The 71,852-nt window shown below is 40.8% G+C and overlaps 4 protein-coding genes across 9 annotated transcripts; 2 read left to right on the top strand and 2 right to left on the bottom strand.

The window, feature by feature from the left end:
- Window positions 1–29,164: 29,164 nt before the first annotated feature.
- GEK1 (D-aminoacyl-tRNA deacylase) lies at window positions 29,165–67,522 on the bottom strand. 4 transcript variants are annotated; one of them, XM_028266847.2, is made up of 9 exons: window positions 67,264–67,522; window positions 66,983–67,163; window positions 66,296–66,438; window positions 65,941–66,004; window positions 37,632–37,684; window positions 36,569–36,624; window positions 36,147–36,221; window positions 35,647–35,829; window positions 29,165–29,503 (listed from the first exon to the last, which is right to left on the bottom strand). In XM_028266847.2, exons 1-9 carry the CDS (start codon window positions 67,363–67,365, stop codon window positions 29,410–29,412), a joined length of 951 nt encoding a protein of 316 aa, XP_028122648.2. In that variant the 5' UTR covers window positions 67,366–67,522; the 3' UTR covers window positions 29,165–29,409. The 4 variants fall into 4 exon arrangements, with proteins under 4 accessions (XP_028122648.2, XP_028122653.2, XP_028122663.2 ...); XM_028266852.2 differs by having other exon boundaries at window positions 37,644–37,684; window positions 67,264–67,513; XM_082871170.1 differs by having other exon boundaries at window positions 29,439–29,837; window positions 35,612–35,829; window positions 67,264–67,513.
- Window positions 42,867–44,139, top strand: LOC114307565 (S-adenosylmethionine synthase 3-like). The gene has a single exon (XM_028252960.2). It carries the CDS (start codon window positions 43,083–43,085, stop codon window positions 44,073–44,075), a length of 993 nt encoding a protein of 330 aa, XP_028108761.2. The 5' UTR covers window positions 42,867–43,082; the 3' UTR covers window positions 44,076–44,139.
- LOC145791147 (uncharacterized) lies at window positions 55,748–60,485 on the bottom strand. Of its 3 annotated transcripts, XR_014330857.1 has the most exons (3): window positions 57,642–58,176; window positions 56,760–57,551; window positions 55,748–56,670 (listed from the first exon to the last, which is right to left on the bottom strand). XR_014330857.1 is itself a non-coding variant. In XM_082871168.1 (2 exons), exon 2 carries the CDS (start codon window positions 56,641–56,643, stop codon window positions 55,867–55,869), a length of 777 nt encoding a protein of 258 aa, XP_082727294.1. In that variant the 5' UTR covers window positions 56,644–56,670; window positions 56,760–60,485; the 3' UTR covers window positions 55,748–55,866. The 3 variants fall into 3 exon arrangements, 1 of the variants encoding a protein (XP_082727294.1); XR_014330856.1 differs by having other exon boundaries at window positions 56,760–58,176; XM_082871168.1 differs by having other exon boundaries at window positions 56,760–60,485.
- On the top strand, window positions 61,137–61,937 carry LOC145791148 (uncharacterized). Its single transcript, XM_082871171.1, has 3 exons — window positions 61,137–61,291; window positions 61,389–61,507; window positions 61,599–61,937. Exons 1-3 carry the CDS (start codon window positions 61,144–61,146, stop codon window positions 61,935–61,937), a joined length of 606 nt encoding a protein of 201 aa, XP_082727297.1. The 5' UTR covers window positions 61,137–61,143.
- Window positions 67,523–71,852: the final 4,330 nt, after the last annotated feature.

Genomic DNA, 71,852 nt, shown 5'->3' with positions numbered 1-71,852 from the left:
ACTAGAGAGAGAGAGGGTAGGAGAAAATCTTGAGTTCTTGAGAATTGGCTTGGAGATTGAGAGAAATTGAAGGGATTCTTGCATATTTGTGCTTATACACTTGAATTGAAGACATAAGGTAGAGAAATCACTCTCTTAATTGTGTATCTAAGTTGTATCTAGCATGGATCATGGTAGTTTAGAGAGCTAAGTCTAGAATTGGCTTTAGTATGTTGTATTGTAGCTCAAATCATGCATGCATGTTTACATTGTTGAGTTTGGAGGTTGGATTTCATGGGAATCTTGCATGCATGTTCATGTTTGTGTTAAAATACATGAATTCATCTTGTCTTTGAAGAAATTGACTCACTTGAGCATGTATTTGAAGCTTTAAAGTTGATTTAGCTCATGCATGTTGCATTGAGGTCATGTTCATGAAATTCAGTTTGAAATTGGGTTTAATTGAACTACCTTTGGGCTTCGATTTCTCAAATGGGTCTTTGAAACATGTAATGTTATGAGTTTTGAAGTGTTTTCCAGAAAATTATCCCAAAAGGATCAAATTTGATACATTTGAAGTTGATTTTGAGCTTGAGGTTCAAATCTGGGAATTCCAGATTTTGGACTCACGCTCGAGCAGGGTGACTGGCACTCGAGCGTGAAATTTGTGCATCCAGCACTTTTGACTGTTTTACAGTCCGCTCGAGTGGGGAAGTATACGCTCGAGCGGAACCCTTTTGTTGCATTTTCGCTTGAGCGGATATAGTCACGCTCGAGCGGGACCTTTGTTTTCTGAAAATTCTAAAAATGTTTTTAAAGCGCATCTTTGCATCATCATTTCATTCTAGGTATTCCTAGGCCTAGTTTAAGGCATCTTAATGAGGATATTGATGTAGAACCACACCGAGGCAAATTAGGGATTAAGTTATTATTTTTCCCAGCTGTGTAGCTTAGTGTGTGTTCAATCTGTAACTGCGTAGGGTTGGCATTCCGAAGACGCTCTAGCTTATCTGTAGCCCAGAACTCTGTGAGTAACAATGTTGTAAAGATATGTTCGAAATGAATATTTTCTGAATAATCAACTGAACTGTTTTCTGAACTGTTTACTGTTAGCTGAATGAATGTTTGTCCTCTATTCTGAACTGTATTGTGGCATCCTTAGCAACTACTGTTACTGTTACTGCTACTGTTACAGAGATCTCTGTCGGTTCCCATGTTGGAACCACCACTGTTTACTGATATGATGGCCATCAACTGACTGTTTGGTCTATAAGACCTACTGTACTGTTTTGCTATTGAATGTACCATGAGAGGGTGATTTATGCTCCGGCGTTGGGCCGAGGTATAAACCGAACAGGTTGAGGGCCCAGCAGAGCATTGGGCCGAGATGATCGACTGTTCACCCGGAGATGGGCTACCAGAACTTGGGCCGGGCAGAGTTTGGACTGTGTGCTGCCCCGAACCGTGCAGAAGATGCTCGGCCAGGAAGTGACCGGTCAGACCGGGATGCTCGGTCCGAGGATTGTCGAGACCAGACAGACCGAGAGGCAGGCGCTCGGAAAGGCGCGGTCAGCCGAGGTAGTTGACTGACCGGCGAGAAGACCGACCAAAGGAGGAGCCCGGGCTAAGCTTTGCCGAGATGCCGCCTAGCCCGGTCCTTCATTCTGTTATCCGGTCAGGCGCTTAAGGTATGAAGCATGGTATGACCGAGGTAGGGCAGCTCGGCTGCCGAGCTCCAGCTATGCTGGCAGGCAGTTGAGAGCAGGTGATGAACGGCATGGTTTATGCTGACAGATGGGATAGCAGAGCCACGTGTCAGGAGATGACAGGGAGTGGATATGGGGCACAGAAGGTATATAAGCATGTCTGCGCCCTCCATACGCGACACACGAACATATCTGTAAGAAATCCTTACACTAAAACACTCTCTCCCTTCTCTCTATTCCCTCTAAGGTGTGTGCTAACTTGATCGTCGGAGGGTTTTTCCGGCCACACACCGCCGGGTAGCTCACCATTACTTGCTCGCAGGTGATCGGACATCGACGGAGCTCGGAAGAAAGGAATACGGGCACGCCGGAATATTTGCTCCCCGTACAATTGGCGCCGTCTGTGGGAATCTAGACAGACAAAACCTTGTCTTCCAGGTTCATCTGATCGCCTTCCATGGCGAACAACGACGAGTTCCCGTTGTCCGCCATCGATGGAGCTACCCCGGAGTATACCCGAAGGAGAGAGGGACCACCTGCCGTCCATCCAATGGCTGACTTGGGGACGCCCACTGGAGGACAGTCAGGTGACGCGTGGGATAAGCGCGGAAGGAGTCATGGGCATTCACGGAGTCCAGACGGTCACCGGCGGAGAGATTCACACGCCAGGCGATTGGAAAGCAAGTTAAGGGACCAAGACGCTGTCATCAGGCGGATGGCGGCGGAGATGGAGGATCTTAAGCGGCATGTCAAAGGGAAAGGTGTAGCTGGAGTGGGAGACCACAGTGAGCGCACCCCATCCCGCCGGTCAGGCGATCAGAGTCAGCGACGTACTCAGTCCATTTCCATCACCAGGAGTTACCAGGTTGGTGATTCCGACATGCGTGCAGAAAAGTCTAGCGCGCAAGACAGCACTTACAAACCCTCACGTCCGGCGACGACGTCGAGGTACTCTTATTCTGCTCAGTCAGAGGATCTACGGGCAGTGTTAAGGGAGCGGGCTCGCCGGCGCGAAGCTCAGAGAATACCTGCTTTCCAGCGGCTCTCCTACGGGGTTCACGGCAGCGAGGAGGTCGGAATGCCTCCACCCCGCCCAGCAATGCCAATATTCGAAGATACAGACTTGGCAAGGCTGAGTGCCACTCCTTTTTCCCTGGAAATAGAAACAACGCCGCTTCCGGCAGGCTTCCACCAGCCTAAGTTCACACTTTACGACGGAAAAACCGATCCGTACATGCATGTGAGCCACTTCCGACAGGTTATGGCCGGACATCGGCGCAACGACGGACTTATGTGCCTAATCTTCCCGTCAAGTTTAGGCGAGCTGGGCCTAAAGTGGTTCGAGAGGTTGCCGGAAGGGAGCATACAAAGGTGGCATCAGTTGGCCGAGGCGTTTGTTACGCGCTTCAAAACCAACACAAAAACACCAAAGGAAGTCGATCACTTGCTTAGTGTCAAGATGGAACCGTGCGACACACTGAAGGCGTACAATTCAAGGTATTGGGAAACCTTCAACGAGATCTTAGACTGCCCGGTCAACCTTGCTATCACACAATATAAGCGCGGTCTCCCGGTCGGACACAGACTGCGGGACTCGCTTACCATGCACCAACCGACCTCCATGGGCCAGCTCATGCAGCGCATCAATGAGCACATCCGAGTAGAGGATGATGCGTCAGCTTCCACCGTGAAGGCCACTCCGGTCGGAACAGACAAGAAGACAGCAGGCAAGGTGCACGCAGTTGGGCAAGAGTCCAACCGCTCAAATGACCGAGCAGAGGAATCGGACCGAGGTTCAAATCGAAAAAACCGGGGTAGAGGACGTCGGAATGACCGGGATGATTACCCCCGAGATGACGTTGAGGACGCAAACAGAAGAATGAAGGCAAGGACTGGCATAACCACGGTCTTCAAGATTCCAATCTATCGCATACTTAGTGAAATCCGAGACGAGGAGTATGTCCGATTTCCTGCTAAGTTGGGCGATGGACAAAAGGGCTACAATCCGCGGTATCGTTGTACGTTTCACCGGGAGAGGGGCCACCGGACTGAGGATTGTTTGCCTCTGCGACAACACTTGGAAGAACTGGTCGCGGCCGGGCATCTGGACCTTTACATAGATGGCGGAGTGAAACCGAATCTGGCTCCGGTCGATCCCAGGGGACAGGACGACCGAGATGCACCACCACAGGGAGTTATTAATGTCATCCACGGAATCGTGGAACCGGAGCGTGTTTGCGAACTCCGGGGCATGATTAAGAAGGCAGAGCATATGAGGGAAGTTTTGTCAGTACAGCCTGCCATCAAAAGGGGAAAGACAGAAGAGAAAGACATGATCAGTTTCACCTCAAGGGATTTAGAGCGTATCCAGACGCCGCACAACGATGCTCTTGTCGTAACACTACGCGTCAAAGAATTTGATGTTAGACGGATCTTGATCGATCAGGGAAGCTCGGTCGAGATCATGTATTATGATGCGTTCAAACAGCTCAAACTCCGTGAGACAGACTTGGCTCCGGCCACTTCGCCACTGGTTGGATTTAACTCGCAGCCGGAGTGGCCATTGGGAAAGATTATCCTGCCGGTCAAAGCGGGATCCGTGGTCAAGCAAGTAGAGTTTTGGGTGCTACAAGTGCCTTCAACGTACAACCTTATCCTTGGAAGAGGATGGCTTCACGCCATGCAGGCCGTGGCATCGACCTACCACCAGGTGATGAGATTCCCCTCGGCTATGGGGGCAATTGAGGAGATTTGGGGTGATCAGGTCATGTCCAAGCAATGCTTCGTGGCGGTCAACGGGAGCCGGGCTGCCAAAGGATTCGTTCAAATGATCGAGGGACCGGAGGACCGGAGTGTCTTGGATGATGTTGGCACCAAAGCCGCAGACAAGGCTGTTGAAGAATTGGTTGAGGTGCGGATTGATGCCGAGCAGCCGGACAGATTCTTCTTGCTCGGTTCAAGTCTCTCGGCCATGGAGAGAACCGAGATGATTGAGTTTTTGATGGCGAATATCGAAGTCTTTGCATGGTCACCCTACGACATGCCTGGCCTTGACCCAAGCTTTATCTGCCATCACCTCAATGTCTTCCCTGGAGCAAAGCCAGTCATCCAGCGAACAAGGAGATCGGCGCTGCATCACGCCGAGGTAGTAGCAGAGGAGGTAAAGAACTTGCTTGAGGCACGAGCAATACAGGAAGTGCACTACCCTCGGTGGATTTCCAACACGGTAGTGGTGCCAAAGAAGAATGGAAAGTGGCGAGTTTGTGTTGACTACAAGACAGTCAACCGAGCTTGTCCAAAAGACAGCTTCCCTTTGCCGCGCATTGACCAGCTAGTGGATTTGACGGCTGGACACAATCGGCTCAGTTTCTTAGATGCGTACCGCGGCTACCACCAGATTGCCATGCATAGGCCTGACCAAGAGATCACCTCTTTCACGACTCCAAGGGGACTCTTCTGCTATCGAGTCATGCCCTTTGGTTTGAAAAACGCCGGGGCAACCTTTCAGAGGATGGTTACCAAAATGTTTGCTCCTTTGCTCGGCCGGACAATGGAGGCTTACATCGATGATATGGTGATAAAGAGCCGACATGAGGCAAACCATTTGTCCGACTTAACCGAGATGTTCGCCATTCTGAAGAAGCACAAGTTGCGCTTGAACGCCTCGAAGTGTGCCTTTGGTGTGGGATCCGGGAAATTTTTGGGATTCTTAGTCACGAACCGAGGCATCGAAGCAGACCCTACTCAGATTAGAGCCGTGCAAGAGTTGAAGCAGCCCCGCTCGGCTAAGGACGTGCAGCATCTGGCCGGGATGGCCGCCGCGCTTAACCGATTTATAAGCCGGTCATCAGATCGCTGCCGCCCTTTCTTTCAAGCATTGAAGTCAAAATTCTCATGGGATGACGAGTGTGACCGAGCTTTGGCCGAGCTCACTGAATGACTGATATACTGTCTAATTGACTGCTTTCAATACTGAAAGGACATTCATTCTTAACCTCTTTACCCATATGTTATTCACTGGACTTTAGCTCGCTGCTCATATATATATGTAGGCGTTCAGGCACCGGAGCGTGGCTAGGGGCGTCAGGCAGGCTCTTGTTTTGTCAGCCAACCATTCTGCCTCACTGCAAGGTTCCAAGTGTGATCAAGCTTAGGCTGCTTTCTGGGGGGTTTCTTAGTTTCACCCAACTGTCACTGTTCTGTAATACTGTATAGACTGAATGTTTTTGAACTGTACTGTTTACATAGGGATTAAGTCCCTGTCCTGAAAGATTGTAAATATTGTGTATACTGTTTGGTACTGACTGTATACATGTACGAAAAGTCTTTTGCATACAGACTGTCACAGCTCATTGAATAACTTTAATTACTGTATTGGCTTCCGCCAGCCCCTGTACTCTATACTATTGTTCTACTGTTAAGTAGGCCTTCGATAATCTCGGATTACTGGCCGGTTACGGTGCTAAACCCATAGGGGCGGGTTTGGGTCGTGGCAATCATATTTTTCATGCTCTATTATACAACTTCATGGCAAATTCTTACATGCATGCACATATAAGCTTTAAATTCTTCAATTTCATTTCAATTGATGTTCTTGATCACCCAACTAGCTTGAATACACAAATTTACAAACTTATACTCATGAATTCATACTCAAGTACTTACCTAGAAGCTCTAATCATCCAATTTATGGTTAATTCTTGAGTTGATCTTTAAGCTTCTTAGTTAATTCTTCAACTTGAGCCTCCTCTCTCTCTCGAACCGACCCACACACTCTCTCTCTAGAGTGTAATCTCCGCAAAATGAATTCAAAGAGTGGAATTGTGTGTATAGAGGCCTATTTATAGGCTCTCTTAGGCAAAGTGATTAGAATTAAATAATGGAGCTTAATTAATCGTTCTAAATCTAATTATTTTGATCCGAGCAAATTTTCAATTAAATTTCATCGTAGGCTCTAAAAATTACGCTAATCATAATGGCGTAGTCAATTTTGGTTTCTGTGGCCGATAAGGCCTTAAATTAAATTCTAGAGCAGTTAAATCAAACAGATTTTTCCTATGGTGAACAGATAGAAATTCAAAACCACATATATTCATATAAATGGTACTCAAAATCGTATCAAACACATAATCGTATTCATAATAAGGATCAATTAGCATAATATGGAACATGGTTATCACACACTCATTATACAGATTATAAATATAAAAAACCTTTTAAGTTATGTCACTTCATCAATTGGTACATTAGTTGGTAATTTATGTCATATCATCAATTGATACACTAGTTAGTGTATTAATTGGTGCATATAATATTGCTCTTTTAGTATTTGTAATTTTTATAATGAGTAGGATCAATAATAAAGTTATAACTAGTGTTGGTATACTAGATAGTACACTAATTGGTACATGTAGCACTATTCATATAAAAAATATCTTAAATTATACCACATCATCCATTAGTATATTAGTTAATACATTAATTAATATATATAGTATTATTTATATTTTTTTATATATTTTGTATAGATTTTTTAATACTAAACAAATTGTAGGACTTTTTTTAGCAAAATATTTTTTTTGGGCATAGGGTATTAATGTCTATATCTTTTTTTTGGGAAAGTACTAAGGCCAAGTTTGGGTACTTCCAAAAAAGTCAAAAAATCAAAAAGTTACTCAAAAAGTTAAAAAGTTAACACTATTCACCAAAAGTCAACAATTACGGCTGCACAACTCCCAATTCAAATTTTTCCCTACAAATCAATTTTTACAATTTTTTATTACACATTTTTCAATAAAAAGTCAAAAAATTAATCCAAACATCTATATTTTCAACATCAATTTTTTAATCCAAAAAAACAAAAAATATACTTTTTTTAATCTTTCCAAACTTGGCCTTAACGTCTATATCTTATTAATGAAAACCATAGTAATAGAATGACTGCAAACTCGAAGTCACCAACTTGGGTTAAAGAGGGGAGTACATGTTCTGATGCCTTGGTAAACACAGCCCACTTGCCGCCATTTAATGGTATTAACTATTTTTTTTTTTAGATAGTAATGGTATTACTATTTAAAGATGGTGCCACTGGTGAATGGCATTCACTCCATTTACTATTTCACTGCTAAAGAATAATGTTGGAGATTTTAAAAATTTTATTAAAATTTTTATTAAATATTTTATATGAATGCACAATATAAATCTTACATTTATATAAAATATTTAATAAAATTTTTAGGGCACCTAGTTTTTTTGCTACCTAAATCTATGTACATATCTGCGGTAAATATTTCTCCTTAAATAGTGTTGAATGTTGGAGAGTGTGTAAAGGTGTATTCAAATTATATAAAAAAATTTAAAAATATATTAATTTTAATAAAAATACATTAAAATTAGTAAAAAAGTGTATTATATTTTAAAAATATTTTATCTTTTACTTGTGCCTTTGAGGCACTTGTGATAGGTTATCAAATTAAAAAACAAAAATGCTTCATAACTCGAATTTATATGGTCTAAATGACTTGAATGTATGAAAATGACGTTGTTTTGAGACATTCGAGCCATTCGGATCATGAAAATTTGGACTACCAATCATTGTTGTTAAAAAAAATTGAGAGATCACGATCTGTTTCGATGTTATAAATTGTTCATTTTATAAGATTTTTTGTACGAGTTGGACTTCTCTCATATTGAGATCTCAATATGAGAAAATTTGAGAGGACCGTAGGGCTTATTACGGGTCTCGATTTGATGATCTAATCTATCCATTTTATAAGACCCTCAATGTATATCATTTATGAAAAAATTTAGGTTAATCTGATAATGGTAACTTTTTTATTATCGCATTTGTCTAAAAAAAAATAGATGGTTTATTTCAAAAATATATTTGTCGTCTATTTTTTCGAAGACGTGCGATAAAATGAAAGTTATACGATTATTGGATCGAACTAATTTTTTATGGATAATATACATTATCGGCCCTACAAAATGAACGATTCAGATCATCGAAAAGGGACTCATGGTGGGTCTTATAGGCCCTCAAGTTCTCTCATAGCCTAACCCTTTTTGTATATATCATCTATGAAAAAATTAAATTTTAGACTTATTATTTAGGAGAATTCTATTATACACATCACATATCATATACATATTTAGTTATGTCATTTTCTTCTTTAGTTATAACTAATTTTTTTCTTTAATTATGACATTATTTTGAGATTTTAATTATGATTTTTTTTATTATATTTGGTTATGACTCTTTTTATTTTTTTAGTTATGACTCGAATGAGTGTTTATTGTAATTTTTCCTCTTTTATTTATTATATTTGTTTCTACAAAATAGTAATCTATTTTCGAAAACATATTATTTATTTATTTTTTTAAAAATAAACGTTATAAAATAAAAATATTACAATTATTTGATGGATTTAATTTTTAACTTGAGATAAACCTATCTCTTTCGTATGCATTAGGCCATCATTGTATACACATCATTAACCCATTTAGTATGATGTTCAAATCTAAAAATAAAAATAAGATTGGGTAAATTTTAATTTTTTACAGTACATCTTATTTTCGTGAAAGTTTCATTTTGTTATAATTAAAAAGTCAATTGGCTAAAAAAAAACTTGAGGTCATTTGGTAAACTTAGGCCACATTTGGTAAGTGACTATTTTAGTCAAAAAATCATTAAAAAAATCAAAAAATCAATAATTCATACAAAAAAAATCAAAGATTTTCTTTTTTCTTTATTTTTTACACATCTTTTCATAAAAAATCAAAAAATCATCTTAAATATACTAATTTTTTTTACATCACATTTTAACTAAAAAATTACTAAAAAAAACTTGTAACCACAAAATCTAACTTTAATCACTTGTAAAAGGGGTGAAAGTTGTCGTGACAGAACATCTGAGTGAATGATGTAAGAAGTCGTGATTCAGAGAAATAATTTATATTTATTTGTTGAGTTAAGATTTTTTTTTAGAAGGATTAAAGTAGGAATTTATATATTTTTTTAAGGATTAAAGTGAAAAAAATAAAATATTTTAAGAGGTAAAAGTATAATTTAATTTATTTTTGTCACAAAAAATGAATCTTGCCAACAAGGGCTGAAAAAAAAAATTAAAATACACGACACTTTTTATTAAATTCAATATACTTTTTATTTTAATTTTAATATTTAATAATGTCTATGAAACACTTGTGTGTGGGTAAAAATCTGACCACACTGCTTGCTTAGTGATCAACTGGGGAGCACAAGTAGAATAGATGGCTTCAGCAACCTGAAACAGAAAGAAAAGGCTCCGGCGGTGGTTCTTCCACCCGGGGGCACTCCGACGATCAAGTCAGTATATTTCTCAAAGATAATAAAGTGTAAAACTTAATACTCAAAACATAAATTGCATACCTTAGACCCACGGGGGTGTCTCTCTTTTATAATATACTCAATCCAAGTCCTACTAGAAGTATGACTTCTATGAACTCCAATTTAGTGTTTACTCTGGACTCTTTAAGAGATAAAGATAAACTTCCTTAAGAGTTTTATCTTGGTTAAGTCCCCTCTTTGTCTTAGGACTCTTGTCCCTTATCTGCTTATCTCGGATTCCGATATCTTCGGGGATAACCTCGGCAACTCCGAGATCATCTCGGCTTAACTGTGACGACACGTGGCACCTCGGCTGACACGACGGTGTCACCATGCCACGTGTTGGTATTCAGAAAATATATCCCCACAACTGCCCCCTAGGTTCTATTACCTCGGCACTCTGAGGTGATGGAACCTATATCGACATTTCAACATTTCTTTTCTGAGTAATGGCTCAAAAACTGTTTAGCCGAGATAATCCTCTTCCAGCCGACGTGTTCTCTACGGAGAACAAGGTTTCGAACGTACTTTCCCACGCGCATGAGCTGTCATGCATATCTAACCGTTCCTTTTCACGTGTTTTGTCTTCATTGGAGCGTGTCTGTGACGCGCCTGAAAGCTGTCTGTCATTTGTCTGCGCCGTCTGACGCCTGCGTTGCTCCAGGCATAATAATTGCCCTAATTTTGCCGCCGTTTCAAATTTTTAACAAAACTCCTCTTTGTCTCTACTTTTCCTTCACTTTTTTATTCTAATTTCTTGCTCTTTCTCTCTCCGAAAGCTTTTTCTTCTTCGAATCTGTCATTGCTTCGATCTCTCCTCTGGAACTGTCTTTTATCTCCCATTCTTGCGAAGCTTTCTTTGCTGTTACAACCGATTTCTGGGCTCGGCGAACATTGCCCCGGCTTCATTTGTTCTGGTAAGATTCTTCCCTTTCATTCTTAACTCTCTCTATGTGCTTCCATCTGCCTGTTGCTATTATCGCTTTTGTTCAAAGCCTTGGATCTGTTTGTATCTTGAATCATGGCTACATCTTGAACACTTGCATTATTTTATCACTTCTTTTTTTTTTTTTTTTACTTCTGTATTTCTTTTGTTTCTGAGAATCATACCTCTGTTCTTTGATTCTGAAGCGTCGCCTTTGTTTTCTTGTTTAGATCTGTGCCTTCGATCTTGATCTTTATAGTTCTTTGGCTTGGGAGTTGTGTGTAGAACCTTCAATTTTTAGGGAAAACTGAAACAAGCCTTATCAGTCCTTTCCTAGGTCTTTGCCGAGGTTCTTGCAACCCTTTAAAACGCCCATCTTTTGAAACACATTTTAAGCTGACATAATGGGTATGTGGAGGCACAGGGTAAATACCCCAACAAAACTTGAATACTTTAGGCAGGAATTCTCTATCCCAGCCGATGTTCACCTTAAGCTAGCTGGGGACAATGATACCATTATGCCCACAGATCATACAATGCCTTTTCCTATAGTAGCTTTTACCGAATGTGGACTTCGGCTTCCACTTCACCCCCTTTTTCGTGAAGTTCTTCATTTCTACAGGCTGAACCCCATGCAACTTACTATCAATTCCTATAGGGTGATTAACGGTATTATAGCTTTAGCCAGGCAGGAGAATCTTAGAATCACCCTAGCCAACCTTCAATACTGCTATACCATGTGTCCCCTCAACCTGAAGGATAGGGGTTTCGTTTATTACCTTAAGCCGAGATCTACCCAGTTTAAAATTGTAGCCGACCTTCCAGACTCCAACAAGGGGGCTGGAGATGACTTTGTTATTGCGTCGGGAAATTGGGAATTTGGCCCAGACGAAGATGTCCACCTCTACCCTCTTCCTCGAACAATTACAGAGGGCAAGGGTAAGAGCCCTGAGCCAGCACTTAGTTGATTTTATTCAAGTCTTTAATACTTTCTGTTTCTGACGTCTGTTTCTTTGTCCTGCAGATCTTCATCAGCCACCGAAAAACTTCCGTCAATCCTTCTTCCCAGGAACAGATCTGAAAAAACTCCTTGACCTTCCAGTCCATAAACGAAAAGCCCCACTGTTACTAAACTTCATCCCTACATATAAATCCACTTTGCCCGACATCCCAAAAAGGAAGAAAAAGAGTCTCTCTCCACCTACTGCTACAACTGTAACAGCTTCTTCATCCCGAACAGATCAAGGATCCACCTCTGACCCAGCCGATCTTCCATCAACTTCGGCCCCCTACTTAATACCAATTCCAGAACGTAAACGTCGATGAAGACTTGTAAAGACTGCCGAGATGGTTCGTCCAAGGCCTGTCGTTCAAGATCTTCTTGCCGACCTTCCAACTGACGCCGAAGCTGTTCCAACGCAATCCATGCTCCCACCAAAGCCAAAGAGAGTTAAAAAGGCTCAGCCCAAGGCCAAGGCTACAGATGCCGAGGTTGAGGATGCTTTGCCTATTTCTAAGTTGACAGAAAGCAAAAAATCAACCTCTGCTTCCACCAAGAGGTCTGCTGAGGGCCAACCCTCAGGGTCTACACAATCAAAGAGGCCAAGGTCATCGTCAGCGACGACCTCGGTGTCAAAGAAGCCCGACATTCCATGGGCTCCTGAACTAACTCTGGAGGATAGGCCTATCATGGCCAGTGAAAGTGCCGACGATATTAACGTTGGTGTTGCCCTCAGCACTGCTCTTCTTCTTCCGAAGGATTTGAACCGAAATGCTGAGCTTAGTGAGTATGAGAATTACGCTCTTATGCTCCAACACTCCGTTCAAGTAAGTGTTCCTGTCTGTACTTGTGATTCTTCCTTCTTGTTTTTTACTGAGAATATTTTCTAATACTTCTGTTTTTTCTTCAGGCCATCTAACACGCCCATTCATTTTTAATGCAATCCTTTGAAAATCGGCAAAGGTTGGTTGATATGAAGAGGGAAGCATCTTCCATGAAGAAAGAGATCAAATCTCTTGAATCAAGGATGAAAAAATTGGAAGATCAGGCCGAGGCGGCTACTAAGGCCCAAACTTTAGCTCTTGAGAAGGCCGAATCCGCTGAGGCCGTGAAAAAAGTTGCTGAGGCCGAGAAAAGAGATGCTGAGGCTAAGAAGGCCCAAGCGGAGAAAGAACTTCAGCAAGCTCTGGCCACCAAAGAGGCCGAAGTCAAAGAGGCCGACGAAAAGGCCTATGCCCAGGGCATGGCCGACGTCGCAGAGGACTACAAACTTCAAGTCAGGCAGGCATGCAACAGGGGATTTTTCCTTGGTTGGATGTCCCTGATAAAGAAGCTTGATCTTCCTGCTGACTCGCCATTGCGCCAGGCCGACGCTATTCCTTTACCATTTCCTCCACCTCCACCTGTAGGCGAATCAGAGTCTGAGGCTGATGCCGAGGATGAAGATAAGGAGACCAATGAAGAAGCCTTGGTGAGAAAACCCAAGGATGCCGTCGAAGCCAAGTCCCCTCCTCCACCCGAGCAAGTTACGGACTTAACCTTGGATGAGGAGGGTGATGAGGTTGAGGAGGCAGCCAATGAAATTGTTGTTGAGCAGCTATCGTCCGATCTTCTTTTGGTAGAAAGAAGTGTTGAGAAAACATTAGCAGAGATTGATGCCGAGATACAAGCGGAAAAAGTGGCCGAGGAGGTTCTTCCAGAGTCGTCCGAGGTCCCAACCCCTGCAGCTGCTAGTACTGAAGAGTCTTGATAACGTCTTGTATTTTTTTCTTCTTTTTCTGCATTTTGTATTTTGTACTTTCTCTTAATTTCTAGACAATGAAAAACTCCTTCTTATGGCCGACGTAGCCTTTGCAATATGTAACTGCAATTGCTCTTTCTATAGATGTTTTTTAATCTTGTGATGTTCTGTTGATTGCTTCTGCATAGTTCTATACTTAGAAATTTTTGTATGCTTCTTCATGTTGCATCCTTTGTGTAATCTTCTCGGGGTTACATATCTCGGGTATAACTACAAAACTTCTACTTCGGCAAAATACTGACCTGCAATCTTGTAGATTGCTACAAATTTCAACAAGTGTTAACATATACTGTAGACTTTTCTAAGTGTTAAATAAATTTCAACAAGTGTGTAAACAATATACTTAGCCTTTACTTCAACTTGTAAGTTTCTGTATACCTCGGCTGGTGACCATATGTGGGCTTAACATAAACTTGTAAATTGCTAAAATTTCAACAAGTGTTAAGCATCTTCCTTAGGGTTTAAACAACCCACATATTGCTATGAGAACTTAAGCAATAACCTCAGCTTAACTTCAACTTGTAAATTGCTACAAATTTCAACAAGTGAAGATAAGGAATCAGCTTAATTCCAACTTGTAAATTGCTGCAAATTTCAACAAGTGAATTAAGGAATAACCTCGGCTTAACTTCAACTTGTAAATTGCTACAAATTTCAACAAGTGAAGATAAGGAATCAGCTTAATTCCAACTTGTAAATTGCTACAAATTTCAACAAGTGAATTAAGGAATAATCTCGGCTTAACTTCAACTTGTAAATTGCTACAAATTTCAACAAGTGAAGATAAGGAATCAGCTTAATTCCAACTTGTAAATTGCTACAAATTTCAACAAGTGAATTAAGGAATAACCTCGGCTTAACTTCAACTTGTAAATTGCTACAATTTTCAACAAGCGAATATAAGGAATCAGCTTAATTCCAACTTGTAAATTGCTACAAATTTTAACAAGTGAATTAAGGAATAATCTCTGCTTAACTTCAACTTGTAAATTGCTACAAATTTCAACAAGTGAAGATAAGGAATCAGCTTAATTCCAACTTGTAAATTGCTACAAATTTCAACAAGTGAATTAAGGAATAACCTCGGCTTAACTTCAACTTGTAAATTGCTACAAATTTCAACAAGTGAATTAAGGAATAACCTCGGCTTAACTTCAACTTGTAAATTGCTACAAATTTCAACAAGCGAAGATAAGGAATCAGCTTAATTCTAACTTGTAAATTGCTACAAATTTCAACAAGTGAATTAAGGAATAATCTCTGCTTTTTCTTTGCCCCCAATGTGAACCTGAGTTTGACTTGGGTTCACATTAATTGTGTCTTCAATAAATATCAATGCATAACTTTCTCAATCATATGTGTTGAAAGAATTCTGAAAAGACTTTATTGATGATATCGGCAAAAATATGATGTACATCTAATGATAGAAAAATTTCAAATTACAAGTATTCCAAGGTCTGGGCAATGCATGCTTTGCCCTCATTGTCCTCAAGCCGATAAGCTCCATTGCCTAATACTGAAGTGATTCTGTAGGGTCCTTCCCAGTTTGGGCCAAGCTTGCCTTCCCTGGGATCCTTCTTATTTCCGACGACTTTTCTCAGGACTAGGTCGCCGACTTGAAAATCTCTTGGATTGACCTTCTTGTTGTAAGCTCTGGCAAGCTGTTGCTGGTATACTGCAAGTTGAATTGCAGCTTTCTCTCTTCGTTCTTCCAACAAATCCAAATCTCGGGCTAAGAGTACGTCATTGGTGCCATTCTCTACTCCCTGGGTTCTGATCCCTGGGATGCCGATCTCCAATGGGATGACTGCTTCTGTGCCATAAGCCATGGCAAAGGGGGATTCTCCTGTTGATCTTCTCTGCGTAGTCTGATATGCCCAAAGTACGTTGGGCAACTCGTCTACCCACTTTCCTTTTGCTGCCTGTAGCCTCTTCTTTATTCCATCCAGTATTACTTTGTTGGATGCCTCTGCTTGCCCATTGCTTTGAGGAAAACTTGGTGTTGAGAAATAATTCTTGATTTTGAATTTTGCACAAAAGTTCTTGATGAGTTTGCTGTCAAACTGTGTTCCGTTGTCGGCAATTATTGCTCTTGGAATCCCAAATCTGGTGATAATGTTTCTCCATATAAAATTCTTGACGTCCACATCTCGGATTTTGGCAAGAGGTTCTGCCTCTATCCATTTTGTAAAGTAGTCTGTTGCTACTAGCAAGTATTTTCTCTGTCCAGTTGCCTGGGGAAGTTGTCCAACCAGATCCATGCCCCATTGGGCAAACGGCCAAGGGCTGGATACTGGGTTCAGGTCAGCAGCTGGTTGATGTATTAAAGGTGCAAACCTTTGGCATTGTTCGCACTTCTTCACATAGGCTTCGGCATCCTTTTGCATGTAGGGCCACCAATACCCTTGGGTGATGGCCCTGTGGGCTAATGATCTGCCCCCAGTATGGCTTCCACAAATTCCTTCATGAATTTCGTAAAGAAAATCTTCAACCTGCAAAGGGTGTACGCACCTTAAAAGCGGCCCAGTGAAGGACCTTCTGTAGAGATGGTCTTCTGCTGTTAGACTGAATCTGGCCGACTTCTGTCTGATTTTATGTGCTTCCTTATGGTTTTCTGGTAGCTTCCCCTCTTTTAGGAATGCAATGATTGCATCCATCCAGCTTGGTCCCAAGTCTACGCACATTGCTTCTTGTTTGGTGCTCTGTTTATCTATGCTCGGGGCCGACATGTAGTCGATCATAATTGTCCTTGTTTTTCCAGTTTGAATTGAACTGGCCAGGTTAGCCAACGCGTCGGCGTGGGTGTTGTCATCTCGGCTAACTTGGAGTAATCTGCAGTTCTGAAACAGGGCTGCCAGTCTGATGACTTCCTTTGCATATACCGACATTCTTTCGTCTCTGGCAGCAAATTCTCCTGTTGACTGGTTAACAATAAGTTGTGAATCACAAAAAACAATTACCTCGTCTGCCTCTGCTGCTGCTGCCAGTTTTAGCCTTGCAATTAATGCTTCATATTCTGCTTCATTGTTGGAGGCTTTGAACCCCAAACGGATGGACTGTTCTACTATTTCTCCATCTGGAGATATCAGCAGTACTCCTGCCCTTGCTCCCTGGCGGTTTGAACTTCCATCAACGAATAGTTTGAATGAATCGCCGATGTAGATGCTGCAGGGTCTGAGCTTCTCTTTCTCTTGTTTTTTTGTCTTTGACTGGGATTCTTTTTGCTTGTTGGGACAATGCTCATCTTGGCTCGACGGAGCCCGATGTGAGATGGCTTCAGGTGTGAGTTCTGCGACGAAGTCGGCCAAAACTTGGCCCTTTACTGCTGTTCTCGGCCTAAACTCCAGGTCAAACTGGCCCAGGGTTACTGCCCATTTTGCTATCCTTCCTGTTAAGTCTCCTTGTTGCAACAAGGACTTCAGTGGGTGCTCTGTTAGGACCACAATCTTGTGTGCCTGAAAGTAATGGCTCAATTTCTTTGAAGCCATTACTAAGGCTAGCATTAATTTTTCCAGTGGTAGGTATCTTGTTTCTGCGTCGGCCAAAGTTTTACTTAGATAATAAACAGCCTTTTGTTCTCCTTTCTCCTCTCGGATTAGAACTGCACTGGCTGCGTGTTCTGAGACTGCTAAGTACAAAAACAGTTCCTCCCCTGGTACTGGATTGGAAAGAACCGGAGTTGTGGTCAAGTACTTTTTTAGGTCAGTTAAGGCGGCTTCACATTCTTCTGTCCAAAGGAAGTCCGTGGCTTTTTTCACCAGGTTGAAGAAGGGTCTGCACTTATCTGAGCTTCTGCTGATGAATCTGTTTAGGGCTGCGGCCCTTCCAGCAAGCACTTGAACTTGCTTTGCCGATGTCGGGCTCTATAAGTCCAGGATGACCTTGATTTGGTCTGGGCTGGCCTCAATGCCCTTTCTTATTACCAGATATCCTAAAAATTTACCTGATCCAACTCCAAAGGCGCACTTTGAGGCGTTGAGTCGGAGCCGATATCTTTTGAGTATGTGAAAGACCTCTTTTAGGTCGGCAAGATGACCCTTTGATTCCCTTGTCTTTACGACCATATCGTCGATGTAGACTTCTACTGTTTTTCCAATCAGGTGCTTAAACATCTTTGTTACTAACTTCTGATAGGTTGCTCCTGCGTTTTTCAACCCAAAAGGCATTACCTTGTAACAGTACAGGCCTTTAGGGGTGATGAACGCGGTCTTTTCCTCGTCTGGAGGGTACATAGCAATCTGGTGGTACCCTCTGTATGCATCCAAAAAACTCATCCTTTCATGTCCTGAAGTGGCGTCTACCAGTTGGTCGATTTTAGGCAGAGGAAAGCTGTCTTTGGGGCAAGCTTTGTTGAGGCTGGTAAAGTCTACACAAACCCTCCATTTGCCATTCTTCTTTTTTACTAATACTGTGTTAGACAGCCATGTTGGGTATTGAACTTCTTGGATGGCCCTGGCTTCCAGGAGTCTGTCTACCTTTTCTTCTACTGCTTCGACGTGCATCAACGTCGGTCTTCTGGCTCGTTGAATCACAGGTTTTGCTGATCTGTCGACATTCAGTTTGTGGCATGTGACCTCGGGGTCAATGCCTGGCATTTCATAAGGTGTCCAGGCGAATACCTCTATGTTTGCCCTTAAAAAATCTTCCAGTTGTTTCTCTTCTTCTTTAGCTAAGCCTGAGCCGAGAAGAAAGAAACGCTCTTCGTTGTTCTCTTGGACGAAAACTTTTTTTAGCGCTTCTTCGCTCTTTTCGGCTGGTTCCTTCCCGACGTTTTCTAGGACCTCCATGTCCTCATCTTCAACTTCTGCTTTCCTTGGCGCCCGTATACTACAGGTGGATTTCATTGTTGTCATGGAGCAATTTTTTGCTTGCAGTTGATCCCCTCTGACTTCTTCAATCCCATGTTCTGTTGGGAACCGCAGTAGTTGATGGAACGTTGAGGGAACTGCCCCCATTGCATGCAACCACGGCCTTCCCAAGATGATGTTGTATGGTGAGGGTGTGTCAATTACCAGAAATTCTGTCTGGATCTTCTTAGTGCCGGCTTGTACCTCCAAGCTTGTTGCGCCCAGTGGCCATGTCGGCATTCCATTAAAGCCGACCATCGGGCCGTTGGATTGTTCTAAGTCATCAGGGTGAAGGCCCAGCTCCTTGTAACATCTGACATACATGATATCACAGGAGCTGCCTTGATCTATTAGGATGCGTTTCACTTGGCATTCCCCAACCTGGAGGGACACTACCAAGGCATCATTATGCGGATGTTGGACCAATTCCAGGTCAGCTTCAGTAAAGGCTATCATCGGCCCTTGGCATTCTTCTGGCCGATGTCTCTTTTCCCCGACTTGGTAGATATGCTGTAAATGTCTTATCCTCTGGGTCTCTCCTCTGACTTCGTTTTCGTTGAGCCTTGAGTGGATCACATTAACTACCCTCGGTCCTCCTGCTTGTGGTAGTTGTGCTGGGGGAGGTGGTGCTGCTGGTGCTTGAGGCAACCGTGCCTGTTCTTCCCTTGTCCTGGCCTCATCGACCAGGTCCCTGAGAAGGCCTTGTCTTATCAGGTCCTCCAAGTGTGCTTTCAAGGCTCTGCAACCTTGAGTTGGGTGCCCTTCTTCATTGTGGTAGGCACAACGTCTACCAACGTTCCTTCCCATGAATTCCCTTGGTGCTCTTGCTGGAGCCCTGAAATAAGGTTGATTTCGAATCTGATCTAAGACTTTATGGATTGGGATTCGGAATACCGTCGTTACCGCCTGTTTATTTCTCAACTCTGTTTCTTGTTTGGTCGGCCCATTGTTGCCTCGGCTTCGCTTCGGCGAGCCGTTTCCCTTTTCTTGCTTTATCTCTTTGTTTCCTGATGTATCTTCTTCGGCTCTGGCATACTTCTCGATCCTTGCCATGAGTTCTTCCATGCTTTTTAGCAATGTTTTTGCCAAAGACTTCCGTAGCGGGCAGTCATCTTTCAGGCCTTTCTTGAAAGACACGACCGCTACCTCTTGGTTGCATTCGGGTATTCGGTTGAACACCTCGTAGTACCTCTTCGCATAGGCCCTAAGGCCTTCTTCCTTGGTGATTCTTAGAGCCATCAAAGCATCAACCCTCAGGGGTTGTAGCTTGTTGGTCACGAACCTGGCCACAAACATCTCGGCCAGGCCTTCCCATGTCTTTATGCTTCCCTTTGGTAATTTATGGAACCAATCAGATGCAATTTTCCCAAAGGATGAGGGGAATACTTTGCAGAGCAACGGCTCGTTCCCGCTATATAACGCCATTGAATTCAAGTATAGTCCAACATGAAAGTTTGGATCTGACTTGCCATCATAAATTTGGAACCTTGGCATGCTGAATCTCTTTGGTGGTTCGAATTTGTCCAGTTCCACCGAGAAGGCTGTCTTCGGCTTTACCGGGGAATTTACCTCGGCTTCAACATTCTGCTGCCTTCTTTTGAGGTAGTCCCTCAGGTCTTCTTTGCTCCTTCCTGGAGCTCGGCTGTCTATGGATTTTAGTCTTTTTGGTACACTGCTTTCGTCCTCGTGGTGGGCCCGTTTGGATCTTTCTCCATGGGTTGTGTCAAAGCAGAGTGCTTGCCTTTGAACTTGCCGATGTTCTTTGGCTTTGGATTCTTCGTGTGGTGCGTCCTTCGGGACTCCTCTTGCCTCGGCTCTTCTCGTCCGACTTCCCTGGAAGGCCGGTGAGAATGCCTTCCGCTCCTGGTATGCTGGGGGACGTCGGGGATTGTTTTTCTTCCGCCCTTTTGGGCGTTGGTTGCTGGCATCGGCGTATCTTGTAGCGGGTATGGTGGCTGCATAACATTATTCTGCATCATGAAGTTGACGACTGACTGAAGGTCTGCCAACTTGTTCGCTAATTCTTTTACTTCCTCATCCCTCCGTAAGCATCTATCCCTCCATACCTGGAGGTTATCTTCATTGTAATACTTTCCTTGGTCTGTCCTTTTTGCTGTGTTGCCCTCCTGGATGTCGTCTTTCTCTCTGTGACCCTGGTCACGGACTTCTGTATTGTGGTTGTCTCCTTCAATGTCAAGGTCAATTGGTCTGCCACTCCCTGCGGGAGCGTCATCCCCAATATTTTTCTGCTGTCCGTTACTGGCCATCTATTCTTCCTTCCTTCCCACAGACGGCGCCAAATTATGTGGGTAAAAATCTGACCACACTGCCTGCTTAGTGATCAACTGGGGAGCACAGGCAGAATAGATGGCTTCAGCAACCTAAAACAGAAAGAAAAGGCTCCGGCGGTGGTTCTTCCACCCGGGGGCACTCCGACGATCAAGTCAGTATATTTCTCAAAGATAATCAAGTGTAAAACTTAATACTCAAAACATAAATTGCATACCTTAGACCCACGGGGGTGCCTCTCTTTTATAATATACTCAATCCAAGTCCTACTAGAAGTATGACTTCTATGAACTCTAATTTAGTGTTTACTCTGGACTCTTTAAGAGATAAAGATAAACTTCCTTAAGAGTTTTATCTTAGTTAAGTCCCCTCTTTGTCTTAGGACTCTTGTCCCTTATCTGCTTATCTCGGATTCCGATATCTTCGGGGATAACCTCGGCAACTCCGAGATCATCTCGGCTTAACTGTGACGACACGTGGCACCTCGGCTGACACGTCGGCGTCACCATGCCACGTGTTGGTATTCAGAAAATATATCCCCACAACTTGTTAGCATTTTTTTTATTATTAATAATAATAAGGTTTATTATATTTTCTACTCTTAAATTATCGTCAAATTGTCTATTTAGTCTCTAAGCTATCGATTGAGTCTATTAAGTCTTTAAATTATATAAATCAAAGTCTATTTAATTCTTAAAGTATTGATTGATTTTATTAAGTCCTTAAAATATTTAATTCAAACATATTTAGTCCCTAAAAGTATTACAAAATTAAAATATATGCCTGTAAGTATTATGAATTAATAAAAGACCCTATAATTAAATTTTTATTACAAAGAATGTTAAAATTTTATTTTATCTTTAAAAGTGTTTTATTTCATTATGTTATTAAATTAGTATTATAATTTAATTTCTCAGTTTTTTCAATAAAATTATATGAATATTAGATATACTGAAGAAATAGAATTTAATAATTTAAGTAAGAATTAATTACCTAAAAATCCTATTTATAAATATTATGAGTTTAGGTCCTATCTAAGATTTTTTTGAATAAATAAATCCTATTTAGTAAAATTGATAATATTATCAATTTTTTTTTAAACTAAAGAACATTATCTATTTTGCATAGTAATGTTTCAGCTAATTGTTTTACTAACTAATGAAAACAAATAGAGCAACGTTTTTTGTCTTTCTACTTATTGGTTTGATTCAATTATCCGATAAAACTGAAAATATTATTAGTATTTTTTAGTTTTAAAAGTTTTTTTTCTTCAGTTTTACACATCAATGTTTCATCACCATGCTCCTTTATAAACACAATTTTCAGTTTTGCACAAAAAAACAATTCAGTTTTTTCAATTTTCTTTTAAAAAAATATTAGATTTTTTTTTCACTTTTTTTATTTTATTTTTATCTTTTCAATTTGAAAGTTAATATTTTAAAGTTTTGAAAATCAAAATAAATGTTAAATCATCATGTTCCTTTATAGATAATCATAAATGATGAATAATCATTGTTTGAAGGATAATTCCAACTATTAAAAATTTAATGGAACTTGAAGATCCAAAAAATTTTAATTAGGACTTAACAAAATATAAATTCATAAATTAGGACTTGTGTGTAAATGCCCCTTAAAATAATAACATTTCGCTACAAATAATAATAAAAAATAATATATTAATTAAATTACAAAAAGAATTTAGCAAAAAACTTAAAAACAATCAATTAAAAATTATAAACAAAATCTTACATATAATATTAAATAAAGGTGGTCGTGGTTCAGCTGTGGACGGAAAACCTCTAATCTGTCATCCATCCGCTAGACGGGCATATTGGAAAAAATTAATCCACCTCCGTCCGCCGAATTAACGGATGTAGATTGAGAGGATTGGCGGATGGATGAGAATTGGTTTGGTGGCTTAAACTTTTACAAATTTTGAATATAATACAATAATTTGTTAATATTTTTTTTTGAATAACAATCCAACTCAACATAACAAAAAAATTCTCAAGTAAATTGTCAAATACTAATAATAAATACATATAAGAAAATTATACATTATCAAAACTATTTTATTACTTTTTTTTATTTAAAAACTATTTAATTTGATTTTTAAAAAAAATGATAAAATTAAGTCTTATATTTTTCCCACAAAAATAACAAATATCAATCCTTGCCATTTGATAAAAAGATTTTCAAATTAAAAATAAATTAACAACACAACAGAATATCTAAACTCTTTTTCATATAAAAATACAAACAAAATATTTAAACAAATTTAAAATACGAAGTCTTATAAATTACTAGAGGTGTTGGCAGTTTGACAGTTTGGTTGTGGCTAAAGAAACCTCAAATCCACCACCCGTCCAAAACTAGGCGAATTGGAAAAAAATCAATCCACAACTGTTCATTCGTCATCACGCATCCATTCAAAATGCAGCGGATCGATTTGGTTCGGTCGATTTGGGCGGATCAAAATATCCGCTGTCCACCTCTAGATAAAGGTAAGTAAGTAATCATTTTAGAAGGTAAATAAGAAAATACTATAGACAATTACCCTTACCCTTACAAAATAAATTCACCATAAGAGCCAACGTCCACTTTTCAAAGAAAAAATAAAAATTTAAGATTTTTTTTGAAATAAAATTTTAACTAGATAGGATCTTTTACTAATTTATAATACTTATAGGCTTATATTTTATTTTTGTGATCCTTTAGGGGACTAAATATGTTTGATTTAAATACTTTAAGAACTTAATAGATTTAATCGATAGTTTATGAACTAAATAAATTTTAATCTATATACTTTAGGGACTCAATAGCTCAATAGACTTAACCAATAATTTAGAGATTAAATAAATAAATTGACGATAGGTGAGGAATATACAGGATAATAAATCCATAGTAATAATAACAATATTTGTGTATATTATTTCCTAATAATTTATGCAGCCAAGTTTTCATTTCTTGAAAGTTAAAAATCCGTTTGGTTATGTACTCAAATTATAGTTCTACCCATTGATTTGAGTGTGTTGTTTGTTTTGACCTTTCAAATCATAATTCTACACCTATTTTTCAAAACTCAATTCAAAACATAATCATCACTTTTTAAAACTCATAACCAAACACATAATTCAAAACTCTTTTCAAAACTCAATTTAAATCAATATTTCAATTTTTTAAATATTTAAATATGTTACAATTTTTTTAATTTTTTAATTTTTTGAATATTTTTAAATATTTTAATTTCAAAATATTACGATTTTAATTTTTTAAATTTTAAAATATTTTATAAAAATAAAATCAAACTCTATTTTATAAAATATTTTTAAATATTTTAATTTTTTTGTTATGTATTTGGTTATGATTTGAGTGTAGAGTTATGAAAGTAGTATGGAGTTTCGAGTTATGTGTTTGGTTATGAGTTTTAAAAATAATTTTTACGATTTAAATTATTTAAATTTTTTGAATATTTAAATTATTTAAATTTTTACGATTTAAATTTTTTGAATATTTATTTTAATTTTTTACTTATTAAATTTTTTAGATTATTTAAATTATTTAAATATTTTATGATTTAAATTTTTTGAATATTTATTTTCAAAAAAAATTATTTCCTTTGTAGTATTTTCAATTAAAAAATTGATTAATGTTATTTTCTGTTAATAATAAATTTTTTTAATTGAATTTTAAAAAGTGTTTGGTTATGAGTGTTGATCTGAATTTTTAATAGTATGAAAGTAGTGTGTTTTGTTATTAGTTATAACAATTTGAATTAAGTTTTGAAAATTCTTTCCAAAACTCATAACTAAATAAATTTTTTTACTTCACATGTCAAATCAAACTTTCAAAACTCAATTCCTAATTCAAAACTCAATTCAACCCTCTATTCAAAAATCATAACCAAACAAATTTTCTACACTTAAATCATAATTTCACAACTCACAAACTTAAAATACAACTCATATTCTCAAATCATATTTACAAAACTCTACCAAATGCAACCGAAGTTTTATGCTATCATTAATCATGCATGAGATGGACAATGGCATTAGGTAGGGTAGGTAGACTTGGATATTTTAAATGTAACCATAATAATAATAAAAAATAAATTAAAAAAAAACAAAACAAAAAAACAACGTAAAACCCTTACTGTCCCTTATATTATCAACAAGAGCAAAAGAGAATCACGAAGATAAAGATAAACCATTTCTTAATATATGAACTTTTTATGTATTTGTTTTTATTATGTAATACCATTCTTCCGTATGGAGTCCCCAAGTACAAGTACAATCTAAGCCTCAAGACAAAAGCAGCCAACAAACCACACCGGAGCAAGTGCCACAACTTGCTTCAGCTTTGCCCAGTTTGAAGTGAACATTGAGAGACAAATTTTATTTTATTATTATTTTTTTTTGATAGGGACATTGCAGGCCAATGTGGATTGGATGATATTATAAAATAAAAATAAAAATAAAAAATATTTAAAATTTCTAAAATATTGCGTTTAAATTTATCTATAATAATATAGATTATTTTATGTCAGTTCAACCCCTACTACGTTAATGTGTATAAATTTAAAATTTCTAATGTTTCTCAATTATTTAATTTACATTCCCTTCTTTAATGACTCAAATTCTCCTATTTTATTCCTACTTTTTGTTAGGCATGTGTTTTTGCATTTACAAAGAGAAAAAGACTTCTCAACTGCACAAAGACAAACACTTTCCCTAGAAGGTTAGCAAGAAACACTTAAACAACTTGTAAAGACCTATAAATTCCTTGCATCTATACACCCTCCTTGTTGGCCACAGCTTGTAGTTGAGGATCATCTCTTCTCTATTTTGAATTTCTTCTCTTTCATACAATTAAATCCCTGTCATATTATGTGGTAAAAAAATAATAATCTTATATTAGTCCATTCACTTTCAATTATGATAGTTAATTCTTTACACTTCAACTGAAATTGTAATGTCACCCTTCTATTAATTTACCGTTAATGAGATTAATAAAAATTAAAAGTGAAAGGATCAAAATGAGATGAAAAAAATGTCACATTTAGAGCGTCCTTAACTGATGAGATGAAAAAAATGACACATTTAGAACCTCCTTAACTATGATATGAAAAAAATGTCACATTTAACTGACTCGACAAGTTTTGATGAAAAGTTAACATTTCAACTTGATTTAAAGTGTAAAGAATTGTCTGTCACAATTAAAAATAAAAAAATCAAAATAAACTGTAATAATACAAAGTGTAATTTTTATCCAAAGATAATTTATCACATAGGACAAGAGAAAGATTGAAGAAAAGATTCATAATAACCCAATGGTTAGCACAAAGTCAACTAAAGTTGTTGGAGAAGTTTAATTTTGAACTATTTAATATTGACTTCTAAAGAAAAAAACATCCAACAAATTATGCAATATGTGATTTTGTGGCTGGCATGGAAAGCAACTCAATGTGTCACTCTCATATCAACAATTCTTACAGATATAGAACTAAGCTTACAAAAAATAATAGTCATGCTAATCAGGGAGTTGGAAATTAGCTTAAACTTTAGTTTATTAATTAAAAATAAGTTTATATAAAAGGTAATGTTAAAAAAAGTCAATTTGTTTAGTATATTTCTAGTCTCTTTTGACTTTTCAAAGTGAGTAAAGTGAACTTTTTAATAGGAAATGGATTTGTTAAATTAGTCATAGAAAAAATTAATAAAAATATTTTTTTTAGCCAATAATCAGTTTTTAAGCGACACCAAAACAAAACCATAATCATATTCAGCTTGTTTGATTTCTATTTTCAAGATTCACTTTTTAAAAAATTAAATTTTTTAATTTTTTTAATTTTTTTGTTTTTATTGAATTTTTTTTTAATATTCTAAGCATTTTTTAGTATATATTTTTAAATATACCTAACATAAATAAATTTAAAAAGTATAATATTTGTAAAAAAATCTTTAAAAAATTCACTAAATATTAAAAATACCAAAAAAAAAAAACGAAAATTCAATATTTTTTTTTCTTATTTTTGTGTATTTATTAATTTAATTTTTTTTTACGAATATTTTACTTTTTAAATACATTTAAGTAAGGTGCATCTAAAAAAGTAAAAAAAAATGCTTAAAATTTAAAAAATATTCACTAAAAATAAAAAATTCAATTTTCAAAAAATTGAATTTAAAAAATTAAAACTAAACACACTGATTGCCCACTTCTATTTTTTTTATGATTGTCTATGTGGTTATATACTTCTAACATATATAAATAAGGATTTGGATTCCCTCTAATCCACAAAGTGTATTGAAGGTGTTATTGGGCCCTATAGCGCCATCGCAAGCCATACTTGGACTATTTAAATTGTTCATTTTGTTCAATTATGCCTATAGATTATATATATATATATATATAAATCAGATTAATTCAATAAACATATCCATATGTTTTGATGATATTTGCCTGCAAAAATAAATGGACGATAAAAATAATTTTTAAAATAGACCATCCTTTTTTCTTTGTAGACAAATTTGTTGAATTCATAAATTATGATTATCGTATCAATCTAATTATTTTATTTTGTTTTATGAATAATTTATACATATTATCAAATAAAATAAATAGTTAAAATCCTCAAAATGAGATTCACTGAATCTCAGGAGACTAATATCACGAGAGGGAAGTCAATTCTTATAAACAAAGCAAGCTAGCTGTTCCAGCCTCTTCTTGAGCATGACCACCTGTTTCAATCAATGTCCTTTTCATTGTTAAGTCATGTGTCCATGCATGTGATTTAGGTTGCATGTATCTGTTATTATTATTATTTGTAATGGTTCATTTTTTATTTATTTATTTATTTATTTTTCTTTGTGTTATTATCTTCATGCTCACGGAATGTATGAGGTTGATGACTATAAGATAGACTTCATAATCACATATCATGTTTTGAAAATATAATTAAACTACTTTTAAGTTGAATTTGATCATTACAAATCACGCTAGAAGAGACCATTCCAGCATTCAATGGGTCATAATTTAAATACTAATAATAAAAAAACAACAACAATGACATGGGGTTAACATTTTTAAGATTGTTAATTTTGCGATTATCAACTATTTTAAATTGTGTATTTTTGGATTGATTCAAAATTATGAAGAATTGAAAAATTCTTATCAATTTTGTAATTTAATCAATCAAACCGAATCTCTTCTTAATTTCTCATTTTGCATCTAAACCCGCTCTTTGAGATTTAATAGTCCCCAATGAATTATTAGTCATAACCTCAACTTACTTAACCAATTGTGAAGTTATATATTTTATCGAATTATTAATCTAATCTGATGGCTGTCCATCCAAAAATACATACATTTAGATTTTGAATTTGTAAAAGAAAAAAAAATTGCAAAATGACTCCGGCAATATTCTTGCAGGCTAACAATGGATTATTTCACATCTATTCAATTGAAAGAAGACTTTTTCGGGGACAGCTACAATTGACATTTGTAAGGGAGTTTTATTAAATTAGGGATAAACAAGAAGATTTCAAAATGAACTTCCCATCTTTGATTTAAAAAAATTTCTCCTTCAAATCGAGGCCCAATAGCACTTTGGTAAAGCCTTTGAATTCATGACCTCAACAACCAAGATACATACACGTCAATGTCTCCGGAATTATTCTGGTGTGCATTCTTAAAAGTGACATACATTATGCACCTTACTACAACATTTCATAACAAACATAACATATCGTTGATTTTCACACCAAACTTGTTTGTAATTTTTCATCACAAATGGATTCGTAACATTTACACAACATTCATAAGATAACCGCAATAGTTCAAAACTTTCACACTAGGGGTATGCACCATTGATTCGCCTGTTCATAACTTTTACTGTACAATGGCATAACATTTTGCCCATATTAGGGCGGTTGCACACTATAGGTTTCTCCTATAATCAAAATGATATTGTCAGCTTAAACTCAAATTTCTGGACTTTAAGTTCAGAGGAAGGCTCAAGTCACCCAACTAACTGCAGCTAAACGGTCAGGGGAAGGTCTTATAGCCACACCTTAGGGTGTGGTGAGGGGAAGGTCACGGGTTCGAGCTGATGAAAAGTAATTAATTACACTCAAATTCTATTCTAGATTGCAAATTTTTTTATCAGCACATACAGAGTCATGATTCTTTAGCACACACTACTCCAAACAAGGTGCAATGTAAACTATTGAAAAAGACAAGCACAATATTCATTTACTTCAATAGTACTTTATTACTCCCGCTACCAAGTTATCTTGGTGTATAATAATTACGATCCAATCAATTAACATAACATGAAAATACCAAATATCAGCAATCATTTCTTATCCATAGCCTACACCAAAAACTCGCCTGCAAGATCAATTAGAATCCGGTGCTTGCATTATGATAGCAAAATAGCATCCCAAAATCCCAAGCTTCCGGCATCCACAATAAGTGAATTGTCCACTACACCAATCTACATCAACAGAAAGTCAGCCGGCTTGCCGATTTTAATGTTCTGCTCACCTAGATAACCTGTAATAGCGTTTTTTTGCCAGCTCTTGAAACTCCTGCAACCAAACATCAGTGTGATGTACTTATGCATGAAGAATTAACATTCTGCCAACCAAAAATCAGACAACCTAACTAATTACCAGTTTGGCATGAGCTAAAAAAGCTGCTTTTTGGATAAAAAAGTCAAAAAGCAAAAGACTGTTCGTTTTGAGCTAAAAAAGCCAAACTTTCCCACTAACAAATAGACAACTTTTTGGCAAGTACAAATGCAACTAAAAAAAGCAATAATTAGATTAGCACTTGGAGTAATGTAAAACTAGAAATTTTATAACTTAAGTCCTCTGCAGTAATAGTTAAACTAGCATATGCCATATTTTGGTGATGAAATGTGAGAGGGAGATTTATGATCTGGATTGGGCCGTGGAATTGGGCCAGACAGATTTGGGCCGGACAGAGTTGTGCCGGACGGATTTGGGCCGGACAGAGTTGTGCCAGACAGATTTGGGCCGAACAGGTGTTGGGCCAAGTTGTGTGGCCCAGCCTTGAAGGAAGCTGCTCGGTTAAGGCAGCGCGTGGATTGACCGAGCTGCAAGGATCCGCGGTTACGAAGCCGGTCAGGTGAAAGGTCCAGCGCTAGGAAAGGCAAGGTTGGACCGAGGTACCTTTTTGTTCGGCAGGAAGGTCGACCGCAGACAAGCGTGAGTTGTCCCGAGCTCGGCTTTGCCGAGATGCCGCCGAGTCCGGTCCTCATCTGAGCTTAGCTGTTGGAGTACTTGGGCTTGAAGCGCAGCATGGCAGACGATGGCCGAGATGGTACTGCCCGGCTGCCGAGCTCCTAGGAGAATGGGCAGGCAGTTGGGTTAGGTGGTGCTCAGCAAGGTTTATGCTGACAGATGGGATAGTAGTGCCACGTGTTGAGAGGACACTGGGAGTAGATTTGGGGCGCAGAGGGTATATAAACACGTCTGCGCCCCCCATACGCGGACAGATGAACATTTGGTGAGACATACACTAAACACTAAACACTCTCCCTTCTCTCTATCTATCCCCTGTGTGTGTTCTAACTTGATCGTCGGAGGGGTTTTCCGGCCACACACCGCCGGGTAGCTCACCGCTATTGTGCTCGCAGGTGATCGGACAGAAACGGAGCTTGGAAGAAAGGAGTACGGGCTTGCCGGAATATTTGCTCCCCGTACAATTGGCGCCGTCTGTAGGAAGCTTGACAGATAAAACCTTGTCTTCCAGGCTCATCTGATCGCCGTCCATGGTGAACAAAGACGAGATTCCGTTGTCCGCCATCGATGGAGCTACCCCGGAGTTCACCCGACGGAGAGAAGGACATCCTGTCATCCTTCCAATGGCGAACTTGGATACGTTCACTGGAGGACAGTCAGGAGACGCGCGGGATAAGTGCGGAAGAAGTTATGGTCATTCACGAAGTCCAGACGGACATCGGCGGCGGAGAGAATCACATGCCCGACGTCTGGAACACAAGTTGAGGGACCAAGACGCTGTCATCCGGCGAATGGCAGCGGAGATAGAGGAGTTGAAGCGGCATGTCAAGGGGAAGGGTGTAGATGGAGTGGTAGACCACAGAGAGTGCATCTCATCCCGCCGTTCAGAGAAGTCCAGCGCGCAAGATAGCACTTACCAGCCCTCACGTCCGGTGACGACGTCGAGATATTCCTATTCCGCTCGTTCAGAGGACTTGCGGGCAGTCTTGAAGGAACGGGCTCGCCGGCGGGAGGCTCAAAGGGTGCCGGCGTTCCAGCGGCTATCCTACAGGGTTCATGCCAGCGGGGAGGCCGGAATGCCCCCACGCCGCCTAGCGGAGCCACTCCTTGTAGATACAAACTTGATGAGGCTGAGCGCCACCCCTTTCTCCCTGGAGATAGAAACAACACCGCTTCTCGCGGGCTTCCACCAGCCAAAGTTCACGCTTTATGACGGAAAGACCGATCCGTATATGCATGTAAGCCACTTCCGACAGGTCATGGCCGGACGTAGGCGAAATGACGCTCTTATGTGCCTGATCTTCCCGTCGAGTTTAGGCGAGCTGGGCTTGAAGTGGTTCGAGAGGTTGCCAGAAGAGAGTATACAACAGTGGAATCAGTTGGCCGAAGCCTTTGTGACGCGTTTCAAAACCAACACCAAAACGCCAAAGGAAGTTGACCACCTTCTCAGTGTCAGGATGGAACCGAGCGACACTCTCAAGGCGTACAACTCCAGGTACTGGGATACCTACAATGAGATCCTAGATTGCCCAGTCAACCTGGCAATCACCCAATATAAGCGCGGTCTCCCGCTCGGACATAGGCTGAGGGATTCGCTTACAATGAGCCAGCAGACATCCATGTGTCACCTAATGCAGCGCATCAATGAGCACATTCGAGTAGAGGATGATGCAGCGACGTCCACCGCGGAGACAACCTCGATGGCAACGGGCAAGTGGGCGACTGGGTTTTAAGGAAGGTCATGGGCAACGCACTAGTGCCGGGTGAAGGCAAGCTAGGGGCAAACTAGGAAGAGCCTTACAAGATAACCGGGCAAGGGGCATACCACTTCGAGGATTTGGATGGCAAAGGCGTACCCCGGCCATGGAATGCGGCCTTATGTAATTTTTTGAGGGACTTGTTTCCCCTACACTTCTGAATGCAAATACTCTTTTTGTCAATGTAATAGAAGTGAATTACTTTTGCTGAAGAGCTTTGTTGTGTCCGAAATAATAGTGGATGAGGGGCCTACTCTTCTGTTCCAGCCGAGATGGTTTGCTCCGGTTGGAAGAGTTGGTGTTTTGTCCAACTTCGAATTCCCAACCGAGATGGTTTACTCCGGTTGGAAGAGTTGGTGTTTTGTCCAACTTCGGATTCCCAACCGAGATGGTTTACTCCGGTTGGAAGAGTTGGCGTTTTGTCCAACTTCGGATTCCCAACCGAGATGATTTACTCCGGTTGGAAGAGTTGACATTTTGTCCAACTTCGGATTCCCAACCGAGATGGTTTACTCCGGTTGGAAGAGTTGGTGTTTTGTCCAACTTCGGATTCCCAACCGAGATGGTTTACTCCGGTTGGAGGAGTTGGCGTTTTGTCCAACTTCGAATTCCCAACCGAGATGGTTTACGCCGGTTGGAAGAGTTGGCGTTTTGTCCAACTTCGGATTCCCAACCGAGATGGTTTACTCCGGTTGGAAGAGTTGGTGTTTTGTCCAACTTCGAATTCCCAACCGAGATGGTTTACTCCGGTTGGAAGAGTTGGTGTTTTGTCCAACTTCAAATTCCCAACCGAGATGGTTTACACCGGTTGGAGGAGTTGGCGTCTTGTCCAACTTCGGATTCCCATCCGAGATGTTTTACTCCGGCTGAAGAGTTGATGATTTGCTCAACTGCGAGGTTCCAGCCGAGATGTCTTACTCCGGCTGAAGAGTTGATGATTTGCTCAACTGCGAGGTTCCAGCCGAGATGTTTTACTCCGGCTGAAGAGTTGATGATTTGCTCAACTGCGAGGTTCCAGCCGAGATGTTTTACTCCGGCTGAAGAGTTGATGATTTGCTCAACTGCGAGGTTCCAGCCGAGATGTCTTACTCCGGCTGAAGAGTTGATGATTTGCTCAACTGCGAGGTTCCAGCCGAGATGTCTTACTCCGGCTGAAGAGTTGATGATTTGCTCAACTGCGAGGTTCCAGCCGAGATGTTTTACTCCGGCTGAAGAGTTGATGATTTGCTCAACTGCGAGGTTCCAGCCGAGATGTTTTACTCCGGCTGAAGAGTTGATGATTTGCTCAACTGCGAGGTTCCAGCCGAGATGTTTTACTCCGGCTGAAGAGTTGATGATTTGCTCAACTGCGAGGTTCCAGCCGAGATGTCTTACTCCGGCTGAAGAGTTGATGATTTGCTCAACTGCGAGGTTCCAGCCGAGATGTTTTACTCCGGTTGAAGAGTTGATGATTTGCTCAACTGCGAGGTTCCAGCCGAGATGTCTTACTTCGGCTGAAGAGTTGATGATTTGCTCAACTGCGAGGTTCCAGCCGAGATGTCTTACTCCGGCTGAAGAGTTGATGATTTGCTCAACTGCGAGGTTCCAGCCGAGATGTTTTACTCCGGCTGAAGAGTTGATGATTTGCTCAACTGCGAGGTTCCAGCCGAGATGTCTTACTCCGGCTGAAGAGTTGATGATTTGCTCAACTGCGAGGTTCCAGCCGAGATGTCTTACTCCGGCTGAAGAGTTGATGATTTGCTCAACTGCGAGGTTCCAGCCGAGATGTCTTACTCCGGCTGAAGAGTTGATGATTTGCTCAACTGCGAGGTTCCAGCCGGAGCCGAGATGTTTTACTCCGGCTGAAGAGTTGATGATTTGCTCAACTGCGAGGTTCCAGCCGAGATGTTTTACTCCGGCTGAAGAGTTGATGATTTGCTCAACTGCGAGGTTCCAGCCGAGATGTCTTACTCCGGCTGAAGAGTTGATGATTTGCTCAACTGCGAGGTTCCAGCCGAGATGTTTTACTCCGGCTGAAGAGTTGATGATTTGCTCAACTGCGAGGTTCCAGCCGAGATGTCTTACTCCGGCTGAAGAGTTGATGAGTTGTTTAACTCCGAAGTTTCAGCCGAGCTAATGTTGCTCGCCTTCTTTGGAGTTCCTTGGCCGAGCTGCTCTTGTCTGCCAAGAAAGAAGTGGCGGAGCGGACCTTGCTCGCCTTCTTTGGAGTTCCTTGGCCGAGCTGATGTTGCTCGCCGAGAAGGAGGTCGCGGAGCGGACCTGGCTCGCCTTCTTTAGAGTTCGTTGCCGAGCTGATGTTGCTCGCCGAGAAGGAAGTCGCGGAGCGGACCTTGCTCGCCTTCCTTGGAGTTCCTTGCCGAGCAGATGTAGCTCGCCGAGAAGGAAGTCGCGGAGCGGACCTTGCTCACCTTCCTTGGAGTTCCTTGCCGAGCTGATGTTGCTCGCCAAGAAGGAAGTCACGGAGTGGACCTTGCTCGCCTTCCTTGGGGTTCCTTGCCGAGCTGATGTTGCTCGCCAAGAAGGAAGTCGTGGAGCGAACATTGCCTTCCTTGGAGTTCCTTGCCGAGCAGATGTAGCTCGCCGAGAAGGAAGTCGCGGAGCGGACCTTGCTCACCTTCCTTGGAGTTCCTTGCCGAGCTGATGTTGCTCGCCAAGAAGGAAGTCACGGAGTGGACCTTGCTCGCCTTCCTTGGGGTTCCTTGCCGAGCTGATGTTGCTCGCCAAGAAGGAAGTCGTGGAGCGAACATTGCTCGCCTTCTTAGTGCGGTCACCGTCTTGCAGACTAAGAACCGAGGAAGAGTTACCCCGGTCAAATAGGTAATCCCAGTCACGCTTGAGCGGACGGAATTAAGGGGCAATTGAGAGGGAGATTTATGATCTGGATTGGGCCGTGGAATTGGGCCAGACAGATTTGGGCCGGACAGAGTTGTGCCGGACGGATTTGGGCCGGACAGAGTTGTGCCAGACAGATTTGGGCCGAACAGGTGTTGGGCCAAGTTGTGTGGCCCAGCCTTGAAGGAAGCTGCTCGGTTAAGGCAGCGCGTGGATTGACCGAGCTGCAAGGATCCGCGGTTACGAAGCCGGTCAGGTGAAAGGTCCAGCGCTAGGAAAGGCAAGGTTGGACCGAGGTACCTTTTTGTTCGGCAGGAAGGTCGACCGCAGACAAGCGTGAGTTGTCCCGAGCTCGGCTTTGCCGAGATGCCGCCGAGTCCGGTCCTCATCTGAGCTTAGCTGTTGGAGTACTTGGGCTTGAAGCGCAGCATGGCAGACGATGGCCGAGATGGTACTGCCCGGCTGCCGAGCTCCTAGGAGAATGGGCAGGCAGTTGGGTTAGGTGGTGCTCAGCAAGGTTTATGCTGACAGATGGGATAGTAGTGCCACGTGTTGAGAGGACACTGGGAGTAGATTTGGGGCGCAGAGGGTATATAAACACGTCTGCGCCCCCCATACGCGGACAGATGAACATTTGGTGAGACATACACTAAACACTAAACACTCTCCCTTCTCTCTATCTATCCCCTGTGTGTGTTCTAACTTGATCGTCGGAGGGGTTTTCCGGCCACACACCGCCGGGTAGCTCACCGCTATTGTGCTCGCAGGTGATCGGACAGAAACGGAGCTTGGAAGAAAGGAGTACGGGCTTGCCGGAATATTTGCTCCCCGTACAAAATGTTAAACAAAATTAAAGTTCAGCTAAAAAAAATTTACTTCTGATCAAGATGTGCCATAATATCCCCACCAGGGAATGCTTCTTTTGTGGCCTCGAATGCAACTTTTATGGATTGTCTCCACGTCCCACCAATAGCATTTATTTCCCCTTTTGGCTGGGTTGGATCTTCCATTGGCAAAGAATATCCAGAAAGAAGATGACCCACCCAAACACCATCTTTCCTACAAGCATGAAAACAAGAAATGGTTTATTATCACATTACACAAAACCGTCCTACATTCTATTGAAATTTTACTTGCGCTCAATTTTTTTTTTTTAGGTACAACGGAAAGTATTACTTGTGCTCATTTGAACATTCCAATACAAACAAATAAATAAAATCACTACCAAATATTTTGAATATAAATCCAACAGTAGAGATGATGATAATCCAAAGGTAAAAAGAAACAAACATTAGAAGGCACCAAACAAAATATTAGGAAATGGGATTAAAAAATAATCATTGGAATGAAGAAGCTGGTAGAAGACAACTACTTACTGAACTATATCCATGTGCCGAGGTACATAATGTCCACCTCCTATACCCAGAAGAACTTTGTTCTTGTCATTATTGCTGGAACATCAAATGTTCAAACAACAGTCAAAGAAACAGTATGAAGAGACAGGTAATTTAAATTTCAGTATGAATATTAGTAAGACTAAACACAATTTCACAAGATGATAGAATGAAGAAAAATAAACAGTATAATTCACAAAACAAAAACAGAATACCATAACACCAGTAGGAATTGATACGATTCAAGAGTAGAAATAAATTTAGATAAAAGATGTCAAGCAGGAAACAATCTTATTATATAGACTAATGAGTGTGGTTCAGTAGTAAGATGCAATATCTACTCTATGATCAAAATTGCTTGTTAAAAAGCCTAATGACAATAATCCTGCTTAAATCGACAGTACCTGCTCCAGTTTCCAACAGGAGTGCCTCCTCCAATCCCAAGTCCTTCCCAAATTAACTTCAAGCACCAAGAATACCAAATTGTTGGGTGGAAAGAAAGAAAGAAAGTGTTAGGTGGAAGAAGAAAGAAATTTCATAGGTGAAAAACCAAAAAGAGAGGGAAAAAAATGAATATCACTTCTAACTTGCCTACAATACTGATTACCAGCACACCTGATGATTGTAGTGGCAACTAACATTTCTAAACATTAGAAATTGATGATTAGGAATACACTAGTGTTAATGAGTTTGAGTGAAATTGTGCTAAATATACCATCAAAATATGCTAATATATCAAAATTTCTAGTGTCTCAATTTAGGAAACTCCCACAATTGTAAACACAAAGGCAAGCATCAAATCATGGGGAAACTAAATATATAGATCTATTGTGGTTATTGTATCCTGCAGATAGCTGCGTTTTAGTGCTGCACTGTATTACTCTAATTTTTCCCTTTTTCCCTTTTTCCCTTCCAAGAAAATTGGTATTATGAGAAAAGGCAAGTTACATCTAAGTATGCCAAAATATAATAATGGGAAGTCAGAATTAGGGCTGCAAACGAACCGAGCCGAGGTTTGCTAAGCTCGAACTCGGCTCATTTACTTATCGAACTCATTTATTGAGCTTGAGCTCAGCTCGATAAAGAACTGGGCTCGATTTCGGCTCGGCTCGATAATTTTTTTTAATATTATTTATATTATTTAATATATAAATAATATATTTATTATATAATTTAAATAAAGATAAACAAGCCGAGCTTATGCGACCCGGCTCGTTTACTAAACGAGTCTAATATTCGAGCTCGAGTTTGGCTTGTTTACTAAACGAACCAAACTGAACTAAGCCGAGCCGAGCTTGTTCATGAACAGCTCGATTCATTTGCAGCCCTAGTCAAAATCTGATAAGAAACTTAGATCATATAGGTTTGCCTAAACTAAATAAAAATTAAATAAGAACCAAACTGAGACACCAAGAAGCTGTTTAAACCAAAGCTCCAAATATTGAAGGAGATTAATGTCTACTCAACTAGAGAAATGACCTGGGCTGCATCCTGCCTCCTCCAGTGCTCTTCTGTGCTGCCTATGTGAAGAGAAGAAACCAATTAGACATAACTACAACAGAAGTTGTCAATATTCACTACACAAACTCATATCGAATACAAATTTTATGGATGTTTTCCATTATGACAAGCAGACTACAACATGTAAACCTAAGTAGGCCTTCTAGGAAATAAATAAATAGTCATAAATTCATAATCCATGCTGGAAATTTGTGTTAATGTATATAATATGATAGTGGTGTTGGTGGCATGTATAGAATATGATAGTGGTAGATAATAAGATAGTGGCATATGATAGTGGTGTTGGTGGCATGTATATAATATGATAGTGGTGTTGGTGGCATGTATAGAATATGATAGTGGTAGATAGTTGTTAAAACCTATCACCTACTTCACCCACTAAACCTAACCCACTACACCACTACCACCTCACCTACTCCACTAAACCTAACCCACTACACCACTACCACCTCACCTACTCCACTAAACCCACTACACCACTACCACCTCCACTTCACCTACTCCACCTACCACCTCCACTTTACCTACTCCATCTACCACCTACTACCACCTACTCTTCTATATATAGGAATCATTGTAGCATTCAATAATTCAACAATTACAAATATAAATCAATCAATAATACAATTCTCTATTTCTCTTTATACATTAAATTTCTACATGGTATCAGAGCAAGGTTAAGCACTTAGTATTTTTCGTTTCACCGGCGGGCGGCAACCTCGCCTTGGCCGCCCGCCGGACCTCAACCTATTCCGCTTATTTTCTACACATACCTTCCCATCACTGCCTAAATCCTCTCTCTTGAGGCCAATGTGAATTCCTCTTCTTCATAATCTGCACTAACTGTGGCATCTTTTCCTAGGGCAAACTCTGCAACCCAACACTCAATCTATGCTTCTCCTCCATGCTCATTTGCCTCTTGTTAGGATCCTTCGCCTTCGGCTTTGGTTTGGGCTTCGCCACAGCCTTGAGCTTCACTGCAGCTTTCAGCTTCACGGCAGCCTTCGGTTTCACAGCAGCTTTTGGCTTCGCAGCTGGCTTGGCCTTTGCCGCTGGCTTGGGCTTCACAGCGGCTTTAGCTTTTGGCGCAGCAGCTTTTGTCTTAGCCGGAGCCTTCTTTTCCTTTTTCGCTTTTACAGCCTTCGGCTTTGCAGCAGCCTTCGGCTTTGCTTCCCTCTGGTGGCTCCCCAGGTTCCACCTGAGCTGCATGATTCATTTATAGCTGCAATTGATAAGGGAAGTATTAGAATAATGCCCAATAGAAGTATGCCAGCTGCTCCTTACCCTACTCCTGGAGCACTATTAATAGGTGATGCTTTCAACATGCGTCATCCTTTAACTGGTGGAGGAATGACTGGAGCCCTGTATAAGGTGTTTTGTGCATCTCCTGATCAAGCAAGGAAGGAAATGCGTGAAGCATGTTTTGATTATTTGAGCCTTGGAGGTGTGTGTTCAACAGGACCAGTGGCTTTACTCTCTGGTCTAAATCCTAGCCCATTGAGCTTGATACTCCATTTCTTTGCTATAGCCATATATGGTGTTGGCCGTCTCTTGCTACCATTTCCTTCCCCTAAGCGCCTGTGGATAGCAGCTACATTATTTTTGGGTGCATCGGCTATCATTTTTCCCCTCTTGCTCTCACATGGGCTTGTCCCCTCTCTCTCCTCCGTTTGATTTCAAAATCTATTATTTTTATTTATTTTTCTCCAAACCACTTTCCTTATTTCCCCCATCTTTCATTTTGATTTCAAATATATTTTTATTATTTCTTTCTTTATTTTTCTTTCACATTATTTTTTAATCTTTTTCAAATTCCATTCATACCATATAACTTTGCACACCAAACCATCTTTTATTCATCTCAGGGATCAACCCCGATCACAATTTTAACCAAAAAAAAAAAAAAAAAAAAAAAAAAAAAACAACACAAACCACAACACCACAACACCACAAGATTTGTTTTCTTTTCTGCAGACGGCCACCCACCGACCTCACTTTTTCGCCTATTCCGCCGGTCTTTTCTTCTTGCCTCCGTCCTGGGCGGTCCTTGACGGTGTTGCCTCCGTGTTTCCCACTCCACTGGGCACGATCACTACTCCCTGCTCCTCCACTGCAGCATATGGCGGCCCTCCAAATCGGAACATCACGGTGGCCTTCCGCTTCAGCTCCTTGTTTTCTGCCTTTAGCACACTTATCTCTGCTCGCGCATCCTTATACATGCGTTGGAGCAGAGCCAGCTGGGAGTTTAACTGTTGCACCTCATTTGTCCTGCTCTGCAGCCGGTGCGACAAGTTTGTGACCGCAGTCATGGTTCCACACATGACTTCAGAGTATACTGATTGGCCTCAATATCAGTTTGCACCGCCATTTTTTGCTCCACCGACCGCATCGGAAAGTTCAACGGAGCAAAACCAGAGGTGTTTGGTTGAGGTTCACGGGCCACCGCACCTGTTATCTCTCCTGTTGACTCGTTAAGGTCGGGAAAGAGAGTGAGCAGACCACGGGAAGATGAGGCCATGTTCTGGGTAGCTGAACGGGAAGAAGAGGCCATGTTTTTTGGGTTGCTGAGTGTTTCCGAGAAGGGTTGAATACAGAGTATTTACAGATTGTTTCAGAATGACAAGTTCAGAGGTTTCAGTCTGGTTTGGTTTCCTCCGCCTCCGCATTGGTTTATATAGACACTGACGACGCGGCCGACACGCCGCTCTGTCGCTCACGTGCCTCGCCGCGTCTCCGGCTCACCTTTTGATGGCTCGACGCTTTCTGTCGGGCACGACTTTTGATGAAGTGGGCGCGCCTTTTGAGGGCGCAACTTTTGATAGCACGCCTTTTTATGGATTGGGCACGCATTTTGATGGCACGCCTTTTTATGGATTGGGCACGCATTTTGATGGCACGTCTTTTTATGGATTGGGCACGCCTTTTGATGGCACGCCTTTTTTGAAAAATTGGGCACACCTTTTGAGGGTGCGACTTTTTATGGGTCCGACAAGACTCTGTAAACTGTCCCGACATTGATTCCGGTTAGCTCCTTCATGGGTCCGACAAGACTCTGTAAACTGTCCCGACATTGATTTCGGTTAGCTCCTTCATGGGTCCGACAAGACTCTGTAAACTGTCCCTACATTGATTCCGGTTAGCTCCTTTATGGGTCCGACAAGACTCTGTAAACTGTCCCGACATTGATTCCGGTTAGTTTCTACAAGGGTCCAGCAAGACTCCGTAAACTGTCTTCTACAACGGTTCGACATGACCCCATAAACTGTCTTCTACATCGGTCCGACACGAGCCAGTGTCTTCTACATCGGTCTTCTACAACGGTCTGACACGACCATACAGTGTCTCCTATCCTCTTTTATTTTTTATGTATTTTCTTGTTTTGTTACTCTCTCCAAACTCAAGTTGGTTAGTTCCTATCCCCCTTGAGTTTGCGGGGGGCTGTTAAAACCTATCACCTACTTCACCCACTAAACCTAACCCACTACACCACTACCACCTCACCTACTCCACTAAACCTAACCCACTACACCACTACCACCTCACCTACTCCACTAAACCCACTACACCACTACCACCTCCACTTCACCTACTCCACCTACCACCTCCACTTTACCTACTCCATCTACCACCTACTACCACCTACTCTTCTATATATAGGAATCATTGTAGCATTCAATAATTCAACAATTACAAATATAAATCAATCAATAATACAATTCTCTATTTCTCTTTATACATTAAATTTCTACAATAGTGGTAATATATAATATGTAAGTGGCATATAATGGGTTATAATGATGTTTGTAATATCTCCTATATAAGGAGTGTCATTTGGTCTTGTAAGATAAGAAGTTTTGAATATAACAGAAATATATTCCTTCTTCCTCATATTTTCTAAGTATCCATAAAAATATAAAAGAGCTTCAAACTAAGATGTTCATCAACAAAATAAACAAATATCCAGCCTTGAAGCAGTTGGAAACATAGTTGTCAACATGGTAAACAGAAGCATGGTCCAAGCATACTATGGGAAACAGGAATGCTACGTGACATAAGATGATAAATTTACTAAGAACCTTTAAAATAGTGAAATAATAACAAAGTATTAGAATACTTTCATGATCAATTATGAGAAACATGTCCCTTGAGAGAATCCACAACAATTTTCGAGAGTTTTTGACAAGTTTCTTTAAATCATGCTAAAGTTTTTCAAACATCTTGGAAACGTTTCCCGGAATTTCCCTTAAAATTTCATGAGCTTCGTCTCCGTTGCCAAACAAGTTTCTAGGAAATGAGTTTCCCCTCTCAAAAAAGAGTTTCCTCATAACTATGTTTGAAACACATGCACCAGCAGAGGACAAGATGAGAGCAATCAGCAAAAGTGAGTATGTTTCCATGGCTGAATAATCTAAAGTGAGTATGTTTCCATGGTTAAGGGTCATGGAATAGAAATGAATACTGTGGGGATATATTTTCTGAGTACCAACACGTGGCCAAGGTGACACCGACGTGTCAGCCGAGGTGTCACGTGTCTTGGTCGTGACGCCGAGGTGATCTCAGCTAGGCCGAGGTTATCTCCGAAGATATCGGAGTCCGGGATAAGCGGATAAAGGACAAGAGTCCTAGAATGAGGAAGGACTTTAGCCTGGATAAGGATAAAACTCTTAGGGAGTTTATCTTTATCTATTGGAGAGTCCAAGCTAAGCACTGAGCAAAAGTCCATTAAAGCTAGGCTTCTATTTGGACTAGGATTGTGTTGGCTATAAAAGAAAAGCACCCTCATGGGTCTAAGGTACGCAATTTATATTCTGAACAGTGATTTTAGCACTTAATCTATCTTTGAGAGATAACTAACTTGATCATCGGAGTGCCCTCGAGTGGACGAACCACCGCCGGAATCTCTTCTTTCTGTTGCAGGTTACTCAGGTGTCATTTATTCTGCCAGTGCTCTCCAGTTGAATACTGAGTTGGCAGTGTGGTCAGAAATTCACTTATACAATTTGGCGCCGTTTGTGGAAAAGAAAGGAGAATAGATGGCCAACGACGGACAGAAAGAGAAGATTGGGTGTTAAAATTCACCTACTACACACCTACCACCAATTTACCATCACCTACCACCACCTACTCCTCACCTACTCCTCACCTACTACACTCACCTCTCCTATATAATGAGCCACTCACCATTTGTAAGATATACAACAACATATATCAATCAATAATACAATTCTCTATTTCTTTTTATACATTGAATTTTTACATGGTATCAGAGCTATAGGTTAAAGATCTTGGCGTTCTTCGCCTTCCGGTGGGCGGCAACCTTGCCTTGACTGCCCGCCGGGTCTCAACCAATTCAAACCTCTCTCTGTTTTCAAATCTCTGCTTTTACACATTCTAGATATGGATAGTTTCCTCTTCACCTCGGAATCTGTCAATGAAGGCCACCCTGACAAGCTCTGTGATCAAGTCTCCGATGCCATCTTGGATGCTTGCCTTGAACAAGATCCGGAAAGCAAAGTTGCTTGTGAAACCTGCACAAAAGTCAATTGTGAGAAGATAGTTCGCGATACTTGCAGAGGTATTGGTTTTACCTCTCCTGATGTTGGCCTCGATGCTGATCACTGCAAGGTCCTTGTCAACATTGAACAACAGAGCCCCGACATTGAACAGGGTGTTCATGGTCACCTAACCAAGAAGCCCGAGGAAATTGGAGCCGGTGACCAAGGCCACATGTTTGGCTATGCCACTGATGAAACACCTGAACTCATGCCTCTGACTCATGTCCTAGCAAACAAGCTCGGTGCCAAGCTCACAGAGGTGAGGAAGAACAAGACGTGCCCTTGGCTAAAGCCAGATAGTAAGACCCAAGTGACTGTTGAGTACCGGAATGATGGTGGAGCCATGGTCCCCATTAGAGTTCATACTGTTCTCATCTCAACCCAACATGATGAGACCGTCACAAATGACCAAATTGCGAAAGATTTGAAAGAGCACATAATCAAACCCGTCATCCCTGCCCAGTATCTGGATGATAAGGCCATCTTCCACCTCAACCAGATGCTATGGTATTCATGGCGCCACCATATGCTCTCTCTCTCCTCTTCCGGCTACAGAGCAATCGCTCCCGATCTCCGCGGCTACGGAGACACCGATGCTACTCCTTCCGCCAACAGCACCAACGTCGATCTTTCGGCGAAGTCGGAGAGCAAGTCGGCCTCCGATCTGGACCAGAAGTCGGCCAGATCTCGGTTCTCGCCGGGCTGCTTCACAGAAGAGAAGGCCAGGCAGCTCCGGCTGATGACCAAGGAAACGTCGTCGTTCCACGACGTCATGTACCACTCCGCGATCGCCTCCCGGCTCGCTTCCGACTTCCCGAACTCGTCTGATCGGTGATTTTATTTCCGACTGCCGGCGATCCTCTCTGTCACTCTCTCGGCCCCCCCCCCGTTCCTCTGTTCTTTTCCGTTCCAACACCGCTCTCTCTTTAGTTGAAAGAGAAGAACCACAAAACAAAACAGGAGGCTGCTTTTTCAGTTGCCCACAGATTCCTCTTCGTCCCAAATTTTTTTTTTTATTATAAAACTTAATTGGTGCTCTATTTTTCTTCATTATTATATATTCATCATCACCATGCTTATCATTTCATCACTATCTCCATATTTTTTTATTATTCGATTCCCTTACTTTTTCAAAAAAAAAAAAAAAAAAACATTCATCATTCCACAAACTCATTTTATTCATGTCGGGGCTCACCCCAATCACCATTTTACACCATTTTACACCAACAAAAAAAAAAACAAAAAAAAAAAACACAACAACGGCTTTGTTTTCTTTTCTGCAGACGGCCACACACCGACATCCCTTCTCTACTCTGCCGCCGGTCTCTTCTTCTTGCCTCCGTCCTGGGCAGCCCTTGACGGTGCTGCCTCCGTATTTCCCGCCCCACTGGGCACGATCACTACTCCCTGCTCCTCCACTGCAGCATATGGTGTCCCTCCAAATCGGAACATCACAGTGGCCTTCCGCTTCAGCTCCTTGTTTTCTGTCTTTAGCACACTTATCTCTGCTCGCGCATCCTTATACATGCGTTGGAGCAGAGCCAGCTGGGAGTTTAACTGTTGCACCTCATTTGTCCTGCTCTGCAGCCGGTGCGACAAGTTTGTGACCGCAGTCATGGTTTCCACACATGACTTCAGAGTATACTGATTGGCCTCAATATCAGTTTGCACCGCCATTTTTTGCTCCACCGACCGCATCGGAAAGTTCAACGGAGCAAAACCAGAGATGTTTGGTTGAGGTTCACTGGCCACCGCACCAGTTATTTCTCTTGTGGACTCGTTCAGTTCTGGAAAGAGCGTGAGCAGACCACGGGACGAGGAGGCCATGTTCTGGGTAGCTGGACGGGAAGAAGAGGCCATGTTGCTGAGTGTTTCAGAGACGGGTTGGTTACAGAGTATTACAGAGTGTTTCAAGATTTGCAGCTCTTAGAGACACTCTCTCAGCAAAAGGAACTATCTCTCTCAGCAACACGAAGAGTTTTTTTTTCAGAGTTTTTTAGCGGGTTTTCTGCCTCAGCCTCAGCCTCTGCCTCTGCTTCGATTTATAAAGACCTTGACGAAGAGGCAGACACGCGCATCATGAGCCGCTCTGCGCTCGCTGACAACTTGGCACGCCTTTTGATGGCACGTCTTTTTATGGATTGGGCACGCCTTTTGATGGCACGCCTTTTTATGGATTGGGCACGCCTTTTGAGGGTGCGACTTTTTAAGGGTCCGACAAGACTCTGTAAACTGTCCCGACATTGATTCCGGTTAGTTTCTACAAGGGTCCAGCAAGACTCCGTAAACTGTCACAACAACTATCACAACATTGTCTGCTACAACGGTCCGACATGACCCCATAAACTGTCTTCTACATCGGTCTGACACCGCCATCCAGTGTCCTCTACAACGTTATGACACCACCATCCAGTGTCCTCACCAATGGTCTGACACGACCATACAGTGTCACCTATCCTCTTTTATTTTTATGTATTTTCTTGTTTTGTAACTCTCTCCAAACTCAAGTTGGTTAGTTCCTATCCCCCTTGAGTTTGCGGGGGGCTGTTAAAATTCACCTACTACACACCTACCACCAATTTACCATCACCTACCACCACCTACTCCTCACCTACTCCTCACCTACTACACTCACCCTCTCCTATATAATGAGCCACTCACCATTTGTAAGATATACAACAACATATATCAATCAATAATACAATTCTCTATTTCTTTTTATACATTGAATTTTTACATTGGGGATAACACTCCTACTGGGAGTGGGAGATCTGTCGACCTTGACGTTGAAGAAGACAATTGCAACGAAGAAACTCGTGACTAGAATCACGGAGGAAAGGACGTCGGCCAGGAAGGCGACATACCAAAGCAAACGGACCAAAGCGGGTACTACAACAAGGACGACCTCCAAGTATGGAAAGAAAGATGCCGGCGGAGGGACGATGAAGTAAAGACCATGGCGAACAAATTGGCGGACCTGTAAACAATGGTCAATTTCATGATGCAAAATAACGTCATGCAGCCACCGTTCCCACTGTAGGACACGCCGATTCCAGCGGCCAATGCCCAGAAGGGAGGACAGAAAACAATCCCTATAGCCCCCCAGCACGCCAGAAGCAAAAAACACTCTCACCGACCGTCAAGGGAGGTCGGGCGAGGATAGTCGAGAAGAGAAGAATCTTGAAGGACACATCGCACCAAGGAGGCAGACCCCAGAGAACATCGGTATGTTCAAAGGCAGGAGTTGTGCTTCGATGCGACCAATGGAGAAAGATCGAAAAGGGCTCACAACGAAATTGAAAGTAGTGCACCTAAAAGACTGAAATCAGGATATAGCCGAGCTCCTGGGCGGACCAAAGAGGACTTGAGAGATTATCTCAAGAGGAAGCAACAAAATGCCGAGGTAACGTCCCCTGTTAAGCCGAGAACACCATTCTTGGTGGAGTTAGACAAAGTTGAGGCCCCGAAACGATTCAGTATGCCGAGGTTCCAGATATACGATGGTAAGTCGGACCCCAACTTTCACGTCCATTTATACCTGAACTCGATAGCACTGTACACTGGAAACGAACTGTTGCTGTGCAAGGTGTTCCCTTCATCCTTCAGGGAAATTGCATTAGACTGGTTTCACAAATTGCCAAAATGAAGTGGGAAGACTTGGAAAGGCCTGGCCGAGATGTTCGTGGCCAGGTTCGTGACAAATAAACTACAGCCATTAAGGGTAGACGTCCTGATGGCTCTGAGAATCAGTGAGGATGAAGGCCTTAGGGCCTACGCAAAAAGGTACTATGAGGTGTTCAACCGAATATCCGAGTGCAACCAAGAGGTGGCGGTCGTGTCTTTTAAGAACGGCCTGAAAGATGATTGCGCACTACGAAAGTCATTGGCAAAGACATTGCCAAAAAGCATGGAGGAGCTCATGGCCAGAATTGAGAAATATGCCAGAGCCGAGGAAGACACGCCAGGGATTAAGGCGACAAAGCAAGAGAAAGTAAACGGCTCGCCGAAGCGAGGCCGAGGTAACAACGGATCAAATAAACAAGAGAGCGCTGAGAACTGCACAGGCAGTCACAACTGTATTCCAAATCCCAATTCACAAAGTTCTGAATAAAATACGAACCCAACCCTACTTCAGAGCACCAGCCAGGGTACAAGGAGAGTTTATGGGAAGAAGCCTTGGAAAGCATTGTGCTTACCATAATGAAGATGGGCATCTGACTCAGGGTTGCAGAACCCTGAAGTCACACACTAGAAGACCTGGTAAGGCAAGGCCATTTGAGGGACCTTGTAGATGAGGCCAGGACAATGGAAGAGCAAGCAAGACTTCCTCAGGCACCAGTAGCTCCACCACCCTAGCACAGCAGCCGCAGGCAGGCGGACCTCGGGTAGTTAATGTAATTCACTCGAAGGTCAACGAAAATGAAATACGGGGGGACACCCAGAAGGTAAAGCACTTGCAACATGTGTACCAGGTCCGGCAGAAAAGACCTCAGGCCGAAGAGTGTCAGGGACCAATAGTGTCCTTTACTGAAGCTGACCTGGAGATGGTACAACATCCGCACAACGATGCCTTGGTAGTATCCCTCCAGGTTGGGGAGTGCCAAGTGAAGCGCGTCCTAATTGAACAAGGCAGCTCTAGTGACATCATGTATGTCAGATGTTACAAGGAGCTGAGCCTTCACCCAGACGATATGGAGCAATCCAATGGCCCAATGGTCGGGTTCAATGGAACACCGACGTGGCCACTGGGTGCAACAAGCTTGGAAGTGCAGGCTGGCACCAAGAAGATAAAGACAGAGTTCACCGTAATTGGCACACCCTCCCCTTACAATGTTATCTTGGGAAGGCCATGGTTGCATGCAATGGAGGCTGTTCCCTCAACATTGCATCAGCTACTGCAGTTCCCAACAGAGCATGGGATAAAAGAGGTCAGAGGGGATCAGCTGTAGGCAAAGAACTGCTCCATGGCAGCAATGAAATCCACCTGCAGCATATGAGAACCAGAAGGGGCGGAGATCGAAGAGGAGGACATGGAAGTCCTAGAGGACGTTGGCAAGGAGCCCGCCAAGAAGAGTGAAGAAGCCCTAAAAAAAATCCTCGTCCAGCAGGGGGATGAAGAACGGTATTTCCTTCTCGGCTCGGGCTTAGCCGAAGAAGAGGAAAAAGAACTGAAGGCGTTCTTGAGAGCAAACATTGAAGTGTTTGCCTGGACGCCTTACGAGATGCCTGGCATCGACCCTGAAGTCACTTGCCATAAACTGAACGTAGACAGGTCGGCCAAACCTGTAATCCAACGGGCAAGAAGACCGACGTTGATGCATGTCGAGGCAGTGGAAGAGGAAGTAGACAGATTTCTGGAAGCCAGAGCCATTCGAGAGGTAAATTACCCGACATGGCTATCGAACACAGTGGTGGTGAAGAAAAAGAATGGTAAATGGAGGGTCTGCGTAGACTTTACCAGCCTAAACAAATCCTGTCCCAAAGACAGTTTTCCTTTACCCAAGATTGACCAATTGGTGGATGCCACTTCAGGACATGAAAGGGTGAGCTTCCTGGATGCCTACTACCATCAGATAGCTATGTACCCACCAGATGAGGAGAAGACTGCGTTTATCAACCCAAAAGGGCTGTATTACTACAGAGTGATGCCTTTTGGGTTGAAAAACGCCGAAGCAACTTACCAGAGATTGGTAACCAAGATGTTCAAACATCTAATTGGCAGAACAATGGAAGTCTACATCGATGACATGGTCGTGAAGACCAAAGAACCTGAGGGTCATCTAGCCGACCTAAAAGCAGTCTTTGATATCCTTAAAACATATTGACTCCGACTCAATGCATCGAAGTGCGCATTTGGAGTGGGATCTAGTAAGTTCTTGGGATACTTGGTGACCAGAAGAGGCATTGAGGCCAGCCCAGATCAGATCAAGGCAATCCTAGAACTGGAAAGCCCAACATCGGCGAAGCAAGTACAGATGTTGACTGGAAGAGCTGCAGCCCTGAATAGGTTCATAAGCAGAAGTTCTGACAAATGCAAACCCTTCTTCAGCTTAATGAAGAAGGCCACAGACTTCTTATGGACAGAAGAATGCGAAGTCGCCCTGGCCGACTTGAAGAAGTATTTGACCACGGCTCCAGTTCTCTCAAATCCAGAACCTGGAGAAGAGCTGTTCCTGTACTTAGCGGTTTCAGAACATGCGGTAAGCGCAGTGATAATCCGAGGAGAAAAAGGGGAACAAAGGGCTGTTTACTATGTAAGCAAAACCCTGGCTAATGCAGAAACCAAGTATTTACCCCTGGAGAAGTTAACGCTGGCCTTAGTAATGGCTTCAAAGAAGCTAAACCATTACTTTCAAGCCCACAAAATTGTGGTGCTGACTGAACATCCTTTGAAGTCCCTGTTATAGCATCGAGATTTGACAGGCAGAATAGCCAAGTGGGCAGTAGCCTTGAGCCAATATGACCTGGAATACAGATCCAGAACAACAATCAAAGGCCAGAACAAAGGAAGGAGGAAAAACTCAGGCCCTGCAGCATTTACATCGGCGACTCCTTTTGACTGTTTGTTGACGGAAGTTCAAACCGACAAGGAGCAGGGGCAGGAGTAGTACTGGTATCTCCAGATGGACAGATACTAGAACAATCCATTCGTTTGGGGTTCAAGACCTCAAACAATGAAGCAGAGTATGAAGCACTGATTGCAGGACTGAAACTGGTAGTAGCAGTAGAAGCAAATGAGGTGATAGCCTTTAGTGACTTTCAGCTTATAGTCAACCAAGCAACAGGGGAATTTGCAACCCAAGATGAACGTATGTCGGCATACGCAAAGCAAGTAGGCAGGTTAGTGGCCTTGTTTCAGAATTGCCGACTACAGCAGGTTAGCCGAGATGATAACAGTCACGCCGATACCCTGGCCAACCTGGCTAGTGCCATAAAACCTGGAAAAACAAGGACGATAATGGCTGACTACTTATCGGGCCCAAGCATCGAACCACTGACCACAGATCGTGAAGCAATGTGTGTGGACATAGGACCAAGCTGGATAGATGCAATAATAGCTTTCTTGAAAGAAGGAAAACTGCCAGATAATCACAAAGAGGCACACAAGATCATATTGAAGTCGGCAAGATTCAATCTGACAGCAGAGGGACATCTCTACAGAAGATCCTTCACTGGACCCCTTTTAAGGTGTGTACATCCTTCACAAGTGGAAGATTTTTTGTACGAAATACATGAAGGAGTATGTGGAAGCCACGCTGGGGGCAGGTCACTTGCTCATAGGGCCATTACCCAAGGGTATTGGTGGCCCTACATGCAGAAAGATGCAGAAGCCTATGTTAAGAAGTGTGAAAAGTGCCAAAGGTTTGCACCATTGATACACTAATCAGCAGCAGACCTGAACCCAGTATCCAGTCCTTAGCCGTTTGCCCAATGGGGCATGGATCTTGTTAGAAAACTGCCCCAAGCAACTGGCAAAGGAAGTACCTGCTGGTAGCAACAGATTACTTCACCAAATGGATAGAAGTCGAATCCCTTGCCAAGATCCGAGACGTGGATGTAAAGAACTTCATATGGAAAAACATCATCACCAGATTTGGGATTCCAAGAGTAATAGTTGCCGACAATGGAACATAATTTGACAGTAAGCTAATCAAGAGCTTCTGTGCAAAATTCAAAATCAAGAACTATTTTTCAATCCCAAGCTTTCTTCAAAGCAATGGACAAGCAGAAGCATCCAACAAAGTCATCTTGGACAGGATTAAGAAGAGGCTGCAAGCAGCAAAGGGAAAGTGGGTGGATGAACTGCCAAGTGTACTCTAGGCATATCGAACTACTCTGAGAAGATCAACTGGGGAATCCCTATTTGCCATGGCTTATGGCACAGAAGCAGTCATTCCTCTGAAAGTCGGCATCCCAGGGATCAGAACCCAGGGAGTAGAGAACGGGACTAATGATGTATTATTAGCTCGAGATCTGGATCTGCTAGAAGAAAGAAGGGAGAGAGCTGCAATTCAGCTGGCGGCATACCAGCAGCAGCTTGCCAGGGCTTATAATAAGAAAGTCAACCTAAGGGAGTTTCAAATCGGTGACCTCGTCTTGAGAAAAGTCGTCGGCAACAAGAAGGATTCCAGAGAGGACAAGCTTGGCCCAAATTGGGAGGGACCCTATAGAATCATCTCGGTATTGGGCAATAGGACATATCGGCTTGAAGATAATGAGGGCAAAGAGTTGCCAAGGCCCTGGAATACTTGCAATCTGAAATTTTTTTATCATTAGACTTTCCTGTTCTTTGCTATTTGCCGAAGTAATAAATAAAGTTTTAGCTTGATTTTTATACATTTATGATTGATAAGATAATTGATGATGTTTATGAGATACATATATAATGAGAACCCAAGTGGAACTTAAGTTCGCATTAGGGGGCTGAGAGTTGGAAAATGGTTTCTAGAGGACATGTTTAACACTTGTTGAACTTTGAGAAAAATTTACAAGTTGAAGTTAAACCGAAATTATGTTTAACACTTGTTGAAATTTGAAAAAAATTTACAAGTTGAACCGAGATTATGTTTAACACTTGTTGAAATTTGAGAAAAATTTACAAGTTGAAGTTAAACCGAGATCATGTTTAACACTTGTTGAAATTTGAGAAAAATTTACAAGTTGAAGTTAAACCGAGATTATGTTTAAACACTTGTTGAAATTTAAGAAAAATTTACAAGTTAAACCGAGGTTGTGAAATGAAGGAAGTACTTATGTACTTGCCGAGATAAAAGCCTTTATTTTTTACCGAGATACATCACCCCGAGAAGATTGCACAGACTAAGATTGCATTAGGGGGCAGAGAGTTGGAAAATGGTTTCTAGAGGATATGTTTAACACTTGTTGAAATTTGAGAAAAATTTACAAGTTGAAGTTAAACCGAGATTATGTTTAACACTTGTTGAAATTTGAGAAAAATTTACAAGTTGAAGTTAAATCGAGGTCATGTTTAACACTTGTTGAAATTTGAAAAAAATTTACAAGTTGAAGTTAAACCGAGATTATGTTTAAACACTTGTTGAAATTTAAGAAAAATTTACAAGTTAAACCGAGGTTGTGAAATGAAGGAAGTACTTATGTACTTGCCGAGATAAAAGCCTGTTAAAATCCACCTACTCTCCACCTACTTCACCCACTTAAACCTACTCCACTAAACCTAACCCACTACACCACTACCACCTCACCTACTCCACTAAACCTAACCCACTACACCACTACCACCTCCACTTCACCTACTCCTTACCTACTACACACTCACCCTCTTCTATATATAGGAATCATGAATCATTGTAATAGATATTAATATTAATACACATCAATCAATAATACATAATTCATTCTCTCAATTTCTCTATACATCAAATTTAGCATGGTATCAGAGCTAGGTTGAGAACCTAGTAATTCCGCTTCACCGGCGGGCGGCAGCCTCGCCTTGGCCGCCCGTCGGACCTCTACACATACATTCACTCCGCTGCCACAAATTATTTGATCTTCTTGTTGCTGCTGCTAACAAATTCCATGGCAGAACTTCACCTTCAAGATCAGAGCATCATCACCATCATCCATCTTGATTGTTTGATCGAACGGATCAGAATTGCTCAACCTGTGTTTCAGCACCATCGCCGGAAAAACAATGGAAACCCTAACCTTAGCCAAAAGCCGGCGGTTCGGCCGGAGCAGAAGAAGAACAAGCCCATTTATGGATCTAGATGGCATGTGTATTTCTTCCAGATCGAAGAGATGGCTCAAAATTGAGCTCCATCCCACCATTCCAGACACCCACTGGGCACAATCTTTTTCGCTCCTGATGGGAGTTTGATCCTTGAGGGCGTTGCGGCTGTGGTGATGGCAGCGGTAGTTTTCTGAGATCCGAACCAAGCATCGATCTTCAGCTTCTTCTTCCCTGTTTCCTCATCTGTGATCAGCTGGAAATCCAGGTTCAGATGCTTGAAATTGCGAGTCAGCTTCCCTCTAGGTCCCTCCACTTCAATCATCTTCGCCTTCACTTTGATCTTCACCCCATCTGGGATGTCCATGGTCTCCGACGACAAAATCGTCTTCATCTCGCACTCTCTCTCTGATCTATGGTAATATCAACAAAGCTTCAAATAAAATAAAATTCCTCATAGCCCCTGCTTGACACACCACCCAACTTTCTTGTTATTATATTTTATTTCCTTTACCACCACTCTCTCTGTCTCGATGGTCATCTGCAAAGCTTCCAATAAAATAAATAAACCCATGTGATCCACTCTACCACAGACAAATAAAATACATAAATAAATAAGCAAATGAATTGAACCCTCCTCGGGCCACCCAATTCACTTTTCTTATTATTATTATATACACTTTTTTATTCTAAAATATTTTCCACCCAAAATCATTATCACATTTTTCACCGCCCAAACATTCTTTATCTTATATATATATATATATATAAAAAAAAACCTTCTATTCATTCCATCTCCTGTTTCTGCCTTCAAGCCATTCGGATTTGCACACTCCACAAATTCATTTTATTCATCTCAGGGATCCACCCCGATCACAATTTTACACAAAAAAAAAAAAAACTAAAATAAAATAAAATAAAATAAAAAATAAACATAAAAAAAAATAATAATAATAAATAAATAACAAACACAACCACAGCTTTGTTTTCTTTTCTGCAGACGGCCACACACCGACATCCCTTCTCTACTCTGCCGCCGGTCTTTTCTTCTTGCCTCCGTCCTGGGCGGCCCTTGCTGGTGTTGCCTCCGTATTTCCCACTCCACTGGGCATGATCACTACTCCCTGCTCCTCCACTGCAGAATATGGCGGACCTCCAAAACGGAACATCACGGTGGCCTTCCGCTTCAGCTCCTTATTTTCCGCCTTTAGCACACTTATCTCTGCTCGCGCATCCTTATACATGCGTTGAAGCAGAGCCAGCTGGGAGTTTAACTGCTGCACCTCATTTGCCCTACTCTGCAGCCGGTTCGACAAGTTTGTCACCGCAGTTATGGTTTCCACACATGACTTCAATGTATACTGATTGGCTTCCACATCCGACTGCACTGCCATTCTTTGCTCCACAGACCGCATCGGAAAGTTCAACGGAGCAAACTCCGGGGCGCTTGGTTGAGGTTCCAGTGCCACCGCACCAGTTCTCTCTCTTGTTGACTCGTTGAGGTCGGGAAAGAGGGTGAGCAGACCGCGGGACGACGAAGCCATTTTCTGGGCAACAGCGTGTTACAGAATATTACCGAGTTTCTCTCTCCGACAACGAAGAGTTTGTTTTTCAGAGTTTTTTCTCAGTTTCTTGTCTCAGCCTCTGCCTCGGCCTCCGCCTCCGTCTTGGTTAAATAGCCGGGGCAGCCACGCGTATCGCGCGCCACTTGACGCCAGACGACAAACGGGCGCGCCAGCCAAGGCACTCACGTGCCTCGCCATCATCTCTGGCACACCTTTTTATGGATTGGGCACGTCTTTTGATGGCACGTCTTTTTATGGATTTGGCACGCCTTTTGATGGCACGCCTTTTGAAAGATTGGGCACACCTTTTGAGGGTGCGACTTTTTAAGGGTCCGACAAGACTCTGTAAACTGTCCCGACATTGATTCCGGTTAGCTCCTTCATGGGTCCGACAAGACTCTGTAAACTGTCCCGACATTGATTCCGGTTAGCTCCTTCATGGGTCCGACAAGACTCTGTAAACTGTCCCGACATTGATTCCGGTTAGTTTCTACAAGGGTCCAGCAAGACTCTGTAAACTGTCACAACAACTGTCACAACATTGTCTGCTACAACGGTCCGACATGACCCCATAAACTGTCTTCTACATCGGTCTGACACCGCCATCCAGTGTCCTCTACACCGTTATGACACCACCATACAGTGTCCTCTACATGGTTATGACACCCCCATACAGTGTCCTCTACAACGTTATGACACCACTATCCAGTGTCTTCACCAATGGTCTGACACGACCATACAGTGTCTCTTATCCTCTTTTATTTTTATGTCTTTTCTTGTTTTGTTACTCTCTCCAAACTCAAGTTGGTTAGTTCCTATCCCCCTTGAGTTTGCGGGGGGCTGTTAAAATCCACCTACTCTCCACCTACTTCACCCACTTAAACCTACTCCACTAAACCTAACCCACTACACCACTACCACCTCACCTACTCCACTAAACCTAACCCACTACACCACTACCACCTCCACTTCACCTACTCCTTACCTACTACACACTCACCCTCTTCTATATATAGGAATCATGAATCATTGTAATAGATATTAATATTAATACACATCAATCAATAATACATAATTCATTCTCTCAATTTCTCTATACATCAAATTTAGCAAAGCCTTTATTTTTTACTGAGGTACATCACCCCGAGAAGATTGCACAGACTAAGATGAATGTTGAAGATATGCAAATGATTCTAAGTATAGAGTCATGCAATAAAGACAAACATACAAGCATTCAAAAGTAGAAGTTGTATTTACATTTGAAAGAAGGCACATTGGCCAGACAGAAAGCTTACATTGTTTTAAAGAAAGAAAAAAGTACAAGGTACAGAAAGAAGGAGAAAAACATCAAATTAAAACTCTTCGGCGCCTCTGGCTGGTTGGGTTTGGAGTTCAGAAGACTGCTGCGAAGACATCTCGGCGGCCTTCTCAGCCGCGAGCTTAGCATCTATTTCTTGGAGGGTTTGGTCAAGGCTCTTGTCGGCAACAGGCGCGTCCGAGGTTGCCTTCTCAGGAGTAGCATCTTTTGGAACCTCCTCACCCTCCTCATCTTGAGTCAAGTCCAGGACTTGTTCATTTGGAGTAGGAGACTTGGCCCCAGCAACCTCTTTGGTCTTCCTCACCAAAGCTTCCTTCTCAAACTTAGAGTTGTCTTCGGATTGGCTTGGAGTAAGGGGGCATAGCAAGACAAGGGCGTCGGCATTTCTGAGGGGGGAATCCTCAGGGACGTCAAGCTTTTTTAGAGCAGACATCCAACCAAGGATGAAACCCTTGTTGCATGCCTGCTTCACCTGACGATCGTAGTCTGTCGTGACATCGGCCACCCCCTCAGCATATGCCTTTTCATCTGCGGCCTTGATCTCGGCATCCTTAGTGGCCAAGGCATCTTGCAATTCCTTTTGGGCCTCGGCCATCTTTGTCTCGGCCTCTTTCTTTTCTGCCGTGAGGACCTTGGCAATGGCCTCGACAGCATCAGCTTTCTCCTCAGCTGCGTCCTGAGCTTTTACAGCCGCCTCGACTTGGTCTGCCAAGGTCTTCATCTTGTCCTTAGCCCTGTTGAGGGACTTTTGTAAAGCAGCGACCTCCTTGATTTTGTCGGCCAACTCCTTCCTCATCTCAAAAGCTTGCATTGAGAAGGAGTGGGCGTGCTGTATCGCCTGAAAGAAAATCAGCAGAACAAAGTTTAGTAAAATCCTCTGAGTATGAAAGAATGGAAAAAGAGAAATACCAAGTGTGGAAGACTTACCTGAACAAGAGTGCTGAAGCATCAGAGCAAAGTTTTCATACTCGCTCATCTCGGCGTCTCGGTTTAGATCATTTGGAAGGAGCAAAGCCATTGAGAGGGCGACACTGACTTCAAGATCAGTTGCACTGTCGCCGGCTCTGACCGGCTTGTCTTCAACGGTGATTTGGGGGGCCCAGGGGGCATCTGCTTTCATGGTCCCCGAGGTCGTGGCAGATTCTGACCTCGGCCTCTTTGACCGAGTTGATTGGGATGGCTTGGCCTCGGCGGGCCTCTTCTCGGGGATAGAGGGGGTCTTCTCGCTCGAAGTCAACTTTGAAATTGGCAAGATGTCCTAAGTATCAATCTGAGTCTCCGTTGCCTTTGGCTGAGCCTTCTTTATTCTTTTTGGCTTTGACTTCGGTGGAGGCTGGGACCGCGCTGGTTGAGCGTCTACGGTGGATGGAATGTTGGCCAAAAGGTCTTTAGCAACTGCTTTCTGACGGCCCATTTCAGCAGCAAAAACAGTTCGTCGTTGTCGTCGGCGTTGAGATGGTGGGATCAGTTGTGGAGCTGAGGAGGATGGCTGCTCTGCTGGATCTGAGGTTGACTCTTGATCTGCCCAAGATGAGGACTCTATTGGAGGAGTTGTGGCAGAAGGGGAAGAATGGCTTTTCTTCCTCTTTGGGACGTCGAGGAGTACCGACTTGGTCGAAATGAAGTTGAGTACCAAAGGGGCTCTGCATTTGTGGACTGGCAAATCTAATAACTTCTTCAAGCCCTTGCTGAGAAAAAAGGACTTGCAGAAGCCTTTTTCTGGTTGGGGAAGAGCAGCAAGAAAAACAGACATTAGAATAAACGAAGTATTGAAGACTTTAAAAACAAGTATAATCACTAGGCTCTTACCATTACCCTCTACAAAAACTGTTCGAGGAAGAGGGTAGAGGTGGTGGTCCTCATCTGGAGCGAACTCCCAGTTCTCCGAGATAATGAAGTAATCATCTTTGGCTCCCTTGTTGGAGTCTGGGAGGTCGGCAACAATTTTGTACTCAGTGGACCTCGGTTTGAGGTAGTAAATATAACCTTTCTCGTTTTTGAGGCCACACATGGTGTAGCAGTATTGGATGTCGGCTAAGGTAACCCTAGCATTTTCTTGTTTGGCTAAGGCTATTATACCATTTATGACTTGGTAGGAGTTGATGACAAGCTGCATTGGGTTCAATTTATAGTAATGGATTATCTCACGGAAGAGGATGTCGAGTGGGAGCCTAAGTCCGCACTCAATGAAAGCTACAACAGGGAAGGGCATAGAATCAGTTGTGGGCATGATGGAGTCATCCTCCCCAGCCAACCTCAGATGAACGTCGGCCGGAATGTCAAACTCCCGCCTAAAGTGTTCTAACTTGGTCGGGGTGTCTACCCTATGCTTCCACATACCCATAACGTCGGCTCAACTCGGAGGAGTTGGATTTCAGAAAGAAGGCGTTTTGTAGGGGTTGTAGTAACCTTGGCAAAAACCTAAAAGTGAGCTGGGGTAAGAATTTTTGGGGATCGTTTCAGTTCTTCTTAGAATTTGTGGGTTCTATAAACAAATCCCAAACCTAGATCTTTGGAAACGACGATTGGAGGCAAGAATCTGAAAAATCCACGGCAAACAGAAACAAGAGCAATGATTCAGAATCAAGAATAGGGGTGAATTATCAAGGACACTGTGACCAGTGTTGTGAAAAGCGCGCCTAGGCGCACGCCTAGGTGCAAGTCGAGGCGCCTCGACTTGAGCCAGGCGAGCGCCTTAGCTGCGACTTGAGCCAGGCGAGAGAGGCGCAAGGCTCTCGCTTAGGCGCGACTGATGGTTTAAGAGTTAGATCTGATCTAACGACTCAGATGAACCTTCGAATGGCTCGTAATCACAGAGGATTACAACTCATGTACCATATGAGTCAAATATGACTCAGATGAACCCTAATCGAAGTCGTCTCTTCCTCTTTCGCCTCGCAATCGACTTCGACTGGTGCTGCTAGAGCTGGACTTCGACTGCGACTGTGACTGCGACACTGGACTTCGGCTTCGGCTTCGCAGGTCTGTTCGACTTCGACTCTCTCTCCCCTTCTCCTTCTTCGTCTTCGACTTTCAGTTCTGCATTTTTTTTTTTTTTTTTTGGGCTTCGACTTCTTCAATTGCCTTTGACTCTACCTCTCTCCTTCTTCAGTGCTCTGCTTTGCTTCTTTTCTTTTCTTTTTTTCTTTTTTTTGAGTTGAGTCACTAAAAAAATTATTATTTTTTCTCCTTTTTCAATTTTTTCTTCTCCTTCAGGACACTTCGACTTCTTTTTTTCTTTTCTTTTTTTTTCAATTACAAAAAAAATTACAAAAATTAGGGAAAAAAATTTTTATTTGTAATATGTAAGAGAAGAATTTATCTGTTAAGGAAAAAAAATTACAAATAATTAATTATTCACAATAATTAATTATTTGTAATATGCTATTGATATTTTTTTTCTTTTATCTGTTAGGGAAAAAAAATTACAAATAATTAATTATTCACAAATAATTAATTAATACAATGTGGTATTGGTCTCTTTTTTTTTTCCTTTTTCTGTTAGGGATTAAATTTGTTTTCCATTTATTCTTTTAATACAATTATTTTTCCTTTATTAAATTTGTTGTGTAGAAAATGACATCGGAAAGTAATAGAAAAGATTCAGCGTGGCAATATGCCCATTTGATAGAGGAGAATAATTTAAACAAGTTTGAGTGTAATTTTTGTGGTAAAGTATCAAATAAAGGTGTTTATAGGGTGAAACAACACCTCGCGAGAGGTTATAGGAATGTCACTGCTTGCCCAAAGTGTCATTCTCATGTAAGAGAAGAGATTAGAGAGTTCATGTCAAAAAAAAAGACACAAAAAGAAGAAATGAACATGTTGCCTGATTTCGATGACGTGGACATGGAAGATGAAGATGATGATGTCGTTGATATCAATGCCAATCAACACTGTAAGTTGACAAGTAGTAGCCAAGGTTCATCCAAATCCAAATCCAAATCAAAGATGCCAAAGAGAAAATGGCCTATGGATGTTTACTTCACACTCAATCCTGAATCAGTGGTGAAAAATCGAAGAGACCAAGCAAAAGGGAAACAAACCAAAATTGATGCAAATGATCCTTACAAAAAAGAAATGAGAGCTCGGGCAGTGTAAAGATTTGCAAGGTGGATGTATGATGCTGATATCCCTTTTAATGCAGTAAATTATGAGAGTTTTGGACCAATGATTGAAGCCATTGGCCAATATGGTCCTGGTATGAAGCCACAGACTTACCATGAAGTGCGGGTTACCTAACTCAAAAAAGAAGTGAAACATACTGAAGATTTGATGAAGAATCATAAAGAGGATTGTGCAAAATACAGGTGTTCCATAATGGCTGATGGTTGGACTGATAAGAGAGGAAGGACATTGATTAACTTTTTAGTTAATTGTCCAAGAGGAACCATGTTTGTTGAGTCGGTTGATGCTTCTAGCTATTCAAAGGATGGGCAAAAGCTATTTGAATTACTAGACAAGTTTGTGGAGAAAGTTGGAAAAGAGAATGTGGTGCAAGTTATCACTGATAGTGCTGCAGCTAATGTGTTGGCGGGTAAGAATATTTCCTCATTCCTTATATCAAAAATGTTTACTCATAGTTTATTTTGTATTTAAAATTTAAAAACTTGAAAACAATAATTCTTCGTTATTGTTACATTATAGGGAGGTTTTTGGAAGCTAAGTATGAATACTTGTATTGGACACCATGTGCTGCTCATTGTTTGGAGTTGATGTTAGAAGACATTTTCAAGATACCTAGACTGAAAAAGACATTTGAAAGGGGTATTGCAGTACATGGCTACATTTACAATCGGCCTACGTTGCTAAACATGATGAGGCGCTATACAAATTTGAAGAATTTGATCAATCCTGCAAAAACTAGATTTGCAACCACCTTTTTGACTTTATCTAGGATGCATCAACAAAAAAACAATTTGAGAAAGATGGTCACCTCCGAAGACTGGACCTTAAGCAAATGGGCAAATGAGCCACAAGGTAAAAGAATGGCACAAACTTTGTTGATGCCTTCATTTTGGAATACTGTTGTGTTTGCCCTTAAGGTCTCGGGTCCTCTTGTCAAAGTGCTTAGATTGGTTGATACCGAGAAGAAACCTCCCATGGGATACATTTATGAGGCAATGGATAGAGCAAAAGAATGCATTGCAAGTTCATTTGATGATAAAGAAGAGAAGTATAATGAAATCTTCGAAATCATCGACAAAAATGGGATGTCCAATTGCATCGGCCTTTACATGCAGCTGCGCATTTTCTTAACCCAGAATTCTTTTACCCAAAAGCTTTAGAGGTGCAAAAAGATCATGAAGTGATGAATGGGTTTTATGAATGCATGCAAAGGTTGGTCCCGGATGTCAATGTTCAAGATTTGATCACTAATGAGATGAGTATTTATATGAAGGCTGAGAGTCTTTTTAGCAAGTCTGTTGCGATTAGGCAAAGAAATACAAGAGCACCAGGTAATATATTATAAACTCATAGAGTTTATTTTTAGTAATACTTTTAGTAAAACTCAATACTTGGTAACAGTTATTTCTAACTAGTGGATTATCGCAGCTGATTGGTGGGCATCATATGGTTCTTATACTCCAAACTTGCAAACTTTTGCCATAAAAGTCCTTAGCCTAACATGTAGTTCATCGGGTTGTGAACGAAATTGGAGTGTATTCGAACATGTGAGTATTTAACATTCTAACTAATTTTTTGTTCACTTCAAATATTTTTATTCTCATTATATAGAATTTAATATCTTTTTAATACTTGCAGCTTCATAGCAAGAAAAGAAATAGATTGGAACAACGTCTCAATGTTTTAGTGTATGTCAAATATAATAGAACATTGAGATTTAGGTATGACATGCACAACACTCTTGATCCCATATCTTTGCAAAATATTGATAAAAGCAATGAGTGGTTGCTTGGGAGGATGGATAGAGAATCTGATGAAGATAATGTGCCTGTGTTTGATGATGATGATGGCTTGACGTGGGCCACTGTTGCTAGAGCTTCTGGAGTAGAAGAAAGTAGCCATGCAAGTAGAGCAACAAGTTCACGCTCAAAGGCACAATTGAGGATATCTAAATCATCAACATTGACTCCACTTTAATTAATAGATGAAGAGGAAGCGGGCTCAGATGACACAGAGGAGGAAGATGTTGAGGGATATAAATCAACTGATGGAGAAGAAGATGTTGCCATTGATGTTGAGGATGATGATTGACTGACACCGACCTAACCTACCCTTTCTTTTGATATTGATGTTTTTAAGTGTTAAGACGTATATTAATATTTGTTGGATATTTATGTTTTGGATGTAGATGCCGTTTGGTAACACTTACGTTTTCAGTTTTCTGTTTATATTTATAAAAATTTAAAAAATTCAAATAAAAACTTGTTTGGTAAAATTTTTGATTTATAAATTAGTGGTCTCAGTCTATAAATTTGGCCAAAAAATGAAAACACAAAAAATGTGTTTCCGTTTTGAGTTTTTTTTTTTTTTACCACCCAACACTAGCCACCACCCGCCACCATTTTCCACCTCCGTCTTCCGCCACCACCACCCGCCACCTACTTGCCACCGCCACCACCACCCACCTGCTACCCACCTGCTACCCACCTGCCACCGTCACCCACCCCTCGCCACCACCACCACCACCACTACCACCACCCACCATCCATCCACCCGCCACCACCCACCATCCACCACTGCCATCTATCGCCCGCCACCACCACCTGCCACCTACTTGTCACCACCACTCACCACCCACCTGCCACCACCATCCACCACCTGCCACCCACCTATCACCACCACCCACCACCACCACCATCACCCGTCATCCACCTGCTACCACCACCCACCACCACCACCACCTACCACCCGCCACCGTCACCCACGCATCCACCACCACCACCACCCCCCACCTACCCACCACCACCACCACCCGCCATCCGCCACCCACTTGTCACCACCACCACCACCACCCACTCACTACCACCCACCACCCGCCACCGTCACCCACCCACCACCCACCCGCCATCCGCCACCCACCAGCCACCACCAGCCACTCGCTACCACCCACCACCGTCACCGTCACCCTCACCCACCCACCCACCATCACCACCACCCGCCATCCGCCACCCATCTATCACCACCACCCACCACCACCATCCACTCGCTACCACCCACCACCGTCACCCAGCCGCCACCGTCACCCATCCACCCACCACCACCTGTCACCACCAGCTACCCACCACCCACCGTCACCACTTTCCACCATCGCCTTCTGCCGCCACTTGCCACCACTTGCCATTTCTCCCTCTTTTTTATATTTTTAAAATTTTTTAAACATTTTGTCAATTACCAAACGCGTTTGTAGTTTATGTTTTTCTAAAAACAAACAAAAAACAAACAAAAATCAGTTTATAAAATTTTTGTAAATATAAATTGAAAACGTAAACGTTACCAAATACACCCTTAGTGTTTATGTTTTTATTTTTATTTTATTGAATGTGGATTATTTGATCTTTGAAAATTGGAATTTTATGTAATATGCACTTTCATGGCTTTGAGAATTATTCTATATTTTGTATTGAATCTTGATTACTTTTTATTTTTTAAAAAATTGTCTTAGCACTACGAATGATTAGTCTATGTTAATTTTTCTATTTTTTACGAAAACTGTGCACCTTACTTCAATAAAGCCCGCACCTCGCCTTGCGCCTTGCGCCTAGCCCCCAAGAGACCTTCAGCGCCTTAGTGCGCCTTGAGCCTTTATAAACACTGACTGTGACTGAGTGTGTGCCAGGGTGCAAGGCCAAGAACAGTTGTAGAATAAACAAGTATGTGGGTATTATGTGTATATTCAAGAAAGGTTTGGGCAAAAAGCAAAATCGTAAGGAAAATATGCTCAGAATACATGGTTGGATTCAAAAAGACAAAAATGAACAACATTGCAATTACAGTATACAGATATAACAGTTTGAGGAAGAATAAAAATCGAAACGGAGGAACAGTGACTTACAAAAGGAAAATTAGAGTGGCTGACATCAGACGGTGGCAGCGACCGGAAAAATGCAGCAAAAATCCTCGCTGAAGGGGAGTGAACGGAAGTAATTGCAGAAAGCTTCACGGGAGCGACAATGGCGGACTTAGGAGAAAAAGTTAGAGAGAGGAAAAGCTTCAGAAACGGTGGTGTAAAGTGAAGAGACGAAAAGAGGAAATGAAGTTTTGTCTAAACACAAAAACGGCGGCAAAAGGCAATTACTGTGCCTAAAACGACGTACGTGCCAGACAACGCACACGAGAGCAATTCGACTTAGTGGCGCGTGTCGGGTACAGCCCAAAGAGAGAGAGAGGCGTGACAAGAATGGTTGAATAGTCATGCGTGACAGCTCATACGTGTGATAAAGCTCTTGGAATTCTTGATTTCATGGAGCAGTACCTCGGCTTGGAGGATGATCTCGGTTGAGAAACTTGAACAAATCCTAGTTAATAGTTCTGAGGCATTGATGGAAGCAGACTGTGGGTCTTGGTCATACTGAGCCAACGAGTTCTTACTTACTTCGGCAATGAATTAAGAAGCAAGCTTAGCTGACGTTATAGAAGGAAATACTGATATAGGTTCCATCACCTCAGGATGCCGAGGTAATAGAACCTAGGGGGCAGTTGTGAGGATATATTTTTTGAGTACCAACACATGGCCAAGGTGATGCCGACGTGTCAGCCGGGGTGCCACGTGTCCTGGTCGTGACGCCGAGGTGATATTGGCTAGGCCGAGGTTATCTCTGAAGATATCGGAGTCCGAGATAAGCGGATAAGGGACAAGAGTCCTAGAATGAGGAAGGACTTCAGCTTGGATAAGGATAAAGCTCTTAGGGAGTTTATCTTTATCTATTGGAGAGTCCAAACTAAGCACTGAGCAAAAGTCCATTGAAACTAGGCTTCTATTTGGACTAGGATTGTGTTGGCTATAAAAGAAAGGCACCCCCATGGGTCTAATGTACGCAATTTATATTCTGAACAGCGATTTTAGCACTTGATCTATCTTTGAGAGATAACTGACTTGATCATCGGAGTGCCCCGGGTGGACGAACCACCGCAGGAATCTCTTCTTTCTGTTGCAGGTTACTCAGGTGCCATCTATTCTGCCAATGCTCCAGTTGAATACTGAGTTGGCAGTGTGGTCAGAAATTCACTCACACAAATACATATGCAAACATTTGGACTAATGTTTTCATCATCTACCAGTTAGTGCACGAAAGACCAATGACTACACTAGAGAATGATTTCAAGTTCAAGGAAGTAAAACGACAGCGAGAAAAACGAAGAGAACTAGAGCTCAGACTCTGATAAAGGATGATGACCAAAGATTATTATTAGAATAACTGTATTAAGCCCTAAATAAAGTAAATTGAGACAGAGAGAGTGAGAAGGGGGGGGGGAGGGGGAGGTAGATTTACATACCTAAAAGATAGTACCTCCAGTTAAGGTCAGTTGAGTATTCCTTGTATAAATTAAAGAAAAATACATATCCACACAACTCATTCCTTGAAATTCAACTACTGAATATTCCGTAGATTCAGTAATAATCAAGAGCTAAACGTCCCAACAACTTTCAGATATGCAGTTGGGTTATGATATTGAATAATATGAAAAGCTACCAGACACACAAATTGGAAAACTGCATTGGCAATAAATAATTATTATGCAAAGCTGCAGGGACGGGGTGTCGTTGGGAAGGAGTTTCAAGCCTTCAACTTATAAAGTATGGAGGTACCATACATCCTCAGTAAGATCTCAAAATATTTGTGAATAGGATAAGAAGACAGAGCAGCATTGGATGTGTAAATGAACATGAAAGGAAAACCATGAAGGCACAAACGATTCTCGATTGTTTCACCACAATTAATATGTACTTTTTCTATGACATTACTTTTTCTATGACATCATGCAGATGATAGCACTTTAGACAATCAATGATTAAAAATATAAAAGAAATATCAGCTATTTAACTAGTACTTATATGTTATGCAATGTTGAAGTTTGTCTATCAAGATTAATAAGATTATTTATAAATAACAAATTAGTATAGCAAGTTTGAGCAGCTTACCAATCTCCACAAACATTGTTGGTGTATTTGTCTCTGGTCCATGATGAGTAGCTTCCAATGTAATCTACATTGAGCAGAAACCATGGTATTAATCTCTTATGTATTACATTATCATAAGCCAGAAGCTCTTTTAGACACTTCTAAATACCTTCCTTAAACTCTGCTACTTTGCATTGTCAAGTAAACAAATACACCATATACTTCCAATACATTGAAAAAGTATATTCTATTCATTATTCAGTTTCATCAATTCAAAATAAATTAGTCTTTGGTAGAAACTTAAAGTTTAATAAAAAAATTGTGAGGCGTTACTGCTTTTATAGTTCCTTGTATGTATAAAACAATGCAAATATACCTCAAACTCGGGAATTAAACCACGGGATTCGGCAATTGTCTTCAAGAGTTTGAGCCATGGCGCCATCCGAGGACTTGGTGGTGCTGCCCATCCAGGCTTGCCACCTTGCGGTGGCACATCCCCTTGGCGCAAATGTGGCACTCCTACATACCCAAATAACAAAACCCATAATTATTCTAGGGTTAATGAAACTAATGGTCCCTAATTTATATGTTACATTTTAGTCTCCAATCTTTTAATTTTTCCACTTTGGTCTCTAAAACAACTTACACTTTAGTCCTGATAACACCATCGTTCAAAATCAATAATAGAATGAGAGGTATTTTGAGAATTTTATATAAAACCTGAACAAAATCAAAATGATGAAATACACACGACCCCACAAAGTAAGCATTGTGGTCTTGAAAGTAAGCATTTTGTTGTATTTTAGTCCCAAAGCATAGAATTTATTGCATTTTAATCCCCAATATTTTAATTTTATTGCATGCATTTCGGTCTCCACAGTATGCAATCTACATTGTATTTTAGTCCCAAAGTAGACGACTTATTTAATTTTGGTCGCAATCTTTTGTAAATTATAATGGATTACATAGTTTAGGAAAAAAGTGAAAAATTTAGAAACTAGAGTGTAAGAAATGACATTATTTGAGGCATAATTCTATAGAAGAGTATTATAAATGTTAGTACCAATTGGGTGAATAGTGAGGGCTGGGCGGTTTGAGACAGCGGTGTGTTTGCTGAGGAAAATGAGCTCGTGGACGACCTCAGAGGAGGCTTGTTCCCAACGCTTGTCCAAGTGATCCTCTTCGACTATGCCCTTATCGTGTTGTAACAATCTCACATCTTCATTAACGAAGCTTGTTATGCCCTTTTTTAAATTTTCCAGAATTTAAACAGTCAGCACAGCGACACATGTAATCAGAACAACGAAAGGAAAAGAGACAGAGAGAGAATGGGATAGACGAAACCTCGAAGGAGAGACCAGGCTGCCAACCGGGCATGGCGAGGAGGGCGGAGGCGGGGCCGATTGAGGCCGGATCGGTAGTTGTCGCCACCACCAACGTCACCATCTTTTCTTCTTCCTCTCTCTCTCTCTCTCTCTCTATATATATATATATATATCTATGGGTGGCGTATGTAATTTTGTAACTGCTACCATGTATCTGCTTTTTTCATAAACTAGGGTGTCAGCCCACCGGTATCAGCCCATCGCTCCCCTTGAAATATAAATTTTAATTTTGAATTTATAAGATTTTTTTTAATATTATTTAAGTGATGTGAGTATTTTTTTAAAGGGTCTGGCTTTGGTTCAGTTCACGATCAGATTGGATCATACTGTTGGGTTCGTAGACATTTATCATGGGTCTCGTTTTGAAAATCTGAACTGTTCAATATGTAAAACTCGTCGAGTACTATATGTTTATAAAAAATCACGTTAATCGGATATCGATAGTTATGTGATCAAAATAGTTTTTGTCAATCGTAATTTATTCACCGTCCATTTTTTTTATACAAAACTGATTTGATCACATAGCTATCGATATCCGATCAACGTAATTTTTTATAGGCATATAGTACTCGACGAGTTCTACACATTGAACAGTTCATATTTTCACAACGAGACCCGTGGTGAGCCCCACGAACCCAACAATATCGTGCAATCCGATCGTGTCCTGGACCAAAACCAAACCCTTTTTTAAAAATTAAGTAACAATCCTGTTGGGACTCCAGTGGGGTGACCCCAGCACCCCACCTCCACGTGGGGGCAGCCAGTGAAAGACCAAATATATATATATATATATATGGATCAATGAAAAAATAGTGGGGTGGTGGGGTCACCTCCACTGAGGTCTGAGGCAATTTTCCTCAAGTAAATGATCCTACATTCAATTCTTATATCTTTCTTTTAATTATTATATTTTGTTATTTTTTTTAAGAGTAATGTACCGATAAATTTCAAATTATAAAAGTTTTCGCATAAACTGAGAGCTCCATTATAGAGAAATTTACCATTGCGTGCGTGACTTGTAACATTGGTGGGCAACCTTCATCATTTAACTTGTGTGAAATTACGGAACTAGGACATCATTTGCCTATGGTGTTGCATTATTATTTCTTTTTTAAACGGTGGTGAAGTTGCATAGAAGGATAGATTTGGGGTGTCAATCTCAAGACCACGAACATCGGGGTAATTCGAAAGGAAACCTACATAAAAATGGTATTAATGTAAACTGTAAAAGGTTCAAAATTAATTAAGCAAATATTATCAAATAAAATAGGATTAAATGGTGTATAAGAAAATTCTTAAGACTAAATGGTTCAACTTTTCACAAAATAGAATTTATGGATAAATTTTTCTTTTTTTAAATAGAAAAATTAATACTTGACACAAAAACAGAAAGCCACTTGACAAAATGAGAGAAATAAGTTTATTGATACTCGATTGTTTGACATGATGAATATAAGTGTACTTAATTTGATCACATTACCTCTTTATTTTTTTATAAATATTTTCGAAATGGTCAAATATATATATCTATTTGGATCATTTTAAATAACCCTTTAATAATAATATAGATAGCTAATCACATTGGTTCAGAACACTGCGTCGCACGTATTCATACTAAGGCCTTCTTATATAAATAAAAAAAAAAATAGATCTACTTTTTAAGTTCAATTATGTGTTAATTAATTAAGATATTTAAGGTAATACGCTATCTTATATCTTCTGAATTATCAATCAATTATACTATTTACATATCATTAAATTTAAAAAATAAATTTATATATATCATTTTTTTTTTCTTCATACAATCATAAAATTCTCAAAAAATAAGATAATTTCTTGTGTTTTCTAAAATTATTAGGAGACATTAGACACCACACCACCACGGTATTATATCACCCACCGATTATTAAATTAAGTAACATATTTCCTCTTATTTTAAAGTAAAATTATTTATCTTATTATTTTCATCAATCACAATTCATTTAAACATCATTTAACCTCATTTTAAGATTGCTGAATAATTTATTCCGACCGTCTTACACTTTTGTAATTTGATTGATGATAAATTGAATGAAAATGAATTTATTCATCCATTTTATTTTAGTGAGTAAACAACACACATCATTTGATTGGTACATGTGAATCTCATCTATTTAAAAATGTAATATCTTTAGCCAATTTGATAAGTTTTATTCTTCTACACCAATTAAAATATGTGTATTATTCACAAATTAAAAGAATGTATGAACAAAATCATACTCCAATTAAATGGGGCTCTAGACTACTCATCTCGGGCCAACCTCAATTTATTTTTAAGTAATTTACATTATCACTCAAAATTGAAAATCATTAGAAAGTCCCTATTCACACACACAAGAGATAAATTATCATGTATATTTTAATTATTGCTTCTCTTAATTGTATTATCTATCAAAGATTAGTTATTACACTGTACTGGTATTATGTAAATAATATTATATAATACTTTAAAATAACTGCAATTGTTAGGCTAGTGATGTAGACTTAAGACTCAAGAGTTTTCTTATCTTTAGATCTTAGATTTGAAAAAAAAAAAAAAAACTTTAGCATTATTAAATAATTATTTCTTAAAATTTGAAAAAAAAAATACATATTAAACCTCACATATTTAGATTTTCTTCCCGATCTTAACAAAAAAAAAAAAAAAAAAAACCACATATTTAACAGATTGTATGCTTTCAGGCACTTAATGATATTGTCATTTTTCAATACTAAAATGTATATTTCATATTATTTATTTTTTGTGTCTTCAAATTATTTGTATTAATTTTGATTATCTTAGTTGCAATAAATGAAAAGATAGTATAATTTATACAATACTTATATTGAAATTGTGATATTTACTATTTTTACCCAAAATTAAAAAATAAATAAATAAAAAAGAATAAATTACAGTAAATCTCTTTAAACAATGTCCATTTATACTTTGCACCCTGAACTCAAAACATAATAGTTAATTTTTTCAAAATATTATTTTATTACAGTTAATCATTTTTATTAAGGTTCTGTTACAAATTTATAGAAAATGAAATCACGAATAAAACACATAATACATCTATATCAAGTGCAAAGAAAATCACAAGACAAAAATATTATTATCTTAAAAATTTAATAAATATGTTAGATACTTTATATATGATTTAACTTTTTATAAATTTTAGATAGAATCATAAGAAAAAGAATTACTTGTAACAAAATGATACTATAAATAGTTAACCGTTGAGCTTTAAAGTTTAAAGAAATAAATTAAAAATTTGTAATTTAAAATAAATAAATAAATAAATAGGTGATACTCCAAAATTAAAATTAAGACTCATATAATATTTTGAAAATATTGCAATAATTTCAAGATTTTTGACTCTTCAAATTTTGTAAATCTTCCACACAAAATCCGCTTTGAAGAATCAGCCTCCAAGCGTCAACATCAATAATTGGAAGTCTTGCAAAAGAAGACAAAATCCGTAGAAGATAAAGCTTCTCTTCAGATATCAAAGAAATGCGCGCCAAAATATTCTGTAGATTTTTGTGTCTGTAATTATTTGTTTTTGTCGGTAATAAGGATTTTCCTTCACTCATTACTTTAATAGAACAGATGACCTCCACCCTGCTCCATTAAAGAAAAACTGTGAGAATCCTTACACGTGTCCTGTAATCAATTATAGTGTCAAAATTTTATCAAAAAATGAGGATTGAATGATATGCGATGGGGCCCAAAGCAGTACCCGATATCATTATCCTAATCTTTTATTGATAGAATTTTATCTATATCTAGAACAGTGATTTGAGTAATCAAAATCCATAGAAAATCATGTAAAGTCTAGAAAAGTCTATGGCTTAGGCTTAGTAGCCTTTGGACTTTTGAGTCTAAAACTTTTGACGTAGAGATATTTCTTTTTGGCTTGTATGTATCAACCATGTGTATAAATTGGCATTCATGCCAACGGAATAAGCAGAATGAAAAAACACCACTTCACTCTGCGTTGTAAAAATTTCCAACCCCTCTCAAAAACCTCTAAGTGTACTAAGTCTTTCAGAATTTCAGAGTCTGTAATATAATCTTTGTAAGTATATTTCTTATTAATATGAAGTGTGAGTAGTTTCTCTTTTTCCTTAAATATTTCAAAAAGGTAACTCTTCTATTCTAAAAATTTATTTTCTTTTTGGAAAAACTTAGTTTATGGAATGCTTGTTTGCTCATTAATATTACATGCTTTGAACCTTCGTAGTATCTGCTATTTTCTATTTTGTTACTGAGTGAGCTTAGCTGAAGAGGCCGTGTTAGCCGTGGTTAGGCGTTGGAGGGCAAATTGTAGGCAGAAAGGGAAAGGTAAAATTTAGAAAATAAAAATATACTATGTTGAACGAAACTTAGCTTCAAGGTGAGAGTACATGTAATGAAAACAAACATTGCAAAAAAATAGTTTTTGCCAAAGAAAAGAATTTTAGAATAAAATGAGAGCAACCCGAGTAGAAATATTAAGGAAATATTGTCCATAAAAGAAATTTAAA

The sequence above is a fragment of the Camellia sinensis genome, chromosome 5 (assembly GCF_055761805.1).
Source record: "Camellia sinensis isolate YWXY chromosome 5, ASM5576180v1, whole genome shotgun sequence".
In the NCBI taxonomy this organism is placed as follows: domain Eukaryota; kingdom Viridiplantae; phylum Streptophyta; class Magnoliopsida; order Ericales; family Theaceae; genus Camellia; species Camellia sinensis.
This window is presented reverse-complemented; position numbering and strand designations above follow the sequence as displayed.

What these genes read in the sequence shown, in the direction of transcription:
- LOC145791148 (XM_082871171.1), top strand. Translation starts at nt 61,144, where the DNA reads ATGAATGGGTTTTATGAATGCATGCAAAGGTTGGTCCCGGATGTCAAT. An exon ending in AAGAAATACAAGAGCACCAG is followed by an intron (nt 61,292 to 61,388) that starts GTAATATATTAT and finishes GGATTATCGCAG; the next exon opens with CTGATTGGTGGGCATCATAT. An exon ending in ATTGGAGTGTATTCGAACAT is followed by an intron (nt 61,508 to 61,598) that starts GTGAGTATTTAA and finishes TAATACTTGCAG; the next exon opens with CTTCATAGCAAGAAAAGAAA.
- LOC114307565 (XM_028252960.2), top strand. Translation starts at nt 43,083, where the DNA reads ATGGATAGTTTCCTCTTCACCTCGGAATCTGTCAATGAAGGCCACCCT.
- LOC145791147 (XM_082871168.1), bottom strand. Translation starts at nt 56,643, where the DNA reads ATGCAAGCTTTTGAGATGAGGAAGGAGTTGGCCGACAAAATCAAGGAG.
- GEK1 (XM_028266847.2), bottom strand. Translation starts at nt 67,365, where the DNA reads ATGGTGACGTTGGTGGTGGCGACAACTACCGATCCGGCCTCAATCGGC. An exon ending in CAGCCCAGGTCATTTCTCTA is followed by an intron (nt 36,625 to 37,631) that starts GTTGAGTAGACA and finishes TGGTGCTTGAAG; the next exon opens with TTAATTTGGGAAGGACTTGG. An exon ending in CGGCACATGGATATAGTTCA is followed by an intron (nt 35,830 to 36,146) that starts GTAAGTAGTTGT and finishes TCATGCTTGTAG; the next exon opens with GAAAGATGGTGTTTGGGTGG.